At 35.2% G+C, this 72,089-nt stretch overlaps 3 protein-coding genes and 1 long non-coding RNA gene across 5 annotated transcripts in view; all 4 read left to right on the top strand.

Annotated features, from left to right (window-relative positions):
- The first annotated feature begins 18,060 nt into the window (after window positions 1-18,060).
- On the top strand, window positions 18,061-26,109 carry LOC110457380. Its single transcript, XM_021508667.1, has 13 exons — window positions 18,061-18,283; window positions 18,744-18,773; window positions 19,025-19,218; window positions 19,854-20,005; window positions 20,310-20,497; window positions 20,931-20,972; window positions 21,545-21,732; window positions 21,955-22,112; window positions 23,464-23,636; window positions 24,025-24,084; window positions 24,455-24,645; window positions 24,911-25,071; window positions 25,893-26,109. The coding sequence occupies exons 1-13, from the start codon at window positions 18,061-18,063 to the stop codon at window positions 26,107-26,109; spliced, it is 1,977 nt and encodes a 658-aa protein (XP_021364342.1).
- Window positions 26,110-51,797: 25,688 nt separating this feature from the next.
- On the top strand, window positions 51,798-52,465 carry LOC110457573. Its single transcript, XR_002463703.1, has 3 exons — window positions 51,798-51,883; window positions 52,163-52,207; window positions 52,391-52,465. It is a non-coding gene; the product is annotated as an uncharacterized LOC110457573 (long non-coding RNA).
- Window positions 52,466-52,789: 324 nt separating this feature from the next.
- On the top strand, window positions 52,790-67,703 carry LOC110457302. Its single transcript, XM_021508547.1, has 21 exons — window positions 52,790-52,801; window positions 53,007-53,164; window positions 53,469-53,653; window positions 53,875-53,934; window positions 54,214-54,398; window positions 54,768-54,928; window positions 55,726-55,892; window positions 56,410-56,445; window positions 57,189-57,305; window positions 57,832-58,011; window positions 58,383-58,658; window positions 59,409-59,579; window positions 59,775-59,843; window positions 60,413-60,580; window positions 61,390-61,471; window positions 61,936-62,114; window positions 62,399-62,575; window positions 63,301-63,428; window positions 64,622-64,796; window positions 65,404-65,565; window positions 66,346-67,703. Exons 1-21 carry the CDS (start codon window positions 52,790-52,792, stop codon window positions 66,465-66,467), a joined length of 2,970 nt encoding a protein of 989 aa, XP_021364222.1. The 3' UTR covers window positions 66,468-67,703.
- A 3,873-nt stretch (window positions 67,704-71,576) lies between these two features.
- Window positions 71,577-72,089, top strand: part of LOC110457460 — a 123,828-nt gene continuing 123,315 nt past the window's right edge. For both annotated transcript variants that reach the window (XR_002463694.1, XM_021508830.1), the window contains exon 1: window positions 71,577-71,747. Coding sequence is in view for 1 of the 2 variants with exons in the window: in XM_021508830.1 (XP_021364505.1) it covers window positions 71,681-71,747 (67 nt within the window). In the remaining variant the exon portion in view is untranslated. The remainder of the gene's footprint in view (window positions 71,748-72,089) is intronic.

The raw sequence follows: 72,089 nt of genomic DNA, 5'->3' as shown, positions 1-72,089 counted from the left end.
AGTGTCAGGAAGCATAGGTGTGATGTGAATAGTTGGATCTTTCTATTACATTCCTTCGAAGTATTGCCCCTTAGCAGAAATGCTCTTTCGAAATCGCGGCATCAATTACGTAAACGCTGCACAGTAGTCTCCACTTGGCACATGTGTTAGACACTAGAAGATTGCACTACCCGGAGCATTCATAGAGGCATACCGTCTCCTAGCGAGATTTAGTTTAGTAAAGGAAACAGGGAGAATTTACTGGTGAATAGGGTCGATTGCTAATCTGTTCTACTTCCTCTTGCTTCAAGAAACGACTGTACATTATGGCTTTTGTGGGATGAGACATGAATTAGAAGGATGACTTTCAATCCTTAACTTGAACGCTTTTTCATGTAGATTCCTTAGATATCGACTAGAATTGAAAAAATGGCATACAAAACGTTCCTGACACTTTCTATACGCCTTGCAATAACCAGATTTATTTTTTATTTCTCGACAACCATTGTTTGTTATTAATGCGCCTCTGGGTTCAAAGTAACAGATCCAGGTATCTTCCCCTGTAAGTATCTCCGATATCTTTCCTGAGCAGCAATAAACTTACTTTTATTCAATATATTTAAAGCACATTTTAAACGTTGGGCGATTTGTTCAGATGTCAACAAACGGAGGATCAATCGGGAATAACCTTTTTTTTTAAATTTCAAACACTTTGTCAGAAATTGATGCGTACTGCCTTCTGTAATAACAACCATATCAGTTATCTCAGAAACAGCATAACGACCACCATCCATAATGATTACTTTCACAACAGCAATATTCTTATTTGGCCTGCCTCACAGTGTTTCCGTTTTGATGTCAACTTACCCTTCTTGAATGTGTTACACGGCATGGAAACAGTTCTCAATATGACAGCAGATGTGGCTTTAATGCTGCAAAACTCTGCATGCGTCCATTTTGGCGGATTCTGTAAAGCACATTGTGCTTTGATATAGGAACGTATTTCAGATTTAGTCTAAATCTTCATTTTAGAATTGAAAAGTAGCCATTAGTCACAGGTGCATACTATTCAACAATGAATAACTTGTTAAATTCTTGTCGAATGTCGAAATTTTGCACGTGCATTGTTCTTTAAATGCTTTTGCAGTCTGTCTGGGCGCCAAATTATTGTATTACCCGTTCGTAAGGGAGCTGTGTAGTAACATAATTTATCTAATGGCCTTCGTATCACGGTGTTGGTTATTTTGCAGATATCCAACTGCAGTCTCAACGACATTTAAGCATAATTTCTACGTAAGTTCAACAAACGGTGGGTGTAGTGCCTCTATAGGATGGGTCTTCATCAAAGACTACGGATCGACTACAGGCTGCTCTGCCTGGGCACCGTACGATGGTTCAAGGACGGAGCCCTATGTTGTGTACTCAACGGCAAGCACGTTAACACAGTGGAGTTCAGGTTAAATATATACTTTATGTACTTGTTACTTCCTGGCAAAATTTAAGTGCTGCTTTAAGTGATCCAGGGCTCAGATGGTGTGACTAAGATTTTATCAGTTGAAGGACTGACCCCCGGGGGTTTGAGGGGTTTGGCCAAAATTGTTTTTTACGTGTATATTATTTAGGTCCCCACCCTATAACAGTAAACACAATTACTGAGTACAGTATCAAGAGAGAAATACAGATATTTTACCATAATGACCCCGGTGTCTTGCCCCATCAACGGATACTAAGTAGTTTGGTCGTACCCTTTGAAACGGTCGATATCTCCACCCCTTACCCATCTATACAATTGCTAGACACAAATTGACAGACACATTAGTGATATAAGAATGATGATTTGGATACACATGTTGCCAGATTGGCCCAGTGGAATGGTTCTATGCCGATGATTTTATTTCTAATACGGGATACTTCTTTCATTGAGAATCTTTTTACCATAATCGCTTAAATATCCAGCTGAGAAATACAGGCCTTCTTGGCTTCTTGGTTCATATTTCAAATATATATACCGCAATGTATTTGGTTATTACATTCTTCCGATACTACATATTCTACCTTTTACACCATCATATTTCTAAGCATTTGATGCAACGTGTGGATGCATAATTGACATGAACATTTGTTTTATATAAAGATTCCCGAAAACGGAAATGTACGCTTTATTGTATAGTGCAATACATGGCCGAATAAACATTAAAAATATTATCATTGTGGTTTATCTTTTCAGGAAATGTTGGTTATGCGGACGCAATTGGCATATTTGTCCAAGGTAATTTACGTTTCTATAATTACATGCTATTGTTCTTAGGCTCACATGACACGAAGTGTCAGCGTGCTTACTATATGGATAGCTGTTCATCGTCGGTCACCTGAAATACCCACTCTCGAGATATTTGGCAAGCAGCTATCGGGGATGGCTTGCTATGTTGAATGCCAATGCAATTTCCCAGTGTTCACATGGGTTGAGAAGTACCCGGGGAAACCCACGTGGTCGGTTAGATGACCCAATACCTTTTCACGACTGATCGGGTAATCGAACCCTGGTCACCTTTGTGAAAGGCGAGTGCGCCACCAAACCACCCAACTACCCTAACCTCATCGAAAACGTCCTAAGGTGTAGAGCAATGATACTACAGTACACCAGCAATGGTCCAGGTCAATATAGGGATACGATGGGCGATGCTGTGTTTTAGATATTTGACTTGCAGAAAGTGCCAATGTCATTTTTAGCTGGTTGCTCTAAATCATTATCTTGACCAACTTCAGAGTTCACAGGGATTAAATGTAACTTTGATAACTAAAACCAGCATTGAAGGGTGAAATTAACCGCTAAGAAGATCACAGATTTGATGTTTTCCCGCCTCAAATCAGTAATTTTTGAGCGATGCATGTCCAGCTGGCCTTTTGTTTTTATCAAGCTTGCAAGCTATTCACGTTTTATTCATCAATAGTCTCTAACATCAGGTCATGTTTCATTAAAATAACTTTACAGAAGCTTTAATCTTGTATTCGTAGTCCTGTTAATTATTCTAAAATTGATTTGAGAGTTAGTAAAAAAATATTTCTTACGATGTCATCGAATTTATTGTTTACATTACTTGTAGACTGGCATATGGTATTCAAGGGTGTTGATGGCGTCACTCCTTCGGCTGGTAACCTAGAAACCCTGTGGGAGGGAACTACCACAGAATACAATGGCGACGCGACGGTCAAGACAATTAATAACATCCCAGCCGTCTCGTACAAATCGGCCGTGGTGGAGGATTGGGCAAGCAACTGGACTATCATCGACCAGGTACACTACCCTATCATCTTATTTAGCATACTATGTAATCGTACCATGCTTCATTGCTGTCTGTTAACCTTTTTACTGTTTATTGCACCCATGTGTGCAAAGCATTTAAATATATATATATATTAGTAGACGCCTCATGGTCATTGATTCTACAAATAGGAACACTTGAACGGTAGTATATATAACAGAATGTGCTTGTGAATTCAAAGCAGGATCTAAATTTGTATGCCATTAAGACGTTTAATTAATATAGTTTGTGTTAAATAAAGTAATGGTTTATCTGAAGTAGTAATGCTGATAATAGCTCGTCTGTTTTTAATATGATGTAAAGCAGTTCAAAATATACTTTAGGGATATTCTAGTCATTTGGTTATGCCAAAGCGCTTCAACCATGTCGGCGGAAAACAATGCTGTGCTAACAAATTAAGATATTTATTTTGATACCCGCCAGGTGAAATACTCATTCTTCTCCTCTGGGACGGAAGTTGCGCACATTGTATTTGATGGCATTAACTCTGACAAGAATTCCTGGTTTGCCGCGTCAAATATTCTCTATTCGTCAAAATATGGAAGCGTGGCCTCAACTGCAACTGCTGCGAGTATATCGACGTATGTATCGATGTTTTTCACACGTTACTTGATTTGAAAATCAATTTTATGTTATAATTGTCTTTTTTCAATTTGAATCAGCAAAACCCTCCTCGCGTTTTTTCTGATGTGTCGAATTACTCCTTAATACCAAAGTTTTGTAATTTTATTATTATTTTTCCTGAGGTAGTTCTGATATCCGTATTTATATCTAATTGCAGAGATTCCTGATACACAGAGTACTGAATAACGTAAATGGTCGATGTGCCGTAAAATAATTTATAACAAATTGTGATACACACTATATTATAAAAGTACTTTAATTCAACACATGTAAGAAATATTATGATTATTTGTTTAATATTTAAGAGACGGAGCGAGGTCTTTTTCCGTTGTGAAGACCTCGTCGAGCTGCGCTGCTTTTGAGGCGTGGATGCTTGTTCTTGATGCCGTGGCCGGAAGTACTACGTGCTCATTTGACAACAACGTTAGGACACGCCCCTACTTTTTGTACAGCAGTGCTGACGCTGTTGGAATGCCTGAATCTAGTACGTCCTATTAGGTGTCTGGAGTGTAATCATTTTTGCGACATGGACTTTTTATAGGAACATTTCGTAACCAAGAATGTTTTATTTTTGTTGTAAAGTCATATACATAGTGTCAATAAAAAGATCTCGGGGTATAGTTAATAACTTATTCCGGTTTGTTCAATTTTGTGTTGTTTTAGGTTCAAGTTGGAATAGTGCAAGCTTTCCTTATGCTGATACATTAGGCATCTTTATCCAAGGTAGGTGATTTAAAAATAAAATGGCATGATTAAAAAATGATATCAATACACCTGATATGAAAAGTTCAAATATCATATAATTGATACTTTATGGACAAGTTCACACATATTTCTTATGTTAACCCTTGACATGGTAATCTGACAGTTGTCCTTGAATACCTAAACCGTCTACTTTATGATGTTATTAAACCAAACGAGGTAATTTGTGAAGATAAAAGCGGAATCGCAATGTCTCGTCGAAAGGCTGGTTTCCTGTAATGAAAGTAGCTAATGGAGAAAGTTTGGGATCTGCTTCTGGCATCTACAATCTGTGGAGCGGCACATACACGCTGAATGAGTATACAGAATCGGCATACTCCATGTCATCGGGCACTATCTCCTACAAATCCAGCATAGTCGACTTATGGACGTCATATTACTTTCAAGCTGTAAGTAAACACCCATTTTCTTATCATATAATAATTATTCGTTCTCCGCCTATTGTGTGAGGTAATGTTTTTTTCTACTTTTGACAAATCAGCTGCATTGTGCATTGTAATTCAATTTTGGAATACTGTATCTGTTCCAAAACTTTAAAGATGCAATTACATGTTTGTTTGTCTTACTTTCATCTTTTATGAAATAGAAATTGTACCTCCCTTCGATATAATTGCATAGCTCAAATAGAACGCTTTATTGTTCAATTTCATGCTGCATATATCTGTTAGCATATTGTGTTGTCACTATACGATATTATGAAATGTGTATTTTTCTTTTCAAAAGGTGCGTGTATCCTTTTACTCGTCTGGAGTGGAGCAAGCATTTGTGGTATTCGATGCGCATGCGTCTTCCAAGACATCCTGGTTCAATTGTGACAGGATCCTCTACACATCCTTTGTAGATTTAACACGGGACACAACTGTTAACTACTGCTCTGTTTCCGGGTGAGACCATACAGCAATGATAACATGTTCTGATTTTACCTCTAGTTATCCTACAACTTCTGGGATATTTTACCAGTATTTACCATTTACAAAATTCTGCAATAGATAAATATGTTATAGCCCGTTTGATATATTGTCAAGGTAACCATGATTGTGTTATCGAACCGCATGCATGTGGTAGTTATGTAATTAATGCAATGCATAAACGTTGATGCACTTATGGTTATTTTTCAGTATCTGTATTTTCCAGATTAGAAAAAACCCTTCAAAAGCCAGAAAAATGCAAATTGCTTGGCAAATCAAATTTATTAAAATTATTAAAAAACCTCAGTTGTCAGGCTATTTCTAGTATTTATTTGTATACCTAAGAAGTATCATTAATACACATTGAGGTAATATAAGGTTTGGTTCATCTCCTCAGATTTGTCCTGCATCAACGCTTACAAATGTGATACCTGATATATATATCAGTGTATTGAGATGGCGTATCGTATATAAAATTATTGCACTGCAAATATACCAAGACATATTTTTCACTTTCAACAAGATGGCTGCCATAGACTTATTTCTATTTAGTTGAAATTAAGATATTGTCCTTTTTGGTATGTAAGTGTAAGTGTCCGCGATTTTCCGAATAAATCATTGGTGATTATGGGAGGCGGTTTGGCGGACTCCTGCAATGACTCAATACACACATTTAGAACTTGATACTATGTGGTTGGACATTGTTGACATTTCTTTTACAGAAACAACAATCGTTACTTTTTCTTGGAGGAAACGTACGGCTCTAGTTGCTCAGATAATTTTGGTTGGTTTGCAATAGTAGAGGGATCGACATGCAGCTGGGAATCGAAAGGAACTGCGCCATTCGCCCTGTACAGTGATGCCGGCTATTCCGAGGCAAACGATGGTGTGTTATAGAGACAATTATGTGGATGTAGTTTCGGATTATATACTAGTGTGTCCGCAATATTCTAATCGATATTAAAAATGCTCATGGTACAAACGAATTTATCATTTATTGTTCAAGTCGTTGTTGGCATGGTACAGTAAACAAAGAAAACTTTCGTGTTTTGGATATTTTTGCAACTTTTACATTTACTCAAACAGCTTGAGATATTCATACGTGATATATACTATATATGACAGGATCTGTCAAAATATTAAAAGATCAATTCTAAAATTTCCAAAATATCTATTGTTCACAGTTTCTTTCTAGCGAACAATACATTATGCATGAAAAGTTATGTAATTTCAGTTAAATTGTAGTTGTGAACAACTTTGGCGATGCGGGTTGAAGAGCAATTTTATCGTACGACTATGCATCAGTCTTGTTTTTACTCAGCGATCTTTATGTATATCACCTAATAGCATTAATTATATTATACGTTTCACGGAGCGTAAATACTTAAAAGCAGATGAAGTTTTGAACGTTCAGTACCTAGTACTTACATCTCGTCTGATGATTCTTCGGATTAATAGTCAGTAGTTGTCTAAAGATTCTCCAAGACGAGATGAAAGAGCTGAAATGCAATTGTTCAGACTATATTCGTTTTTCTTATACACGTATTAATATAATATATATTGAATTTACTATATGTACTTTTTTTCTTTTTAAGACATGGTTGTTGCGGACACCTTTGCTATTTCAATCGGTAAGTTCATGTTTGTAAAGCACCCGTTTAACTCCATTGATTATATATGTTATATTTACCATCAAAATCATAATCTATTTACGTGGTCATGACTATATATGTAATATTACCATCAAAATCATAATGTAATCACGTGGTCATTTAAATATAACATGCAGCAAATCTAAAGAATATAGTGTACATGAATGGAATATTTATAAGCAAGAATGGTCACATAACGGCTACGTTTATTAACAATACCATATACCATACTTTTACATAAAGGTATCCTATAAATGTTATTTTCATCATTACAGCCCGTGATGAAATGTGCGATTTAGTATCCTGCCAGAATGGTGCCACGTGCTACGACTGGGGGGCCAGATGGAAATGTGTTTGTGCCGGGGACTACTATGGAGGCAGATGTCAAAACTGTAAGTTTCTCTTTTTCTTTCTCTATATATGTATATCTTCGAAAGAATGTGTGATACTGGCTAATTACTAAAAATCATTGTCCGAGTTTTCCTCCGTTTTACGATCGATAGTATGACCTAATTCCAGTTTGTTTTGGATTCCATCGCTTTTCATGATAATGGACTTGTTTACCATTATAAAGTTGAACAAAGTGCTAATCTGTCATGTTCACTTGTCTTTGCACCATTGTGTAGGACTCCTGTATTTTATCTTTTGATTAAATGTATTTTCATTTACGATCGTTATCGATATTAAGTTCCGCTTTCCTCTATTCTGGTAACGTATAGTAATACTGTATCGAGTTTCGCAATGCTTTTTGTTTTAAATGGTTTATTTATTTCCATGGCCAGGAGAATATTATATCATTTGATGACTACATGTACGTATACATTCGAAAGGTTACAGAAATATTGTAAAGTTTGTAAATAATGCAATATACAAAATAAGTTAATTGATAAGGATTGTTAAAATATATCGAATTCATGTCGACCTAGAATAAGTATGTTCGATGCTGAAATGGGTTTGACAGATACTATTTTGTTGTTGCAGTGGACGGAGGATGGACGGACTGGACATCCTGGACGGACTGTAGTACCACGTGTTACGCACAGGGGACACAGACACGTGACAGAACCTGTACAAATCCGACTACAGCAGTAGACGGAGTTTACTGTCCGGGCTACCACAACCAGACCGAGTTCTGTATCCCGTCTAATCTGGACATCTGCACATGTATGTTTGTTCGATGTTTATAATTTCGTTTTGTATGTAGCGGTAGCACGACTAAACCAGGTTATTACAGTTGTCCAGGTAGCTCTATTCATTAGAGCGACGGTGTAATGATAGGAGCACCAGTGTTCGAATACTAGTCTGGCCCCTTTGTATTTTTACACTCGTTACAATGTTGTCGGTTTGTTTTTATTTTTGGTTATTTCATTGATGTTTAGGCCCCGCAATAAAATGGGGGAGGGGGCATTTCCTAGTCTTTTCTTGTTCACCAAGGTATGGTTTTCTTTCAGACATGAATATCAGAGCTATAGTCCTGCAGGCCAAACGTTACAAATATATAGTTGTAGTTTGTGGTGGTACAGAGAATCTTAAGTCTTAAGATTCATCAATGTGTGTCAATATTCACGCAAAGGTCAATATTCACAGAAACATATTTTAATTAATCCCATTAGATATTTATATACAACAATAAACATACTATTTTTACAGCATATAACACAAGTGATATTGCTGAAGGGGAGAACTACACCATGGCGTGTCCGTCGCAGTTCTACTTCCATGTGTATGCTGCTTACTATGGAGCACCGTCCATACCTTGCGTGACCTCTGACCCACTCAGTATAATGCGCACGTTATGTCACGGAGGTACAGGGACATGTGCCATTGTATTTAATGACGCAAACTTTGGTGGAGATCCGTGTTCTTCATATCCTTCTGCATCAAAGATTGGCTATATTGAGTTCTTTTGTGCAAGTAAGTGGTTTACTAAAACTTTACATGTTTGGTGAAATATTGTTTTATTCTTTAATACATAAATGGTCTAGAGCATTTTACATATGCTGTTTAATATGATATTATAATAAAAAGTAGGACTCACGTTGAAGACTAACAATACTATTAGCTGATATGTTTTACTATCACTGAGTAAATGAAATGACGATCAAAATGGAAATATTATATTTATCCGATCCTTTATTTGTTCATTGAGATATCTTGACGAAGATTTTTCAATTAACAAGGTTTTCGGTAACTACGCGCATCTTGATATGAATCCGGGGACTTGACATTACAAATTATAAACACGTCTCTTTATATTTTGAAAATATAGTGAGGTCCGATAACGAATATAATGTTCCTCTACGGACATTTAAATCTGTCGGCAGAAAGAATGGATCTTGTCCTCATATGATTGAGGACGTAGCGGTAGTGCGTCGGTAACATCTTTTTATTGGTTTTGATTGTTTGTCCTTTACATCATATTAACAACTGTAATATTTTAAGACAAGCCGGGTCTTTGTCGCGAAGGAAAGCCGTAGTAACCGGAGCGAAACCAACGATCTGCGTCCAGTAGCTGGCAACTGACCCATGTATGTCTCGAACCCGCGATTCAGTTGTGGAGGGCTAGTGATCCTAGATGATAAGACGCCTTAACCACGCGGCCCATTACAATATTTAGAATTATCACTATTGTCCCATTATACATGAAGAAGAAGGAAAATGATAATCTGTTTCTTCTTTCCCCCCCAGAAAGCCTAACACTTGACGAGGCACATGGACGTAAGTATTGGTATACTGATAAAATATGGAAAAGAAAAAATAACTATCTGTTGTATTAAAGTAAAAAGTTCTTTCACATATAACAAGAAAGATTGTAACGACGTTTTGCTGTTTTATGCATTATATGAAAAATATAAAAAAAAAAGAATCCATGCGTTACGCAGGCAATATTTTATATTTGTATTCAGCACGTTCTCGTCGTCTGATGTTAAATATAGACGTTTGTTATCTGTTAATGGCGTTTTATACTTATCAAGCCTGGCGACTCGTTTTTAAATCTCCAAGAGGTACGTCTCCGCCGTCTGGTTATGCTGACATAATGTCCCTGTACAGCGCCAGTGACTCATATAACGAGGGAGTAACGGCAGCTATGACGGATTTCTCTGCATCCGGAAGTGTGTTCAAGTCAGCTGCACTGGACCAATGGGGATCAAATCTCACGGCAACGGCAGTGAGTATGCATAGACTCTAAGCATGATGTTTAAGCGTGCGGTCGACCTTACTGATTATATGAAACTCATTGAAATGTTTGTAAATGAAACTGTCGGTTATGTCACTTAGTTGATACGAAGTAAATGGATTTTCGTCATTGACTAAACATAAGCTGAAGCGTCGGAACATTGACTTTCGTTGATATTTTTTCTAAAAACAAATCAATCTAAAATGGCCTTATTGCAAATGTACTACACTGTATCGATGGTTACAATTAGTATAATATAGACTTATCATTAATTAACCTGCATTTAAATTCGCAGTATTACACATTCACATAATATCATATTGTTGGAAACCAGGTCCGTTTGTCTGTGTACACTAGTGGAGTGGAATCGGCTTATGTTGTGTTTGATGCAACTGGAAAGGGAAAGAATGACTGGTTCGACTGTACACGGATCATTGACTCGAGCTGGAATGACGTCGAGACAGGCAATACTACTTGTGTTTTAGAGTAAGTACGAGTTAATTGACTCCGACTCGAATGCCATAGAGCCATAGAGACGATTGTTTTTTTTATGTCCCCGCCATCCCGTTCAGCGTCCCGTCCCGATTCAATGTAAACTTAGAACATCAAACACTGAAACTAATTTCTTGCAGACATTTTCTAGTTTATTTATTAGAATGAACCTAATTTCAAAATTGGATAACTATATGCCATGCAATCCTCAAACAGACATGCATGCGAATTATATTGATTAACATTTCTATTTTCATCTTAGTTCTGGGGACACCTATAAAAGGTTATTCCACATCAAAAGCGACTCCACTGGTTGTGATTCGGAGACCGGATGGTTTATGTTCAAGGACTCTGGGGCATCTTCCGGTTGCTCTGCGTCAGACAGCACAGGGACCGCCATGCCATATATGTTATATTCAACACTCGGCCTTCGGACCGTGTGGTCCTCAGGTTTGTGTAACATACATGTGGTAGCTTGTAAGCAGAACAGGTGATATTTTTACGGTAGGTATCACGACCTCATTTCCCATGGAGGAGTTTCTTTTCCTATATACATGTTTCACGTATAAGGAATAGGTTAATTATTATACATATGGGAAACATCCTTCAAGTAATTTTTTAAGTCAATAAGCTCATTATATGTTTAACAGTTTGGAAATTTACTGATTCTCCGATGTTTGTCTCCGAAAGCAGGTTTGGCCGTGTATTGAATATTTAACGGTTTTTGTGCCATTACTTCTTATCCTTAATCAACCAATCAAATATTCAATTTCAGGAGACAAAGCAACTGGTGACTGCCTGGCAATTTTCCTAATGGGTAATGTTTTATTTTTCTCAAACATGGTAGAATTATTTTTACAACGTATTCACCAAACCTCAAAGATTGATTAGATCAAAGCTAGATCATGTTTATATTTTATGTGCATATATGTTTTATTTATATTCATTTAATGCAAAAATAAAAGTAGCTGTATTTTATCGTATTAGAAGAAGTGATTTGATAATTTTACATTGTTTTGAAGTTTATGGATATTATTGCAAGATGCATGAAGTAATGCACGACACTTCATTACATTTATTCCAACAGATTGGCATATGGCATTTAAAGGCGTAGCAGAGGTTCAGACTAACGGCAGTCTGGTTACAGTGTGGGAAGGATCGGACTCCATCAACAACGAGGAAGAGTCGGCACTGTCAGTTACCAACACGCCTGCCATCAACTACAAATCAAGTCTGGTTGAAGCCTGGTCAGATGCGTTCACATTTATTGACATGGTGCGTAAACCAGAACTGTCTATGTTAAAAGTGTGATTATGTCAATATCAAATCCTTAATTGGAATTCAACAACGTGTCTTAACCATTCATTTGACTTGCATGCATGGTAACTGAGCCAAATTATTAGACAGTATTCATCGATAACAGCAATTATGTATAATGTTTGTTATTAAATACACGTTTGTTGTAGGTCAAATATGCATACTTCACCAGTGGACTTGAAAAGGCTTGGGTTGTCTTCAACGGTGTGGGGACAACAAAATCTAATTGGTTCGCCGACAGTAAAATATTGTTTTCCAACTATGAGGATATTACGACGGCTGGAAAAACTACGGTCAGCATCACAGGGTAAGTGTGATATGAAGATCACAATCGTAATACTAACGATCACCAAATACCTTTAAGAATCACCAAACCCCTGTGAATAGTAAGAAATTATAAGAACATGTTTTGTTTCCGGCATTACTAAAGCTCTGATCAATCATTACTGAAAAGAAACATCATACCGTGCGGGACGTGTATATGAAAGAAACAAGATATAATCAACAACAGTGTTCGGAGTTGAAAAAATCCGCAACTTCAGAATATTATTTTATCGCCTTAACCGATTGAGCTTCGTGGTCTACGGAAGTGTATCCACGCGCAAGTTAAAGGGAGATAACCGTATAAACGAATCATCAAAAACATCGTAACATTTTTATTAAAAAAAGAGCTTTTTTGCTGTTTATGTTTGTTTAAAAACAATAAGCATTTATCGGTTATGGCTACCATGGTGTATACGCCGCATAATCGTATTTTTTTCTCTCAGAAATACATTGCAAATATTCTAATATCTACATTTAGTTTTAAATAGGACTGTTGGTGTTCACTCTAATGCATACTTTTCTCTCGTTTCCGTGTGTGTGAGATAGATCTGCTCAGTGTAAGAAAGGGGTGTACCAAATTTCTATCTTACAACCCGTTTCACGTAACATGACGTCCCATTTCCTTTTTGTTGGATTGTGAGAAAAATACTATTTCATGCCCGGGGGTGTAGAATAGGGAAATTCCACCCACGGGATTTTCCTATCCTACACCTGGGCATGCAAGTCTTGTAGTCTTTAATGACAAGTGACATGGTTGTTATCAGTAAGAGTAGTCATGTTATGTATCGTGTCTAAGTATGAAACTAATAAAAGAAAACATTGTAGAGAGTTACAACGATGTCGTACTCAATGTTATGTCTGTAGTATTACTAGATATCAGAGGCGACCACAATTTGTAACAGTATATTTTTGATGTATCAGGGACGGAACCAGGTCATTTGCTGTAATCTACTCGTATCCTAATTGTGTTGGAATGAACGCGTGGATGATGATGCTGGATTATGGCAGCAGCGCCACATGCAGTAGCTCCTTTGACAATGCCGGCACCAAACCTTACTTTCTGTACAGTAGTTCCGGATCATATGGGCCGCCCGAATCTGGTCAGTATTGACCATCGTTAAAACATTTTTGTTATTAATTAATAATGATTTAGGAACCTTGTTCTGTATATAAATGTAAAATGAAAGGGCGAAAAAAAGATAAAATAAAAATGTGTACCATATCATTAGCAGATATATAAAAGTGATACAAAATGTAGTAAAATTTATATATTTTTCAAATATAAATCTTCATGATTGACTATTGTTAACGTGTACTTGTAGAGAAAAGGACAAAATACAATCAGGTATAACAATCAAGTACAGAGCGTCACATAATGATTTTTTATGTGACAAGAAGTTTAATTAATAATTAATAATGTGCGTCACAATTTTGCAAATCAAGGATCATCTTGGGACAGCGCTGCATTCCCAAAGGCCGACGTGATGGGCATATTCATTCACGGTGAGTTTATCATATTTGCTATTACATCCAAATTATCCGAAATACGCATGATATCATTAATGATTCTTATATATTTTAAAACAATGAACCGATACGTTATTGCATATTATTTGTATATACTTTAACTAACATTAAGAGGTGATAATGAAACGTGCGCCGTCCGATTCGTTTCCGAACGGTAACTTCATATTCGTAACCTCATATTCGGTTGATATGTTTTGATAAAAATGTGACAGAACAACATGTTGTGATACGGATCAAACATAGTCTCGTTACCAGACATTGTGATGTGTTAAGGGGCATTTATCATCACCTGCCACTATGTTAAGTTTAGGACATACATGGTGTCACGATTGGACAATATGTTGTTTCAGGGACACGTGCTTTGTTTTACTAGACAGTTCCGTGTTGAGGAATTATATTGCTATACAGTACTACTTTTCTCGTTTATCTCACTTAATCTATATTTGTTTACAATATAAAGGTTGGTTCCCGGTTTTGAAAGTAGGAAAGGGCTCAACACTTTCACCTGCGTCAGGAATTTACGATCTTTGGAACAACACCTATACCATAAATGAATACAACGATAGTTACGCCTTTTCGTGGGCCTCTAACTCACTCACCTACAAGTCAAGTGTTGTGGACCAGTGGAGTTTGTTTTACATCAAAGCGGTAAGGTTTCGCTATTGTTTATTGACAAAGTTTTGAATTTGTTATGCTCTGTTATAGATCATATACTGAAAGCAAGCTTTTTCAGGAAAAATTGAAGAACATCTTTGACTATTAAATGTTTATAGAATTAGAAAATTTTCGAGGAGATAAGATGTAGACGTTGGACGATTGATTAATTTGAGGAAGTTTTTTTGGTTTATTTTTATAGGTGCGGCTATCATTCTTTGTGTCCGGTAATGAACTGGCCTACGTTGTTTTTGATGCGCATGGATCTACCAAAATGACTTGGTTTTCTTGTGATAGGATATTATACTCATCGTGGACCGATTTGAATCGCCATGGTACAAAGGACTACTGCAGTATAGAAGGGTATGCAATGTACATTATCAAAATAATAAATTAACATCAAATAATAAATATTTCTGTTTGCATATATAGGACTGAACGGTGTTATTATTATCATTTAACATATTCGCGAATATTTCCGCTACAGATACAGAAGAAAATAAAGCAACCATTACATTTAATGTATAGCGATTGTGTCAGATAATTTGAATATAACATTTTAAAATGTATTTACCACTTAAAATACGCTGAAGCGCTGTGGTCCCGCTAGTTATCAGAAAATACCACGTGATTGACAAAACGGGACCAAACATGTTCTGATAGGAGGAAGCAAATGAATTAATTATCATGGAGATACTATTCATAAATTTTGTTCATTTTTTCTCGATATTACAGAGAACCGTCATTTCAACGGTATTTCTTCATGGAATCAAGCTACGGCACAAGTTGTGCAACCAATAGTGGCTGGTTTAGTGTGGTCGAGCGTACTTCCGGCGGATGTAGCTGGGAACAAAAAGACGCGAACTTTCCACATGTTGTGTACAGTGATACGACTACAGCAGAACTAAATACGGGTAAATATACCCTCTTATTTGTTGGTCACTGTAGAACAGTATTTAAACTTCGTATTTTGTGTTTCTCACTATTATTTTGAAAATGTTTACATTGTAATTAATATCAAATTGAAATGTCGAAATATTTTATTGCAAGATAATCATATTTATTTAGGATGAACAGAGTAAAATAACTTGAGTCAATAATTTGTCATATAATACAACCGCACCAATATATCTTCCAAAATGAAATGTATTTGTATATGGTATATGTAATAAACCAAAAAAAAAAGTATAAAAGGATAAATTAAAATGTATTTATAGCTGGAAGCGGGTTTTTTCCGTAGAACCAAAGGAATTTTTTCCATGTTCTTATATTATTTTCATGCTTACTACAAACCACTATAAAACATTATCGAACACTCCATAACAAAATGTATTGACAAACGTGACGGTGTTCACGATAGTTCTCTTTTCTTTTTCAGTAAAGATAAAACCAGCCTCCTTTTTGTTATAAGTTTACATGTGACAGTTCACTCGCTACATCAGCCACAGGTCCCAAAACGGCATTTTTGGTTTGTTCTCAAATAAATTCATTTCAATCAACTAAGAGGTGTCGATATATGTCATGTGACGGAGTAATGTTCACGTTTAGTGCAAAATGTCCATATTATTTATTGTGTGAATTGATGGCTTTATACACGTCTATATATTCAGGTTGCGTTTTGTAACGTTTGTTTAATATTTAAATTACAGGCATGGCTGTCGCAGACACATTCGGAATATCAATATGTAAGTTGAACATACTTGTGTCTATTTCTTTGTGTTGTTTTGTATGTGGACTTCCATGTCAATATCAAATGAGATCCAAGATCATTTCATTATTTCTTTACATAACAGTTCTGTCCTGAGCAATGTGGAGCATGTTTTTGAAAACAAACAATCATTCATTGAGCTTAGAAAACCTTTAATATTTGTTAAAGAAGAAATGTTGTAATTTTAATAACATAATTTCACATTTTTAGCTATGGATAACATATGTGACATTGTGGAATGCCTCAATGGCGCCACCTGTTTGAACTGGGGCGGTCGGTACTTCTGCTCATGCGCAGGGAACTACTACGGTCATCTCTGTCAAAACTGTGAGTATTTTGTATGATACTTTGCGCTGAACACAAGGCTGAAGAAATTGTGTTCTTTCTTAATGGAAACCATTTTGTGTTAAAAACACGATTACCATTCAGTTAAACTAACAGACGAGATAACTATTAAATCAAGTGTTCTTGGGACGTGTGATGATCGCACAAAGTTTTTGTGTTAATGATGTTGCCGACAATATAGATATACAAGTGTAATCTTCAAACAGAAAAAAGAAGACATGTATCAAATTGTTACACTTTTCCAGTGGACGGTGGCTGGACGACATGGTCAGACTGGACAGACTGTAGTACCACGTGCTATTCTCAGGGAACTCAGACTCGTATCCGGTACTGCACCAATCCCTCGGTAGCGGAGGACGGAATCGACTGCATTGGCTTCCAGAACGAAACACTCTTCTGTACGCCAACACACCTGGACATCTGCCCCCGTGAGTACTACTATAAATTAGTTTATTTATACCTTATACATATCGAAACCTTACTATAACATGATTGATTTATTAAATGCTCTAGCTTGGTCATAGTAAAGAGCTTGATGTTCGGTAATAAGGGATTTTGTAATGATTGAATGCTGAAACCAAGACTGGTGTTAAGTGAATGAACGCAAACAGTTGCTGTGAAATTTCCCAATTGGCACTTTATTTCAATCCTGATATTTATGTCAATCGTCTACCACGCTTTGTTTTCATAATATACACCAATATCCAAAACTATTTTGTCAAAATTAAGTAATCGTCCTGGTAAATTTATGTTAATGCAGCATATATCATATTCTCCTTTCAAAATTTTGCTTGAATATTCAATTTCATGAATGAACAAGAGCAAAAGTTCAACATAGGAATACTATCACTCAAGTTATATGGATATGATTCTTGATAAAAAAAATATAACGACATTATAAAAAAACGTTTCATACTTGTTGTTTTTTTCAATATATTTTTTTACTGTATTCTGATCGATATTTTTTTGTTAAATATTTCAAACTGTCATCTGAATGAAATTCGGTTGATTCAGATGCAATTTACAAACGTTTACTTATATTATATCTATGTTTCTTTCAATGTCTCACTTGCTAACGTATCAAATTACACCAAAATAGATATGATGGCAAATAACGGTCATGTTAGACAATAATAACTTCACATGAAATATGTTTGCATGTGTTAAACGTAATTGCAGTTAAACTTTACAATGTTTACGTGGTATATTTTCTTTATATTTGGTAGAATACAACACAACGTTTATAACAGAGGGTGAAAACTACACGATGGTGTGCCCACCAGGGTTTTACATCCATATCTACGAGGCATATTACGGTTCCGAATCTGTTCCTTGTTCGATCTCTGACCCAGTCTCAACCTTGCGAACGGCATGTCATGGCGCTACAGAAACTTGCAATGTCATATTTAGTGACACTTTCTTCGGCGGTGACCCATGCTCGTCAGACCCATCAGCAGTGAAAAGTGGATATATCATATATAACTGTGCAAGTAAGACCAATTGTATGGCCCAGTTATCCAGCCAGTATAAGTCATCTCATTTACATGCTAATTGAATAATTTAAGGATCCCCCTACCACTGTAAAAATGGAGTATTTAACGGGTTGAAAATAGCGTTGATATATACTTTCTAAAAAGAAACATACTTCTTGAAAGAACTTCTATAATAAAAGAATGTATAAGCGGTATAAGAGATTTTGTCGATCTAACCCCCTGACCTACCTAATCAAGAAAAAAGCAAGTTACTTTATGATTGAAAAAAAAAAACCACCATTTAATTCTATATTAGTATGCATCTAGTGGATTTGGTTTTTTAATCACGATATGAAAACATCAGCTTGTGTTGTGGGAAAAACGTTTATCGCAAACGAAAACGGGTTCGAATTATTAATGGTAAATGTAGATATTTTGGAAGCCACATACTGTTTATGTTGCTATTGATATGTTTTAGGGAGCAAGACTTTGGATGAAGCACGAGGACGTACGTATTCTCTGAACCAAATTGAATATTAAGGGAAAAGTCTATATTTAAAATAAGACATGATACAATATCACCTGCATCCATTCAAATCGTATCTAAGCATGGCAAGTGGATGACTAGACAAGTACAGAATATATAAAAGTAGAAAAAAACAGAGTTACAAATTTATCCGTTATGATTGTTATACCAATATGGTGTTTGATTATGATGTTTTTTTATATTGTTGACAGTATTACCTTTGATCATTTCAGCGTGGCGACTGGTGTTTAAAGTGCCCAGCGGCACCAGTCCCCCAGCGGGGTACAATGACATAATGGCTTTGTATACATCTAGTGACGCGTACAATGAAGGAAACACGGCAGCAATGGTAGACTTCTCGGCTGGAGGAAGTATATACAAGTCGTCCATTCTGAACCAATGGGGATCGAATTTGACTGCAACTGCTGTAAGAAACAATTTTAACAAAACCCCTAAATGTACCACCCGTTACTTCGACACGTTTTGTTATAGCATAGCAACACAATTTAATATTGTTTTTAACAGGCTTTTCCATTTGTTTATGTTTACAATATATCAAGTGATAAACCGACAAAATATTTATGACGTCATAAACAAAGTTCTACTTGTTTTGCAAGTAAATAACTTCTCGTATTTTACAATGACAATTCGACCATTATATTTTATTTTAAAACATATAGCGTGGAAATGTAACCGACGATAAGTGAAGATCTTTTCATGACTACATTAGTGTCATTATTTGAGAGAGTAGTTATAAATGAGCCTGTTGAAAGATCTGGCTTAATTAGAAAAAATATTCTGGCTCACTTAATAAAAAAACATGATCTGTGTATAGGCTTTGACATCTTTGATTAATGACCTGAATATGAAATATCGATTGCATTAATCAAGAGGCATCTAAACACAATATTTGTCCTGAAAAAGTCATTAACAAGAAGCAGACAATATCACTTCATACATTTATCATAGTAGTTTGCTTGGAATCTGCGACTGGATTTTGGATCATACAATCCTTTAATATAATTGAATTTCATTATACATAATTATTTATCATATTCATAGGCGAAGGTGTCCTTTTTCAAAAGCGGACAGGAGCAGGCGTATGTGGTATTCGATGCATCGGGAAAAGGAAAAGATGACTGGTTTGATCAGACAAGGATAATTGACTCCAATTGGATTGACATCGAGACAGGAAACACGACATGTGAAATAAAGTACTCATATGTTTATTCCTTGTAATATATTTACAATTCATAATAATATATCATTTAATCACCATATTTAACAAATGTATCAATATTAACAGTCGCCTACCAGTATTCACCATTACAACAGTAATCGGTGTATTGAGCAAAATTATTGATCAATCCAAACTAATTTTCAGCAGATATTTAATACCCGATACATATAAAAAAAAATCATATAATTTAGCACACATTGTTATCTATTAATTTACACAATATGTTCAAATTACCATTGTATCATTTGAGACTAGTGCATGAATATTATTTCATTTAGTTCTGGGGACAACTATAAGCGGGTATTCCAGATTAAAAGTGACTACACCGGATGTAGTAACGAAACAGGCTGGTTCATGATGAAGGACTACGGGGCTACTGAAGGATGTTCCGGGTGGGACACAGTCGCAACCACCATGCCGTATATGTACTACTCAACGACTGGACTGCGTACACAGTGGTCTTCAGGTATATTGGTATTCAGTTTACGTGCTTTGTAAGTTGTATGTTTTATAACGACAGTGTGGAGAGGCGATACGATAGTTCGCACATTGTTTGCCTTATTGTAACCATACCAGACTAAGTCATTAAAGGACATGTGCTATATACTGATACATATTTGTAAACGTAGGTTTCGAAGAATGTGATATAGTTATTCTAATATATAGTCTTTTAACACAATAACACTTAACATCGATTTTAGGATTTTGGGGTATATGAGTTTTTACTATCAGCTTGCGACAAAACAATTTAATATAATATGTATATATATTTATAACTAAGCTTACCAGCGTTATACAAATGATAACGTTACAAAACTACCACTATATGTGTATAACATACATTTTAAATTGTGACCAATCTTTCTCATTTCTGCTTCTTTTTTTTTTTAAATTTTCAGCGGACAAAGAATTGGCGGATAGTTTTGCTATTTTCTTAATGGGTGAGTGGTTTATTTAAGGTTTAACGTTATTATGATGTATTTGCATGTCGATAGCTAATGTTGCATTCAAGGAATATGTAATTAAATCATGTTTTAAGGCAGTAAATGTAAAAGAAACCTTTTAATTATTATAGTATATAATATGTAAGTACAAAATCCAGAGAACTTGTTAAGTAGGGGCTGTCCCAATGACCTGCTCTCTGGTTTGGAACATGTTATAGTTTGTTTTAATTGATTGATATATTACGTATTATAGCTTTTCTTAACAAAATTATGATATGGTCTATACATTTTTACATTAAAATGATTGATCCCTGTTATGTAACTATATGTTTTTATACTGTGTAACTATATACTTGTACGATGTAATTGTGAAAAATGACACTAGAACAAACAAAATTGACTTGACTTGACTATTAAATAATCAGATAACAATCGGAACAATCTAAATTGATTTGAAAATCGTGACGTTAGAATAAATGTTTCCTTCAGCTCGCGAACAATGAGCTGATAACTTAGCACATAATATAAAGTTAGTACCATTGTTATCATCTTCAATGTTCTTTTGTCAGATTGGCACATGGTATTCAAAGTAGTGGCGGAAGTACAGACAGATGGGAGTTTAGAGACAATATGGACTGGGTCCTCTTCAATAAATGACGGTCTGGATTCCGCCATATCGGTCACCAACTCTCCAAACAGTAACTATAAGTCCAGTGTAGTTGAAACCTGGTCTGAAGACTTCACATTTATGGATATGGTATGTTTGATGTTAAGATGCAATGGCTGTTTTGCTAGATCATAGTAAACGATGACATATTCGGCTGTATGATTCCTGCTAATAAAGAATAAAGAAGTCATATTTTGGTCCTTTGGTGAAAGTTAGGTACGGTGAAGTCACTTGAATTAGCCACAAACGTGTCTTGCTAAACGTTTATTCAAGTTACTGGCGCATTCTTAACCTTTATAATTTTCATTGAAGGTCAAGTATGCATATTTTACTGGCGGCGTGGAAAAAGCCTGGATTGTATTCGACGGAAGAGGTACATCCAAAACTTCATGGTTTGCAGACAGTAAAATCCTCTTCTCGAGCTACAGTGATATACAAACAGCCGGTAAAGGAACAGTTAGTATTACAGGGTAAGTCACCAATGAGTTGTTTTATATTTTTCATTGTATTGGTTGTTCCAAAATATGCTTTGATGATATAATACAAAAAATTGTACCTCGTATAACCTTAGCTTAGGAAGAAAGTCTGTTAACAGTAAAAGGAAGTCCGATATATCGTACTTTGATGAGCCAGGATGGTGTATTAACCAACAGCTTAGTCTGCTTTGACTAGAACTCATCGACTTTTATCCATTGATTATGGCGACGAATTGAAACAGAAATTGATTGCAAACAAATATCTCTATTTCATTATGTGATAACGTGACGTCGTGATTTGTTTTGTCCGCTTTTGTATATTTTGTTTATTGTGGAATGTCATTCTCAGGCACGATCAGATTGAGTAATATAATCTTCTCCTACCTTGAAAATGTGACAGAGAAATCTCAAACCCGATGGATGGTATTCTTGAATTTCCCCCCCGAATCTTTAGGGAAAGACAATCAAGAATATCATCCCTCGTGTTTGATATTTATGATATTTATCTGTCACATCTGCAAGGTAGGGAATTATTGTATTTTTCCCATCCTGTTTCACCCACAAATCCCCCAACAAGCACGCGGTGATTGCATGAAATATAAGCGTTGATGGCAGGTTTTCCAGCAAATCAAGAGCTGTCTTCCATGGTCAGCTACTGTTGACGTGACGTCCGTTCATTAATGACGTAACCTCATACTGTTATAATGACTAAGATCGCGCCGTTCTGTACCAGGCTCTCTCCCCCAGGGATAGACAAGCAAATCTTGTCCGGCTTAAAAGGGAGACACACATGTGAAGTATGGGAGAAAATATAATGACATATCCATTGATTATGGCGACGAATTGAAACAGAAATTGATTGCAAACAAATATCTCTATTTCATTATGTGATAACGTGACGTCGTGATTTGTTTTGTCCGCTTTTGTTCAAATTAATTGTTTCAAGAACGAAAATTGAACACTTTTTGGAGAAAACATAAAAACGCATTGAACAAATCTAGCATATGCCAGCAAGTTAGTCAGAGTGAACTGTTTAAGTACTATGCAAAAACACCAATTGGTATAGATTTAAATCTGTAGGGGATAGTGCTTGGAGTATAATCATAATACTTGCAAATACCAAAAAAATAAATGAAGCACTTGTTTCCAAAACAAGAACATCATTGATTGTGATAAATACTATTTAAACTGTTCAAAAATAGACTCATAATAGTTGAATTGTGCTGATGCTACATGATGTTCAATATGAGCCTAATGTTCATTTATTGAGTTTTATAATTGGAATTATACACCGTGAAAGTAAAGTAAATGCTGATGCTTAGAGATATATATTGTGTCATTTCAGAGATGGGATTAGGTCGTTTGCCACGATCCTTTCCTATAGCGACTGTGCGTCACTGACTGGTTGGATGATGATGTCCGACTACAGTAGTAGTACAACATGCACGTTTGATAATGCTGGAACTAAACCATACTTCATATACAGTAGCACTGAAACATATGGTCTACCACAGTCAGGTATTTGTCTTTACGCTTGTTTTTTATCGTTAGCCCCGTATCGGGCAAATAAAATAATATACTGGTAACTTCCATGATTAAAACATTTATCAAAATAATAATATTTATGTTGTGCTTTTAATGAATATGAATTATCAACAATTATGTGTAACAACTGCTTTGAAATATCCATATTTTACATGTGTAAAGTATGTCTAACCTGTCTTTTTTGTGTTTGATATATCTTGTGTAAAATGCCATCAGTTAGTTTTACTGTGTTCCATGTCGCCCTACTTACATTGAATTATCAATGGAAAAATGCAACATTATCTTAACCTGTTACACAAATGAAAACCTACCTTGCATTTCCATTGTGAGAAAAGTGTATTAATGGTGTGTCATGTTGTAGCTTCATCCTGGGACAGTACCAATTTCCCAAAAGCTGATGTTTTGGGCATTTTCATTAATGGTAAGTCTTGAAATACAAAATAATAGAATAAGATATTCATCATTGTTTTAAAGGTAAAGAGTATCACTGCACAAGTTCAAATTATGTAGAAGGGTTATCTCGAAGCTGTTTGTTATAGTGTAGCTGATTTATATGAAGTAAAAACAAGTTAAATGATAATTCTGTTTTACAGTTACCTCCATTGGTGACATATCAATGTTTCCTTTTGATAATGTATGTTGGAACTTTATTGAAGTCATTATTGCTTAAACTTATCAACANTAATTTTTTTTTTCCTTTTTTTTTTTTTTTTTTTTTTTTTTTCAACACTAAATTAATAGAAAGAGATATTATACAAAATGCCCTTTAAATTATTTTCCGTTGCTTTTAGGATGGTTCCCGGTTTTAAAAGTGAGTAAAGAATTCGGAGTGTCACCTGCATCTGGTATTTATGACCTTTGGAATAATACGTACACCGTGAACGAATACAACGACAGCCTTAACGCCTTCTCCTTCGCCGCCAATACAATGCCCTATAAGTCCAGCATCGTAGATTTTTGGACAAACTACTACATCAAAGCTGTAAGCTATAGCTCTTTCTTATCCAAATACGCTGTATTTTAGAAACACACCCATGTGCTTGTTCCATTAAACTTTGTAATATATACAGCATGCCAGAATTACCTATATATACCTTATATAGATATAAGGAACCCATACAATAATCGACAGTTCTGCTAGGATGTGTTTTATCGACTAACATGAAGAGTGGTATTTAGCGCAAACGTTCCATGCTCCGGTTAACAAATGTTTGATATTGTTTTTTCTCATTTCGTTGACGCCGTAGGCTCGAGTATCCTTCATTGTGTCCGGAACTGAGCAAGCGTATGTTGTGTTCGATGCCCATGGCACCACGAAGATGTCATGGTTTTCATGTGATAGGATCTTATATTCTTCTTGGACCGATTTAAACAATGAAGGGACCCAGGATTACTGTAGCATTCAGGGGTAAGTTTGGATTAGAATAACACAAATCTCTAGAGTATATTTTGTTTATTGTGGAATGTCATTCTCAGGCACGATCAGATTGAGTAATATAATCTTTTCCTACCTTGAAAATGTGACAGAGAAATCTCAAACCCGATGGATGGTATTCTTGAATTTCCCCCCCGAATCTTTAGGGAAAGACAATCAAGAATATCATCCCTCGTGTTTGATATTTATGATATTTATCTGTCACACCCGCAAGGTAGGGAATTATTGTATTTTTCCCATCCTGTTTCACCCACAAATCCCCCAACAAGCACGCGGTGATTGCATGAAATATAAGCGTTGATGGCAGGTTTTCCAGCAAATCAAGAGCTGTCTTCCATGGTCAGCTACTGTTGACGTGACGTCCGTTCATTAATGACGTAACCTCATACTGTTATAATGACTAAGATCGCGCCGTTCTGTACCAGGCTCTCTCCCCCAGGGATAGACAAGCAAATCTTGTCCGGCTTAAAAGTGAGACACACATGTGAAGGATGGGAGAAAATATAATGACATAGCATTCAGGAGAGCAGATTGATTATTTTGACATGCCATACATGAAAACGACTGAATTATAATGACATATCACGCAAAGATACGCCTGAGAATAACTATGAAACCGTTTACATTTTGTTCTTGCATGTGCCAAACTTGCGCTAACGGCATAATCGGGTAAACTAATGCTAGTCATCAGTGCTAAAATGTATTCTCTTGCAACACAATATGTTACAAGCAATAGAGTATTAAGTCATTTCTTAGAGCAAATGCTAGATGTAGTTTTTACTTTTATATTTCAGTAACGAGCCATACAAACAGCATTTTCTCATGGAATCAAGCTACGGCACAAGTTGTGCGACCAATAGTGGCTGGTTCAGTGTGGTCGAGCGTACGTCCGGTGGATGTAGCTGGGAACAGAAGGACTCTACCTTTCCCCATGTTGTGTATAGTGATACAACGACGGCGGAATTAAACACAGGTAGCATTTATATTTTGATGAATGGTGAATACTACTAACAAGTAAACTTTCGATTTATCCATATTTGTTGAGATCTAGGATTGCATGTCACAACATGAATGTTGTGCTTTGTTAGCTGTTTATTTCTATTTGCCACGATAATGATTTTCGCCGTTAAGGCAATTATTTTTCGGTATAGAACACTCATAAGAGCGATCTATACGGTGTGTTATAAATGATAAAGCAGTATGTGGATAGACGATACTGATTATAGTTCAATTATGTATTTGATTTTAATCAATAAATGGAGTGAATCTGGATTTGTTTTCAACGTTCATGTAAATATAAACGGGGAGAACTTAACTTATACACCATATGATTGGCCAACCGTAGCGAAGTGAAGCGAATGCCGTCCATGTGAAAAGTGGATGTTATTTTCCCCCATTCATGCTGGCATGAACATTGGAAAAACCAAGAAACAGTCATTATAATTTCTAAATCACTATCAAAAGGGAAGGGAGGCGAACAATCATTTACAGTACGAAATGTATTCTTTCATTCACAAAGTTCGTATAGACAAATTATGTAACATTGCAACGTCATTTATGGGATCTTGAAACTATTTCACGTGATTTGGTGTTTTGTCGCGGCGGCTTCATTCGGCAATTTTGAAAGAGCCTAAACTTTGGAGATTCTACATAGAAAAAGTGTTCAACAGTGTAACCTGGTGTACATGTAAACTCGAGGGGTGATGAATCGGGAGCATAAATAAGCCGGTGTAACGTTGACAACCGGTTTGACAAAGCGTTGTATATTATTTCTGAAATGGATCATCATGGATTTAGAATATGAAAGACATTTATGTGTATGCCATGGGAGGAACATTATGTGTTAGTTGGTAGTCTCGGCTTCGCTATGTGCAAGGCATTCCTAGTATTTACAAGCCGTGTGCGCCATGTTAATTGAAATTCATTAATATGTGTGTAAATAAAGTCACCTCTATTCATACTTCCTAATGTTGGAAACATCCAGATTAATTTTCTTTACCGCTTCTGTTTCGATCGCATTGTGTACTCATATCAGAAATCGGGATACCTTGTTCAGTTTAGGCTTTGTCACATTGCAATCGTCGATACGACGGACGATACAACGTGTCACTGTTGTAAAAATGGTTTAATCCATCGTAGTTTAGACTTATTTGTTTAAAAACATGCTAATACTTCTAATAATAACCAATAAAGCACGAATAATAACATTTAAAGACTCCTTAATAGTTGATTTTGCATTTTCGCTATCGCGTTGAGTTTGGTTTATTTATGCAATGGGAGATAACTCGAACAACTGTTTTATTGATTCACCTGTGCTACTATTAACCAATAACGGAACTTGTAACAAAACAAAATCAGATGTGGAATTATATATATATATATATATATATTTGCACTACGCCCTGTTTCGTTTCTGTATGTATTGGTTTTCAGGATATTTAGCTGACCTTGACAGTCACGTGGATCTCTTCTGAGTAGTAGCATGGTTTATAAATATACACTTAACTCATTATTAATTGAAAAACATTCATCTTTTAAACTGAATATATATCTTCTCTGCAGGCATGGTTGTGGCAGACACGTTTGCGATATCTATTTGTAAGTACAAAGTTGATTTAACACGAACAATATCGAATACACATGTGTTTTAAGTTTCTTAATGTATATCATCTTTCCATCACGATAATAGTGGTGTAAATGTCATTAACTTACCACTTGATCTATGTTAGACCATTTTGACTGGTTTGATGTCCTGTGGGTATAGGATGTATTTCATATTATAACATAAGGTATATGTGTATTTATCATAACTATAAGTACAAACGAGGTCGAAGTTGCTCCGAAACAAATTATGATTTCGTTTCATACATATATCCAAATGTATAAATATATTTTTATGGCAAATTGTTTTTCAGCCATGGATGATATATGTGACATAGTGGAGTGTTTAAATGGTGCTACCTGCCTTGATTGGGGCGGACGGTACAAGTGTTCATGTGTGGGCCTGTTTTATGGACATTTGTGTCAAAATGGTAAGCTTACTTTTTGAATCTCTGCATAGATTGATTGATTGGTTTAACGTCCGCTTCACTACCGAGTAATTCGGTTTTCCAGCAGACAGGTGTACTGCTTAGTTCATCCTTGGGTATTTATCCTGATTCATTTTATTTTTAAAATATATTAGAAATCAATGCAATCAGCATTGTAAGAACCGCCTTATTTCAGTCCGGATATTATTCTTACATGGGTCCTGTCGACAAAATTGCTAAAAAATATATATTTAGTATCCCTATATCCAAATTGCCGTTTATGTCTGACTGTTGAAAAACTTCTCTCATCTGGCATCAGTTATTAAACTGACATCATATCTTATTTTATTAAATAATATGACCTGCTTTCAGTTGATGGAATTTATACGACGTGGACAGACTGGGCCGATTGTAGCACGTCCTGCTATGCTACTGGGACGCAGTCCCGTAATCGTACATGTACTAACCCTGCACCTCAAGGTATTGGATTGGACTGCACGCGTTATGGTGTCGATTACGAGGTTCAGTTTTGCGTACCTACCCACCTGGATATATGCGATGGTATGTTTACGCCATTGTCAGAGAACATAAATGCGTTTGATTTATTTTCATCAATAAAGCAAGTTAAACATAGTTTTTAGAAATGTTTTACGTTTCAACTTTCATCAAATATAAAATGTTGTACATGTTTAATGTAAATGTGCTTCAAATTCAAAATTATTCTTTCTCAAACACATAAATTATGTTGATCCTACTTTTTTTTAAATACAGCACTTGGGATATTTTATGTAACCATGAATCGTGGAATTGCTGTATGCGTCTCTTACTTTGGGTTTTAGAATATAACACTGGCGATATTCCCGAGAACGGTAATTATACAATGGTATGTCCAAGTGCGTTCTACATTCACGTTTACGATGCTTTTTATGGAAACGGAACAACATGTTCGGACGCCAATGCTCTTTCTGACGTACGGGCAGTTTGCCACGGACAAACGGATAGCTGTACATTAATATTCAACAATGCAAATTTTGCTGGGGATCCTTGCTCGAGCTACGCATATCTCACTAACTACGGATATGCAACATTCTATTGTGCAAGTAAGAGTTTTGGAATATCTTTTTAAACTCAAATGTTTCATTTCATAATAACAATATGATAATATGTTAATTGCATTGTTGATTATACATTTAGCTTTATCGACAATGTACACGTCAACATCTTAAGTTAATAACACGACGGAAACATAAATACGCAAATTATGTGGTCATAATGGAGAAAAACGTTCATTTTCTATTTGTTGCTGTAGAAAGGAACAAAGGAAAAAGGAAATTACCCTTTCAAAATATTTTTCTTTGATTTTATCTTTTCCAGAACGTACAGAACTGGATGACTGGAAGGGCCGTACGTATTGTTCTACAATGATCTGTTTGTGAATGTCTTAGTTGTAGTTTTGCTCTTACCAAATAAGCTGCTTATATATATTTATGATTATATGATACGTATGGTTATGCCTTTGATGATATATGCTATATAATGACGAAGTTGTGCCCAAGTCGTGATGAACGTGCGGGAAAGTGTATCGAATAACAATGTATAAAGTAAGTTCTTAAATGATCTCGTGCAGCGATTCGGTTTTCATAGTCCATTGCTACAAATATAAATTATGTTTTATATCGTTTTAATAGGTGATCATGCTGGTGTTTATGTCGATCGCTATGCATTTTTATTTCAGCCTGGCGACTGGTGTTCAAGGTCCCCCGGAACACTTCTCCACCTGTAGGGTATTCCGACATTATGAGTTTGTACACAGCCAGTGGGGCCTATAACGAAGGCGATGCAGCAGTCATGACCGACTTCAGTACCTCCGGAAGTATATATAAATCTGCACTGCTGGACCAGTGGGGCGACAACGTTACTGTCAACGCTGTACGTTTATCAAAATGTTGTTCAGTTTCAGTTTCGTACATAATCAGTTAACCACTTGTTAAAGATCATTTACAACATATAAAGTTTTTGATGACAACAAATCATATGCTTCTTTTTTCGCATGTTTTCTAATATATGACATCTTTAATCATTTATATATAAAAAATACCTGTATTCAGAAGCAGATGAAGTACATAAAGTGTCCAATCCATCATTTTATTTTGTTACAAACAGGTGAAGCTGTCGGTGTACACAAATGGGACAGAGGCTGCATATATAGTATTTGACGCATCATCAGCGACAAAATCGACATGGTTTGATCATAACAACATTATAGCATCGAGCTGGCATGATATTGTTGATGGAAACACGACTTCAACATTAAAGTATGCATTCGTTTTTGAAAAATATATATATTATGAAATTCATGTACCTCGGACGCAAAGAGCCACGATTATAAATGTCCTATATCCAAACTTATTACACGTTTTTGGTTAATATCGTTTTTTTAGAAAAACAATCTTTATTTTCAACATGACTGCAATAATATTTCATATTTATTTTAATTATCACAATAGTAATACACTAAGGAAGGTTAGGAACGAAATTCTCAATACACATATTTAAAAATAGTAACTAGAATGCAACACACTACAATATCTTTACGCAACCGTTCTTACGTTTTCTTTGATGATTCAAGTGTTAACATGGCTAAAGTAAAACCATTAAGTTTATCAAATGTCACTGACATATGATAAACTCTATCTGTATTTCAACTACAAGCTTTACATGTATTCACCGCCAGTGGTTTGGTTATGTAAAATCTTCAAAAGACCCTTTAACTAACTAACATTTATTTTTACAGTTCTGGTGGTACGGAGAAGAGAACGTTTTACATTGGTAGTGACTACTCAGGTTGCTCAAATGAGACAGGGTGGATCATGATGAAAGATTATGGAGCTTCCTCCGGATGTGCGGAGTGGGACGTAACCAGTATGACGATGCCTTATATCTACTACTCGGGACTTGGCACACGGGTCCAATGGTCAACAGGTAAAAAATGTTAAATACTTCATAGAACTTACGAGAAATGTAAACAGGCATTACGTACCCGTTGTAGTGTATCTTATTTCAAATTGAAAAATCTAAAATGTTTTCTACTTTAGTGTGTTGTTTGTACGGCGATTCATCAATGCACTAATCTGTTAAATTGTGATATCGCACAAAGATTTTGGTGCGCTGAATTATAAATTTAAACATTGTCTGTATGTAACTGCTGTTTATGTTGATACCTAAATATAATACAATTCAAGATTTATCATTTATGTTGTACGATAATAGTTTCATTTCTATTTCAGGAGACAGAATGGAAGGTGACGCATTAGCGATATCAATCATCGGTGAGTGAATAACATCTAACAATCGAAAAGAAAGCACCTATCCCTCTGTTTCAACAGTAGCTTAGAACACGGATGAGTCATAAAAGGACGAAACAACTGTATGATGCAATTTCATTCATTTTTGTCATACTGTTTATGTTGATGTGGAAATGTAACTGTGCAGTCTCCTGTATGTTGTGAATATTTGCTACGTTCATCTCTGTCAATAGTCTCTATAACTCGACATAAAATATGGCTTATCAATAAAATAAGATAATATATACCGACATGCAACTTGTCAACAGATGTATGTCGATTTTCACTTTTATGAAACCAATAAATCGAAAATCAAACTCTAATCACACGAAGCATGTAATGTTATATTTTTTTATCAGACTGGCACATGGTGTTCAAAGCGGTGGAAAGCACAGCTCCGACCGGAGGGATAAGCTTAGAATCTCTTTGGACTGGAAGTGACACCGAAAATGACTTGGTCGAATCGGCAAGATCAGTCACCAACTCACCTGCGAACGTATACAAGTCAAGCGTTGTTGAGAACTGGTCTAATGACTTCACATTCATCGATATGGTTTGTGAATATGCATTATATATAATAAATCCATTGATAACCTTTATGTGGGAATACATGCAAAACAAAATGTATACAAAACTTGGAATTGTAAGCACATATTTATTTTAGTATTGTTCGAACATGCATATTCATTGTTTCTCGAAAATATATATCTGATGGTTGTTTTGATTTAACAGAGTATGATATTTCAATAGGATATACAATGGAAAGATTTAATCGTTTCATTTTTTACCCCCAAAATTTGATTTTAAACTGTATGACTAGTATCGTACCTGTTATTATATTGTCCTTGCAGGTTAAATATTCCTACTTCACCGGTGGTGTCGAAAAAGCTTGGATTGTATTTGACGGAGTTGGTACAACAAAATCAACATGGTTTGCAGATTCAAAAATCCTGTTCTCCCGGTATACTGATATTCAGATCACGAGTAAAACTACTGTTAGTATAGCTGGGTATGTATGCTTTAGAACTGAATGGAAAGTATCGTCGTTATTATGTACTATTGTAATCAAATTGTGTGTTTATATATTACTGGAACTACATCCTTCATTTAATCATTTACTGTTTTGTTTCACCCCTTCTGTTGCTAAATTGTCCAGAAAATGTATAAAACAATGCCATTCATGAAGAGGCGTCAGTAAGACTATACTTAAGTACAGAGCAAAATGATTGATTCTCTGTGCAAATTAAAGAGTGAATACAGAAAAAAATTGTGATTGAAAATAACATGGATAACTAACTTTTTCTAACGACTTTATCATTATTGCTATAGTTAATATTTTGGATCTTTTTAATCAAGGGACTCGACCAGATCGTTTGGTGTCATTTATCAAAGCAGCAGTTGTGCCACAACTACGGGCTGGATGATGGTGTTTGACTATGGAAGTTCTCAGAGCTGTAATGCGTTTGAGCGGGAATCCAGTGTAGCCACCAAACCTTACTTCCTGTACAGCAATACAGACGTGTACGGTTACCCTCAACAGTGTACGTAATGGACATAGAATGTACACGTATCGAACATACTGGCACACTAATACCTTCTAAACAAAATCAATATTTTTTTCCCAAAAAGTGATTTTTTTTGTTTATCATTTGTTATTGTGCTATAAATCGAAAAATTCCTAGGAATCTAACGGATTTTTTTTTTATTTTATTTTTATTTTCACAAACTCTATCGTGCAGTGTAAAACAATGAATGTGAATCAAACATAGATGACAAGGCAATTCACATTATAAACATGAAAAGGTTACATATTCCGGTAATAGTAGAAAATAATGTTTATGCAACGACAGTGCTGTACAATGACTTTGTTGATACATTTTCTGCTGTTAACCATTTTTCGCCAACACTTGTAACTATATTACATTTGTCCTTTTCTTGCAGCATCATCTTGGGATAGTACCAACTTCCCAAAGGCTGATGTTATGGGAATATTCATAAAAGGTTTGTATCCTATGTAATGAAATACAAAAATGTACGTTTAAAATGTAACTAAACTGATATATTCATTGACATAAATCCTTAGTCATCAATTACAAATGAAAAAAATACAGTTATATCTCTATGAAATTGAGTTTGATTAAACCTGACTATAGAGTTAATGTATGTACATGTAAATATATATTTATATATATGAATAAGGTAGAACACGAAGACTAGTATAATCGTCTAGCGCTTTCGCCAACCTTGAGACTCCTCAGATGGGCGAAAGCGCTAGCCGATTATATAAATTATATTCGATTTATCACGAAAACATAAATTATTTGTTTCTGCTTTTGTGTATTACTTTATGTAGGTGTGTGTTGAGATATTTGTTTTTATGTATTTTTATATGTAAGTAACACGCGGTTTATTTCGTATTATATCTGTTAGATCATTAAATAGGCCTGGTTTTAGAAGCTTCTGTACACATGTAAATATTGTCGATGTCAGGCATATGCAGATAGGTTTGGAAATCATTCATTTAGATAAGTTTATATATAGTGCGCATATGCGATAACGTTAGTGTAACTTTTGATTAGTCACAATCAAGTCCCGATAAAACACTTCGAAGTTAAATAACATCAATGCCAACATCATAATTGTGTTTTACTTTAAGACAAATGTAATCAATTGAAGCTGAACCATATATCTATGTATTTTAGGCTGGTTTCCTGTACTGAAGGTTGCTCGAGGTATGGATGTTTCCCCAGCTACTGGCATATATGACCTATGGAGTGGCACGTATACATTGAACGAATACAATGATTCAAGCCAAGCATTCTCCTTCGCAAGCAACACTATGACTTTGAAATCAAGTCTGGTGGACACCTGGTCAAATTACTACATAAAAGCGGTAAGCTTGATTAAAATCTTTCCACTACGAGATGTGTACGAATAGACATTTAAAGCATATCTATCTGAATTCGACGTATGTGTTACTTGTAAAACATACTAAAATGTTAACACACATGTAGAAAAAGACATACTGACCTAGGAATCACATTTCTTAATCTTAAAGTGTACTGTAATCACACAATCAGATTAATGTAAGGGCTATATTTCCTCAGAAGTTACTTTAAATTGTAAAATAATAATATATTAAGGTTCGAAAGTACTTCTAGACTTCTTGACCGAAAATGAGTGAATGAATAGCAAGAAATTGTCAACAAGAACAAACGAAAGGAGTTGTCGAATTTAAGAATATGTGTGTTAAGAATTTCATTAAAGATGGCAAATATTGTGGTTTAGCGTTATAATTCTCAGATTTTATTTCATGGTAAAGTGATAATCTACTAGTTTCAGATGCAATCAGTGGTTTTACATATTCAAATGCAATGTTTCCATTTGTAATGAGATTTTCTTCTTCTAAAGGTGATATCCAGTGTCAATTCTTATGGCTTACAAATGCAAATCTGTATATATGCTTGTTAGTAACAGCAATACATATGCTTTGTTATATTTGTGCATATGCTGTACTGTATATGCAACTGTTTCATCCATGCTGTACAATTGAAATGATGTTTAATTTATTTCCGTTTCATATATAACCGTATCTTACATCAAAGACAAATATAAACACTTCGACATTGTATAACAAATGCTGTATAATTGTGCACTGATAGGTCAGGGTGTCCTTCTTTGTCAGCGGAACAGAGAGAGCATACGTTGTATTCGACGCTCATGGCTCAAACAAAACATCATGGTTTTCCTGTGACAGAATTCTGTATACATCATGGACAGATTTGGGTACATACGGGAGGAAAGACTACTGTAGTATTGCCGGGTATGTGGAAGTGATATTAACGGTTAAGTTAAGTTTATACTTAAATTTGTATTTTTATTATATTGCAAGGATCCAAAATCAAGTTGAGAGTACTTATGTGAATTTGTCTCCGTTAAGTGTTTCCCTTTTTAATGTTGATATACTATCGCTGATTGAGTAAAACTTATTAGTTCGACCTTTGGCATTTTGTTTTTAAGTGCATGTATTATTTTGTGTGTATCCAAATCATGAATACAGGTGATCAGCGAAAAGGTATTTGATGTATTTCATCATAATAATAAGGGCAGACTATATCGACAACATCATTGAAGTTTTCAAACGTTAACAAATCTGCAGTCATAAAATAGATTTAAAAACACAGGGTTCACATGAAACTATCTTAAAAACGTTATTTCCATAAATACTACTTAAATATATGTATAAAGATTGTTTCAATTTACAAATATGGGTGATTTGAGTTGCAGTGGATAGTGCAAATGCATTTTACCAACGCGGCCTTGGTTCGACTTCCTGATTGAAAGAGAAAAGGTATTGGGATGATGTTGATATTGTTTAATGTTACAGCGATTCTGCGAACAGTAGATTCTTTTTCATGCAGTCTTCCTACGGTAGTGACTGTGCAACACATAATGGCTGGTTTGCCGTATCCGAAGCTGGTTCCGGATGTTCATGGGAAACACAAACGTCGGCCCCATTTGCTATTTACAGTGACACAACAACACTTGAACTAAACAGCGGTATATATATTTGTTACTCTTTACTCTTTTTGTCTATGTAAATATTTGTATTATGAATTACTTATAATTGAGATAAACTACTTGATAATGATATATCTCTGATAGAATCTAATTAAACGATGTTGTTAGCAATCACTGCAAGCTTATGAGCAAGGATTTACATGACTCACATAAGGTAATGTATCGCTCACCAGTAATTATACACAATACAATGATTGAAAATACAAATTACTATAAGAACTATGTTTATACAGTAAAATAAATGTCACTAAATCACATTTACCTTGAAATATCAATAGGCCTGTATGCAACTATTTTTAATATATATGGATTTGTTTTTATTTTGTCACATTTTAGGAATGGCTTTAGCTGACGTTTTTGCAGTATCTGTCTGTGAGTAAAGCTGTTGTTATTAACATGTGGTGTCAAATATGTATAGTACCTTACACAAGATTCCATATCATATGAAATCATTAAGTTATTTATCGAAGATTGAAAAGAAAGTCTGATAGCTTCATTTTTCAAGAGATATTTTCCAAGACCTTATTGCAATATAAGATTTCGTTATCATGATCTTTTTTCTATTATCTCATTGATTTCATTATATAAATTTCTTATCATATACTATGATTCTATTAACAAAACATATGACACTTGTATAATCACTTTGTAACATGGCAATAGTATAAAAGAAAATAACATACCATTTCACTCGGGATATTGATCCATTTATTAGATGTTCAAATGAGAATTGTCTTGGCCTTTTATACTGAAGAAAAATACACACAAGCAATTACTTAAAGCCTGATTGTTCTAGCTATGGACAATATATGCGACATTGTCACCTGTGAAAATGGCGCCACCTGTCGTGACTGGGGAGTAACGTACAGCTGTCTCTGTGAGGGCGATCACTATGGCTGGCTGTGTCAAAACAGTGAGTTTGTTTAAAATAATCACCAGATTCAAAGTAAAAAGCACCTACTGAAATTATTTATAAACATATCGCTAAACATCACAAAGATGAAACGAAATAATGGTAATCTAATATATTAGCCATGTAGTTTGATTGCAAACCCTAATTATATAGTGAAATACGTAAATTAATACGTTATATGGTGTTTAGGGGGAGTAGGGGGACACACGTCAGCATATTTCAACGCTTTCAAATAAACCAGCCACAATTGATAAATACTAAGGGGAATACGTCTAAGTATCATTACTTATTCTGATTGTAAGACATTAACTAATTTGGTCTTTGGTGGAGATAAAACCTTTTTTTCCCCTTGTATTGCTATGGAAATTGATATTTTATGCATTACATCATTACGGAACACAATTTAAGTATCGTTTCACTGTATCCAATAATAAAGGCATGGTTGTATTAACAGTTTACAGAAATTTAATTTATGTTGTGTACAGTTGACGGTAATTACACATCATGGACAGATTGGAGTGACTGTACTACATCTTGCTACGCCGAGGGTACTCATTATAGAACGCGCACGTGCACCAACCCAACCCCGTTAGGAATAGGACAAGACTGCGTCAGATACGGGGAACCATTGGAGATCCTAAGGTGTATTCCAACACATCTAGATATCTGTTCAGGTGAAGTTTGTTTAATTATATACATATCATTTAAAAAAAAGACTTTTCTAAACATTTATAACCGTTAAATGCTCAATGTACAGTTTTTATGGTAACGATATCTTCATTATCTTTGTAATTAATTTCATTATGTTATGCTGTACTGTGACTGCATAATATTAGTACGGAAAAAATAGGGCGGTCCGGTGGTGCAGTTGATAAAGCGCTTGCCTTTCATTAAGACGGCCAGGGTTCAATTCATCGATCAGATGTTAAAAGAAATGGGTATACCTTTCCACCTCGTGGGTTTTCCCCGGGAATTCAGGTTTACTTCATTCAACACTGAGATCACCTGTACAATTAAACATTGACCAGCAAGTGTAAATAGTATAAGCTGGTAAAAAGTCCTCCATAATGGTGGTAACAAGTTAAAACTTTTGTGAAAGATATTATAAACGAAGTATCACAATACATTGTTTTGTCATCAGAATACAACACCGGTGAGTTAGCAGCTGACACTTCCTACTACATGGTATGTCCCACTGGCTTCTACATACACGTATATGCGGCGAGCTATGGCAACGGAAGCACGTGTTATGATGCAAATGCTCTTGAAGATATTAGAACTGCTTGTCACATGCAGACAGACACTTGCAATGTGACATTCTCCGACACATACTTCTCTGGGAATCCATGCACGGCATATCCAGGCGCTATTGTGACCGGAAGTGCAAAATTCTTCTGTGCAAGTAGGTATTGAAAATCCGGCTGATGGATCATCACTTGATATCTGTTTGATTCTTTTTATTTAATAAAAACCCTTATAGTTTCTTGAAAAAATGACTATGATCTATCAACAATTACTGTTCTAATCTTTACTAAAGCAGTATCTAAATTTATCTTGAATATTGAAAAATAGAATATTCATGTTTGGAAGCAGAAGGTTACAAATATGTAAAAACTTAGTTTGAATAAACATTATTTTACTGCAACAAGTAGTATGAAATTGTATTATACATATGTTTGACCGATCGTTATTAAATATATTTTTCCAACATTGAACCAAACGAAACATTTATCTTTTATTTTCAGAACGACGTGAATTGGATAGTTTTCGAGGACGTAAGTTTTTTGAACAACTTATTTGAAAATGGATAATATCTTAAAGAACAACAATTCAAATACTGACATGATTAATTATAATTGTCTTAGGGGATACTTAGTATTTATAATACCGTTTAAGAGTGTGAAATCTGCAATGCAATATACATGTATATATGTATATATACTGCTTTGTAAGCTCACTACAGAGGCTTCCTATCATACAGGTGTTGGTGTTTTCATGATGAATTATTTAAGTTCGTTTGAGAAGGTCGAATTAGAACATGTTTTTAGTTACATACTTTCCGTATTGACAGCCTGGCGACTGGTGTTTAAGGCACCCAGCGGTACAGCCCCACCCGCTGGTTATGCTGATATCATGTCATTGTATGACGCTTCCGGGCCGTACAATGAGTTTGACACTACCGCCATGACGGATTTTAGTGCGGGAGGAAACATCTACAAGTCGACAAAACTCGACAACTGGGGTGTAAACACATCTGTTAGCGCTGTAAGAATATTACTTTTATATTTTTGAAAATTTAAACAAATCCTTTGCTTCAGCAAAACCCCGACATAATGCACTAGTTTCTTTCGCCACCTCGCTTACTGCTAAGGTATGTCAGAGTTCTTTTTGTCACCCTTTTCTTAGGTATTACTTTAGTACGTTTCCTATAATCTATCAACCAACCCCTTTATAAATATCATTTAACCAATGGCGGCAGCATAACAAAGTTTGCTGTATTAGCATATTTCCTTTCAAACAATAGTTTTAAATATTCGATCGTAGAAATGTAAAAACATGTTTTTAGCATCATTTCTAGAGGAAACGCATGTATTAAAATTACTAATCTCCTTTGGTAGACGTTTTAGACCCGTGCAGTAATAATATGCAACTATTTTAAATAACGTCATATGCATTTCCGTGTTAATAATCTATGATTTGTATCTATTTTTTTACACTTACAGGTTAAATTAGCAGTGTTTAAAGATGGTCAAGAGATGCACTATGTTATATTTGATGCGGTTGGGAAGGGAAAGACAGATTGGTTTGATTGTGATAATATTTTAGAGTCAAGTTGGCACGATCTTCAGGATGGTAACTACACCTGCGTTAAAAGGTAAATAAGACTCAATAGATGTATACGCCCTTCTATCACGGTACGCCGTAGGCTACATTGGCCTCGTGGCCTGTTCATCGGCTATTTAGAGTTTAAATGGATATGGCATAGGATGGGATGGGCGTATTCTGCCGCCCACCTACGGTGATCCTGTTAAGTAATAGAACGATTGAATCGCTTTTTCATTGCCCGTGTCTTCGTTATTGCTTTCAATACACGTTTTATAATGAGTGTAAAGTTAGTAGCAATTGACAAAAAATACCTATATCAAAGAATTAGAACCTATTTGTATATTATATCTTCAATGCTCTAATCAAGAAAGCAATGGTTCATTTCCCCGATCGGACATACAAAGATAAAAATACTGAAGGTGAACAGCGTGTTTATCTGAAATAATGTTAATATGTGTACGTCTTATGTTTTTACTAGTGCGGGCGACACGTGGAAGAGAAACTTCTTCATGAAAAGTGATTATACATCCTGCACTAATGAAACGGGATGGTTTGTACTTAAGGACTACGGGGCGACTGACGGCTGCTCCGAGTGGGACAGTACGACTTCACTGCCACAGATATGGTACTCGCAGACAGGTGTTCGTGTTCAGTGGGCTTATGGTAAGTAAGGCGTATTTATAAAAGTTTTGTAACTAAACGACAGTGTCAAAAACAGCCCAACATATCTAATAGTTCATTATGTTGCCTTCGACTTTTTACATTTATTGAAGGTATGAGGACACAAAAATTATTGTAAGGTGTCAAATAATGAAGGTACATTACATTTGAAACACGTATCGAAAACACCAGCGTTAACATTGTGTTTTCCAAGCTATCTTATAGTTATTTCATAATAGTTGTTATGGCTACTCATTTACATTTCCTCTGTTCATTAGGAAATAAGACTACCGCTGACGCTTTGGCTATCTTCGTAATGGGTACGTTTGTTTTATTTAAACGAAATGAAATTTATTGGTAAATCAGTTTTCTCTTTTAAATTTCAACACCATGAATGTGTGCCAGTTGCTGTCACGTAAGAGGCCTCCTTACTTATATGTCTACATTTTATAATTGCCGTTTTTTTACATTTTGCGTTTCAACCACCAAGAACGTATTTCAATTTCTTTACTTAACTAAATGAAGTTTGGATATAAATTGACCTACAATAATATTTTTTCAAACTAAACGTAAAAAAAACAATTCGGTATCTTCTTTGATTTCAGCTCACAATCAAGTAAAGTTTTTCATCTGTAGTCGTTGATGACTTTCATGCAAATACCATAAACACAACCGGAATTATCAACAACAAAATGGTACTTTATATCACCATTTTGCAGAACTTTCAGACATAGAGCAGACATATATCCGATTGTGTTGATTTTTTCAGATTGGCATATGGTATTTAAGGGTGTAGAAGAGGTCACACCAGCTGCTGGAAACCTGGCCGATCTCTGGACGCTAGAGGACACGGAGAATGACAACGATATAACGGCCACTACGATTACTAAATCCCCCAACTTGGCTTACAAATCCAGTCTACTGGAAAACTGGGCGGACCCATTTACATTCATTGACATGGTAAATAATAGCTATAGCTATTTAATAATGAAAGAAATGTTTAAATAATATGATACGATATGATAGGGTGGACCTCGGGAAATCTACCAGTTCAGATTATGATCATAATATTGATGACATAATTTGACGTTTATAGTAAATTGACAGTTGATAAGTGATAGGCAAGTGCTTTACATTGATGATGGTTCTTGATATCATTGATTCTTTGCATGACAATACGATTGACAATGGTTACTGCTTTGCATTTAAGGTAAACTAATGACAGCTTTTGGTCCACATGTAAGCAATTCCTTTGTTCATATTTTGCCCTGGTTTGATCGATTTTCAAACAGAATTATGGTTTTATTGACACATCGATACTGTCCTGCTTGTTTGCTTTTTATTTTCATACATTTCAAACTATTACAGGTGAAGTATGCTTTCTTTACCGGGGGCATCGAGAAGGCTTATACAATATTCGATGGCAGAGGCACTACTAAAACCTCTTGGTTTGCTTCAAACAAAATACTGATATCAAAGTATACAGACATTTTATCGGAATCAATCGGTCATTGCAGCATTGCCAGGTAACATATTTGTTCAGTTTCAATTCTAAAGTAAAAAACTGTTGCTGTGTAACAATTAATAAAAAGCGAAATGTTGTAGCATAAAAGAATGAACGGAGTACAATTTTCATTTCGAGATCGTTTTTGCTTATTTTTTCTTTTATCATATCTTAAGTATTATAACAAAGAAAACTTATTTATGAAAATATATTACTGCCAACGTGAATACCATAAATGCATGACTTTTCCGTCTACCTGGAACCAGATGTGTCGGACAATAACTGAGCCTATAAACAGGTAAAATGCCATTTGAATGCCAAATTTCTGTATCTATACTAATGTCATACACATGAAAGTATTGTTGTATTCTAATTTGCCATTACGTTCGGTTTTTGTAATCTAGTTTGTTTATTTTTTTCTATTTTCATGGCTCGCTTAGACCCGTTCAGATGAGGTTTTTTTATGAATGTAGTCTCTATATATCCAAAAGGGTCATACATGTCTTAGCGAACGCCTGTCTATAGCGGCTATATCATACATGTAAAATGTTTAGACAATCGACTTTGATAATATTCTCGCAATATCATAACACCTTAAATTTCATATCTTTGATTTGTATAATTATGTCCGCCGTGAACTTGTCCGACCATTTTCTCAAAACCGCAAGTCATATCTTGATGACACTTCACATGATTAATAATGGGTATAGGTAGTTGTGCGTTCAAGTCTTTATTTTCAGATCGTTGCCAAAGCAACCACAAGGAACAGAGGCTTCTGATTGGTCGAAATTTAGATATTTCGATCTTTATGAAATTTGGTAAATGGGGTTATTAGGGGACTTCGAATTTAACCGCATATGTTTCGTTGATATAGTAACCACACAGAGGATTCTGATTGGTCACAATTTAGATTTTTTTCATGCCCAAATTTAATATGTACATTGTTGTTAGGGGAGTTAGAATTTAACAGCACAGGTTTCGTTGCTATAGCAACCACACAGAGCATTCTGATTGGTCAAAATTTAGAATGTTTGTTATGCTCAGAATTTATATGTACATTGTTGGTCCTTTACTGATGCATCTTTGCGAGTATGGGTGCAGTTTAGGGGACTTATGTAATGGTCCCCGTTACAATTACTTCTTTTTAAGTGTATCTTTGGTCTACTTGGATTCTAAATACGCATGCATCTTGTTATTGCAATTGGTATTGATTACATTTATCAGCCATTGACTTACATATCTATGAGTTTTATTATTTGTGTAATATGTTACTGAATTCAGTGATGCGAGACGACGGTTCCTGATTGCCCAAGACATATCGACAACGTGCACCAGCTATAAAGCTTGGATGCTTACGCAAGATGTGAGTGGATCTGTATACTGCGCCTTCGACAACAGCGTGTATCTTGGGAAAAACCGTCCAAACTTTTTGTATAGTGACAGCACATCGTATGGCCTCCCACAGCCGTGTAAGTGATTTTACCGTGAGATGCACGTGCACCACATAACGATATGTTACGATTACTTCTAAATTTGTGTGGATTTTAAGTCTGTATATCATTCTTGTTTATAAATAATGTTTTTCAAAGTTCGGCACAGGAATGCATGCAACATAACAAAAAGACATCTCTATTCAAATTTTTGTTAATGAAATTTTTAATTTATTGTGCGCAAACTAACATGTATAGTCTAATTATTAACTAAAGAATTTGTCCTTTTTTTCTCAGAGGAAAATTTAATCGGATATATCAACAAGTGCATATCGTGATGATAAATGAATAAAATAAAAGCCCTGAACATGGCCCCTTTATGCCCGATTCTTGCATTGGGTTAGTTTGTTTGTTAGCTAGTTAATATGATATACAGACATCCCTTATCCTTCGTTTTATGAATAATTGCAGCCTGGAACTGGGACAGTACGAACTTTCCCTCAGCCGAAGTCATGGGTGTGTTTATTATTGGTAAGTCATAAGGTAGTGTTATTCTCTCTGGTTAATTAGTACATATGTTTCATCATTCATAACACAACAATAGTTCCTATTTTGTATTTTTTCAGGAAATATATTTTTTGCGTTTGTTTGTTTTGAAACTATTTCAAATCGTTCTCTTCCTATTTTTTCTACACTTTTATTTCTGTTTTCAAATATTTTTTCATCATTTATCTTATCCTGTATGACACACAGCTAGAAAAGTATTTGTTTGCATCGTCATCTCGAACATCATTACCATGCTAATAACGTTTCGACTAAAATCACAATTGTTTAGGTTAAATAAAGCGACAACGTGTATTGTAATGAACTATGTTACCGCTACTGTCTTTTAGGATGGTATCCTCTAATGAAGGTGGCTAAAGGTGTAGATTTGTCACCAGCTCTGGGTATATACGATCTGTGGACGGGGAACTACACTTTGAACGAATACAATGATACCGATACGGCGTTTTCCTTTGCCGCTGATACCATGCCCTTCAAATCCCACGTCGTGGACAATTGGTTTGACTATTACATCAAAGCGGTAAATGTTCAAAAATTTAATTTCCTAAATTAGTAACATTATTAATAACAATTAATTTGTCAAATGATTTTAAATCCATTTTCGGTAATATGTTTTTATGTTTTAAACATTTTCCCTTATATATCAATTATAATTCTTCTTTTGAATTTTGCCGTTTCCTTAAGATAATAAAAATATACAAATACATTATTTCACTTAAACATGTATGAATATAGAAAAACCGAGATTGGTCCTTGTGACATTCTTTGAGCAATTTGGGAAGATAGTATATACAATATCTGTATTTTTTCTATAGATACGAGTGTCATTCTTTGTGGGCGGAGTCGAGCAAGCATATGTGGTATTTGATGCCCACGGGACAGACAAGACAAGTTGGTTCAACTGTGAGAAGGTCTTGTATACCTCTTGGATAGACGTGAATCGATATGCCTTAAGGGATTTCTGCAGCGTAATGGGGTATGTTCTATATGTTGATCGCATATTTATACCCCACCAAGTGAATGCGGTATATATTAAGTCACTTTTTCAGTGATTTCGCCCATGTGTGTGTCCTTACGAAATGAAACGCTTGTGTTCAAGGTATAAATTGAACCCCTGATTACATTCAGATTATATTGACATCATAGTATGGTAATATCAAGTTCTATACTTCGTTCTATTTCGGTGGTCATTGGTCAAGCATACAGAGCAAAGGTTCACGAGCACAGCAGACATCAATGTTGAAGTAGTGTTTAAGTCATACACGGAAGCATTTATAATCCCACAGCGGCGAAGTAAATCAATTGTTAGACTTAAATTGAAAATACAAAATAAATCTTTGTCTTTCATGTTCATAGGTTTAAATGATCAATCCTTGGTGTCAATAATTAAACTGTTTGAAAAAAGTCAGTTATCATAAGTTATTCAAATACTCTCGTATGCATGATGCTATAACACACATAAACTAAGTACTGCTAGCAGGGGTTTCATTATGTAGTCATTTTATTGCACCTATTTTGCAGGGACTATGGTTTAAACAGGACTTTTTTGATGTCCTCTTCATACGGAGATTCCTGCTCAGTCAACAGTGGCTGGTTTGGAATTATCGAACACGAGACTACGTCATGTACATGGGAACAGAAGCACGCCAGACCTTTTGCGATATTTAGTGACTTTACAACAGTAGAAAACTTTGATGGTAATAAAATCCATTTGTAACATAAGATAATATATATATAAGAACACTTCCTAAAGCTTCACAGAATTAGAAACGTTTTATCTGCCTAAAAACAGCTAAGTAAACCATTTCTGGAATGAAAAGAAGCTCATACCCAGCAGTAAAAAATAATAAATATAAAAGACAATAAACAATCATAATAGTGTTAGGCTAACGAGAAACTTCAACGGTGCCATACGAAGATTTGAAACCTGGACATCCGATCGCAATGCAGTTCCTATCACTCTAGCGATTTCATTTCTTAACAGAGTTTCATGAAACTTGATAAATGTGCTTGACATGGCAACACCTTGAACAAAAACGTCGAGTTTCGTGTCCTAAAATAAAGTTCAAGGTTACAATTAGGAATAAAAAAAAATGAATTGCAGTTCATTGTAAACACTATTTAGTGAACAAATTAATAAATGCATTAAACTACTCTAGTCGAATATAGTCAGGAATGCTCATTTAGTGAGTAAATGTAATGTTCTGCTTTGCAATATTCTTACAAATTAAATTACCATTTCAGATATGGCTGTTGCGGATGTGTTTGCGATATCTATGTGTAAGTATTATGGTATTGATGAAGTCGATCAATGTGAACGTTCCTCATACGTTTGGTAGTACGGCGATCGATGTGTACGTTCCTAATACGCACGGCAGTACGGCGATCGATGTGTACGTTCCTTATACGTACAGCAATCGATGTGTACGTTCCTAATACGCACGGCAGAACGGCGATCGATGTGAACGTTCTCTATACGCACGGCAGTACGGCGATCAATGTGTACGTTCCTAATACGTACGGCAGTACGGCGATCGATGTGAACGTTCCTTATACGTACGGCAGAACGGCGATCGATGTGTACGTTCCTAATACGTCACAGATACGGCAGTACGGCGATCGATGTGTACGTTCCTAATGCGCACGGCAGTACGGCGATCGATGTTTACGTTTCTAATACGTACGGCAGTACGGCGATATCGTTGTGAACGTTGGTTATACGTACGGCAGAACGGCGATCGATGTGTACGTGTCTAATACGTCACAGGTACGGAAGAACGACAATCGAAGTGTACGTTTCTGATACGTCAAAGGTACGGCAGAACGGCGATCGATGCAAACGTTCCTGATACGTCCCCAGTACGGCAGAACGGCGATCGATGTGAACGTTCCTAATACGTCACCGGTACGGAAGAACGGCGATCGATGTAAACGTTCCTAATACGTCACCGGTGAGGCTCGGCGATCGAAGTGTACGTTTCAGATACGTCACCGGTACGGAAGAACGGCGATCGATGTAAACGTTCCTAATACGTCACTGGTGAGGCTCGACGATCGAGTTGTACGTTTCTGATACGTCAAAGGTACGGCAGAGCAACGATCGACGTAAACGTTCCTAATACGTCACCGGTACGGCAGAACGGCGATTGATGTAAACGTACCTAATACGTCACCGGTACGGCTCAACGATCGAGGTGTTCGTTTCTGATACGTCAAAGGTACGGCAGAACAGCGATCGATGTGTACATTCCTAATTGTCACCGGTACGGCAGAACGGCGATCGATGTGAACGTGCCTAATACGTTACCAGTACGGCAGAACGGCGATCGATGTGAACGTTCCTAATACGTCACCAGTACGGCAGAACGGCGATCGATGTGAACGTTCCTTAAACGTCGCCGGTACGCCAGAACAGCGATCGATGTGAACGTTTCCAATACGTCACAGGTACGGCAGAACAGCGATCGATGTGTACGTTCCTAATACGTCACCGGAACGGCAAAACAGCGATCGATGTGAACGTTCCTAATACGTCACAGGTACGACAGAACAGCGATCGATATGTACGTTCCTAAAACGTCACCGGTACGGTAGAACAGCGATCGATGTGAACGTTCCTAATACGTCACCAGTACGTCAGAACAGCGATCGATGTGTACGTTCCTAATACGTCACCGGTACGGCAAAACAGCGATCGATGTGAACGTTCCTAATACGTCACAGGTACGGCAGAACAGCGATCGATGTGTACGTTCATAAAACGTCTGCGGTACGGTAGAACAGCGATCGATGTGAACGTTCCTAATACGTCACCAGTACGTCAGAACAGCGATCGATGTGTACGTTCCTAATACGTCACGGGTACGGCAGAACGGCGATTGATATAAACATTCCAAATACGTCACGGGTACGGCAGAACGGCGCTTCATACCAGAAACTTTGTTATTATAACAGATCATATTTCTGTATTTATATGTTTCATATACTTAATATCAATGTTTTGTTTTATCTAAAGCTAAGGACTCTATTTGTGACATCGTGAATTGTGAGAATGGAGGCTCTTGTTACGATTGGGGATCTCGATACCGCTGTTTTTGTGATGGATATTTTTACGGCTGGCTATGTCAGAATTGTGAGTATAGATATGATATTGAAACATTTTGTACTTTTATTGACTTGTTGATATTTGATTCCACTGCTTTTCAGCATTTTATTGTATTATCATCATGCTTAAAAACGATTAGGTGAAATAGACGATTATCTGATGCAATCATATAACGTTTGAATCATACTCGAATTGATTATACAATGTGCCAGGGCATATCTATGTCTTTGCGTAGATAACGTATTCTCGTATTTTCAAAAGAAAAGTGTTCTAGTGTTTAAGTCTCAACGTTAAAGTCAATAACAATTGAACGTGTTATGTTACCCCGAATTGCACATATAGAGGAATATGTTATTGCTTCTCAGATGAATATTAATTTCCCGACAGGTTTTGGAAGTTACTCATGATGGGTTAATACTGTGTGCATTTTTTGTATTTACGTTATGTGTACATCTTCAAATAGTAAAATGTTGCTGAAAACCAACGTACTTCTCAGTCGTTCAAACTACAGTATTTTTATTTAAGTTTTATTGTATTTAATTTCACATGCATAACAAGTACTATATTTACAGTGAACGGAAATTGGACAACCTGGGCCGACTGGAGTGCTTGTAGCACGTCATGTTACGCAATAGGGACCCAGTACAGATACCGTAACTGTACTGAACCAGCACCAGTTGGACACGGTCTGGACTGCGGTTATCCTGACCTCGAGGTTCAGACATGTGTACCAGATCACGACGTCTGTCCCGGTAGGTGTAATTTGGCCGACTTGGCCTATCATTTTTGCAGAACATGTAAAACTAATTTCTCTTTTTTGTGACTAAATTGATTGAAATCCCGGTATATTCTTCATTATGTTTCGTTCTATTGGTTTATTTTGTTTATCTTTACTTTAAATACTTAATATTGTTAAAGTAATCTTTTTTCGTTTAATAGCAGTTATCTTTGTTTTTCTTCTTGTGTCTATATTTATATTTCTCGTGTTCCTACAGATTATTGAATGATATATTAAAATGTAATGTCTCTTTCTTGAGTGTACGTTTAAACTATTCCAAGTAATGTTAAGTGAGAATTGTATCAAGAAAGAATAAAAAAAATGAGATAGAGCAATGGTCTTTACGGCTAATCAATTACATATTTCAGAATACAACACAGGAGACCTTGTGGAGAGCAAGAATTACACCATGATTTGTCCTGTTGGGTATTACATATATGTCGATGACGCATTTTACGGCAACGGTTCTATATGTTACACTGCCGATGCTATAAACAGACTTAGAGGATATTGTCATGGACAAACGGACAGTTGCCAGTTCTTCTTCACCGACTCTTACTTTGGTGGTGATCCCTGCTCAGCGAATCCGGGCGTCACTAAATACGGGAATGCCAAACTGAACTGTATCAGTGAGTACACATAATGTACATTTCTTAAAACACTATACCATTGTCATAAGGTAAAGAAATTATCGTAACTTGTCGTGCGACTATCTCGAAATTTTAAATGTCATTTTTGAGGGGTAAACACTCACTTTGTTAATATATTCATATTTGTTGTTGAAGTGTTGCAATTTTTCATACACTAACATAAAACAGACACAAATGTTCCCCAATAAACATTTTAGGTTTAAATGGAGGTTATATCCTGATGATTAAAGACAAATACGCAATATACTGTTTAAAGGTTATATTTCGCAGGGAATTTAATTTCGCTATATTCGCCCTTTCATTAATATCCGTGAATTCTAAACACCAGCGAAATTATCGAAAATGTTAACCACTTTTACGGACCTTATCACAACGTATTGAAAATAGTTATAACCCAACGCTGTTATGGACGCTTAAATGAACTCAAATTAGATTATCATCGGACAACTCGGTAGTGCATGTAAAAACAACACTTACATATAAGTGGCCACAACATATGTATGTGTACACAGTAGGTGATTAATTGATTACAGTTTACTCCTGCAATGGTACATACACATTTGATTTTCTTTCGAGAGAAGTCACTTAAATGATGACAGTAAAACCTACTTTGCATGACACATGGCATTCGGGTGTACAGCGAAATTTGACCCCCGCGTATGTACACTGAAAATAAAACCGCGAAATATTGATCCCGCGAATTTAAAGCGCTAAACAGTACGATTTTTATTCACATAAACACCATTATGTATTCCTGATGTCACCAAAAAAGTGTAACAAGACATCTGTCGTTTGTAACGTTTCGTCCTGTTTTTTTTATATTTTATTTTTTTGTTTTCGACACGATTTTGTCCCAGGGTTCCAAAGACAAACCTGCAAACAATATTACAAAGTTGAAAATAATAATGAATTTCATTTATGCATTTCAGAACGGCAGATACTGGATACTTATCAGGGAGGTAAATATGCTGTTTACGTCAAGTTATTTGCAACTTGCTCTAATTTATTCGAAATGAATTCACTCAAGTTTATAACCATATATTTATTGTTTTATGCATATCAATTTAGATATATATTCATAATTAATATCCTAAATCCCAAATCAACGTCCGATTGATTTACTGATTCTTTAATCTGTCCTCATGCGTGACCCTTAACTTTATTTATACACCTCTGAACGCCTGTATACGTGCAGTGTTGCCTTAATATTTAAAGTGAACTTCACATGGAAATGAACTTTTGAAATTATATTTAAATGCATGTTTTGTTCTACATTTTTGTAAAATAATAAAAAAAATGGTACTTAGCTATATAAATTGACCAGCTATTGAAATCTTTTTTTTTTATAACTAGTATACTTATCTGTATACAAACACTTTGATACCTGTGATGTCGCCAGTGTATTATGATAAAGCTGTCATAATCTGATATGTTGCAGCCTGGAGACTTGTGTTTAAAGCGGCTCACAACCAAGTCAAGTCCGGGTATTCTGATATGAAAGCCTACTATGACGCTACAGCGAGTGATACAGAATCAGACGCTGTTGTTACAGATAAAACGGACTTCAGTAAGACTTCTGCCGTTTTTAAGTCAAACTTACTGGACAACTGGGGCAGTAGCGCTACTGTCCAAGCGGTACGTACATCATGTGTTGTCTGTACATTGATTCAAATATAAATGCTTAACAATGTGGTCATTCCATTCATTCTTGATTCATCAGTATTGTATTGTTTTTGAATATCCTGATACGAGTGGTCCTGTTCATTGAGTTATTTCTCTGCTGTTTATCAAAAATGTAAATAAATGTTAAATATAAAGAATTAATATAAAATACATCCCTATATACATCTGATATTTAAACATTGATATATTGTTTTAGTCATGTAGGTAAGGCACGCTATATCTTGCAAATAAATCCAAGCGATACTGAGTATACATTGTTGTATGATGTAGGTACGTTTGTCAGTTTGGAAGGATGGTAAAGAAGTACACTATGTGGTATTTGATGCCTTTGGGAAGACAAAATCAAACTGGATGGAATGTGATAAGATCCTGTATTCCAGCTGGCATGATCTCACCACCCAGAATATATCATGTCAAATTAGGTAAGTACATTAACACGCATATGTATGGTAACATAATTTAACCATGGATTACTAGATATTTTAATTTGTCGCGGATTTAACTCTATCTTGCCTAATAACATTTAGGGAAGACAACACAAAGAAGAGGACGTTCTACATAAGCCGCCAAGGATTCGACAGTTGTACAACTGAGAGCGGATGGTTGATGTACAAAGACGTCGGAGCTTCTGATGGTTGTTCCGAGTGGGATACTACCTCAGGCACAATGCCGTACATCAAATACGCTACAGGCACGGAGTATGTCACATGGGCATCAGGTAACTTGTGTAATCAAGGATGATCATTTGTTTTTTGTTTGTTTCATATTTTGGTAAGCCAGTAACGGCATGCAGGGCCAACACATGAACAAATTTGAACCATAAATTCACCTCCCTTGTTTAATCATGTTTTAAGATTTTTTAACTATTAAGCAGAACCTATTTTTTTTACATTAATTGCAAATGAAACAGATTTATGCAGATTTTTTATGAGTTTAGTTTATCAAATATTAACTTATATTTAAACAAAATAAATACAAATGTTATATATTGGAATAGATTCTCTGGTTGGAGATGCAGACGTCTTGGCGATATTTGTAATGGGTAAGTCTTTTCATTACTAAAATCAGTTATATTAACATAGCTGTACATAATATTGATCAGTCACTATATTTAAGCAACTTTTATATTAAAAAAAAAAATCGTTATTTATGCTATATTATTGTATTTTTCATCGTTATTTATGCTATATGATTATATTTAGGTGTGTTTTGTTTCGTCCAATAGACTGGTTCATGGCATTTAAAGGGGTCCAGGGCGTGACAGCCTCTACTGAAAGTCTCGAGTCGCTCTGGCTCTCAGAAGAAACCGAAAACTATCTTGACACATCAACACAAACAACTTCAACAGCTCCTGGTCTCACATTCAAATCTTCGTTAATTGGAATATGGTCAGAATCGTTCACATTTATCGAAATGGTATGTGCTATTATCTCATTTATTATGTAGTTTTCTTCATGTGTGGCTTATATAGTAGACTTTGAATTAATTACTGTAAATACGATTTTGTTTTGCTGAAACATACTACTTCGCAATCGCTAGATTGTTAAATGCAATTTGATAATTACAATATTGCTAAACATTTGATATAAACTTACAGCGATCTTTGCAAACCAACTAAACTATAATGTCCAATATTGTAAGAGTAATGTGGTTCGTCAACCAATTTTTGTAGTTATGGGTTCTTTGAAAATGCGTAAAAGTGCACGATTGTTTTTGTCACGGAATTTCGCCTCCACAAAAATGTAGAGATGATTTTGGGAAAAATGAAAGCAATACCTTTAGAGTAACCTGCTTAAACAATTATCTATTTTTTGAGAGAATTTAAATACTTTGTATTCTAGGTGAAGTACGCGTTTTTCTCAAGTGGGGCAGAAGTAGCGTTTGTTATGTTTGACGGCCGAAATTCGACTAGCACTGACTGGTTTTCTAATGGAAGAATCATCCTTTCTAGCTATGACGATATGGTCAGTCAGGCCAAGACTGATTGTAGCATAGCAGGGTACGTAACTGATGATGAAAATAAGTAATGACATAGTGATTATATTAGGTGTTGTAAACAACAAGCTCTACTGTAAGATATACAAGAACTTGATTTAGATGCATGGTCAAAAATATGTTTTTATTTGTTTTAAATTAAAGCAGCAATGCATTTTCTCTTTGCTCCGTCAATGTTTCACCCATCCATGACTTGATTATTGTAAAGATCGTCCTGCAGTCCAGCATTTGACACGATAACAAATGTATTTTGTCATCTAAGTGAAAAAAATAATAACAGAAACAAATCATGAATATTGTTTTTTAAGGGATGGATTCCAACGTAATTTTGCGATCCTGAAACAGGGCGGAGCCAGCTGTACCAGTGTACAAGGGTGGATGCTGGTGTCCGAAAATTCGTCCGAAACTTGTGTATTTGACCGAGCTTCTGCTGTGGAAACAGCTCCGTTCTTCCTCTACAGTAGCAGTAGCACTTATGGATACCCACAAAGTGGTAATTTAATTACATTCAGACGTCCTTAACCGGAAGCTTTTGTATTGCCTTCTACGAGTCATTTTGAATTGTGTTATTTTATGATATCTCAAGTATGTCCTTAAAGTATTACACGTATTGCCCCACCTACCTAAAGGACGATTAATGTCCTTATCAAATGCAAATGATCTTGAATTGTGAAATCGTATTTTGCTTTAAATATTTGTATACAATTATTCCAGTTAGTTCCTGGGATTCGGCAGCAATGCCAGCAGCTGACGTTATGGGTGTTTTTGTGAAAGGTAAGATCGGTTACGTTGTTCGGACATGTTTAACATATAAACAAGAAAAAATATGATGATAATTTAGCATTGAATAGTTTATATGTCCGCACCAAATGTATTGTTTACCTTCGTACGATCGTCCACCTGAATGTACGTGCTGTTATTCGTGCTAATTATTACTTTCAAAAGTAGCCTTATTCCGAGCTTGCATTAAGCAAATGATATCATCCTCAATCAAACAGTTGTAATACGAGGTTTGTTCGATTTAAAGGTTATACTATAATGTTGGTGTTACAGGATGGTTCCCGGCCTTTCATGTAGCTCTCGGTGGTTCCATATACTCCGCTAGTAGTATCTACGACTTATTTACTGGGACATATATAGTCAACGAGTACAACGACACGGCTTTTTCATTGGATAACAATGCAATGACTTTTAAGTCAAATATCATTGACAGCTGGGCATCTTACTATATACAAGCTGTAAGTCAAATGAAAATGTATTTCCGGGCAATTTGATTAATCAGATAAATTAATAAAGCTTTTATTTATGTAAGAATGTTTTATGCTAATGAGAAATACGAAAACATAACAATTGTCAGTTAAACATTATTGATGGTGGGTTTTTTTTACAGTTTAGAATAAAAAAAACAGTAAATGCATAAAGATTAATTGCATCAGTCTTTATTCAAAGAAAAATTAGTTAAGGATCGTAAACTTGAATGGCTGAATAGATAAGTTGCTCTAACTCATGCAATAGTACCTGTGATTGGAAATGAAAATCAAAAAGAGATAGTTCTGACTTCAATAACTTAATACTGACTGCTTTGCCATATTTGTATATGTTTACAGGTACGTGTATCATTTTTCAAAGATGGCGCTGAGGCAGCTTATATCGTATTTGATGCCCACGGAACCAACAAAACTAGTTGGTTTGATTGTGACCGGATACTCTACTCCTCGTACGACGATTTGACACGCGAAACACCCGTAGATTACTGTAGTATTATTGGGTAAGCGATGATAGGAAACGCCCACTTACTGGTGCATTGTAATCAAGAAAGTGTTTGTTGGAACCACCCACTGAATAAAGTATTGTGCTAGAGTAGTTGAAACACCGTGACTACTGTATTGTGATAAAGTAATTAGTGGTGTGGAAATCACCAAACAAATAAATATTGTAGTTAACTCTATACACTTCTTAAGTGCGACTGAATAAGAAAAGCTTTATATGCACTATATAGTTCGAGTAACATTTTCTACTGTATTCCATTGCTGACGAATAATGGATATTGACACTGAGATAAGATTTGCAAGGTGATGACAAGTGGTTTCAGATAAGGTGATTGAGATTGCATGCTCGTCACATTTCACTTCTCGACTAAAAATACAGTGAATATGTATGTTATAGAATAACAGAAACCATTGTTTAAATTATTTAAGTTAAGTTTAAGTCTGAAAATAGTTAATATGTTTTTATTCTAAGGATTTTTGTCTCTCTCGATCCATGTCATGAAGTTGTCCTAAAAAAGACAACTTCGATAAACATCATATATTTGATAGTTCTAGGATTGAGAAAGAGTATAGTTTTGCGTGGTGGTAGTTGTTTAACCGAAGAGTTAACGTTAAAAATCGACCGCAATTCAATTTATTACAATTTATTACAGGAACAATAATTATTACATAACAAAGCAAACACGTTGAATGAAACAATAATTTGAATTGTTGGATTATGTACAAAAATGTAAAGCTGCACAAAAATGTTCTAACGAAAAAAACGTAATATACAGTATTGATTCTCGTGTTTTAGGACCACGAACAGGAGATTTTTTCTGGAGGCGTCGTATGGACTCGACTGTGGTGCTGATAGCGGTTGGTTCGGATTAGTGGAAGGAGCAGGGTCCTGTGGGTGGGAATCATTGGCCACACCTCCCTTTGTCATGTACAGTGACGCAGGAAGTGTTGAGGAAAACACAGGTATATGTTTCTGCCAATTTTTCATTTACATATTTTGACACCTTTAAAAAGTCCATTTCGATGGGTTTGGTCTTGATAAGCTACTAAACTTGATCAAGCAAAGACAATGCCTGCAAATTATTCGTTTCCTATCCATATGTTTTACAATGTTGTATTGTTTATAGAAGATGTTTTTTTGATTTTTGTAGCATATTGACCCTTGAGTGTAGAAGTATTATCTTTTGTAAAATTGCAATAGTTTTGTAGCATGAAGGACTGAACATCTCATGTAAGAATAACTCTTTGTGTTTAGCTAAGGATAACATTCCCGATCCTAATTGCAAGAATGGTCACATTAGGGTTTTTACTTAAAATGAACTTGTCACAAAGTACATACCCATTATTAAATGGAAGTATAATCTTTTTTTAAAACTGATATATTTAATAGAAGTATTTTGTTTTTTTAAACCGAGCTATTGTTGATCGTGACCAAATTGTTGCCCATTGAATGACAATTTGACATTATTTTATTTTACAGCAATGGCCATTGCAGACAATTTTGTTATTTCCGTTGGTAAGTACAAACGACCAACCGTTAGCCATGATATATTGCCCGCCACGATCTCAAACAGTATGGCATTTGCCCATATACACCCAACAGTTGTGCTTACTACGTATCATTGAACTCTTCTGTTTAAGTTTACCTATCATTCAAGGGAAAATTGGGCGTATTTTGTTTGAGGTAGGGGTTTGTCTCTTTTCAATTTATTAACCAATCTTTGCACACCACAACTCTTCCCGGAGTTTAAATCCAACGTTTTGGTTAACTTTGCATATCATATCACTTTATTCGAAAACATGCATTCATGCTTATTTTTAATTTAGGTTGTATTATAGGGGTTCTGTTCCATTTCTGATTTCTGCTTATTTATCATATATATGAAAATCAGTACACATGATTTACACATGTTCCATTTTATCTAAAAGTTTTAAATTCATCTTTGATTTTTATCTTTTAAATATTTTATGCTCCATCAAGCAATTGGAATCGTAAGGATGATTGGACTATAATGCCATTTAGTAACATACTTAATAGTTCAAACAAATTTATTATAATTAGATAATATAATTATTTTTAACAAAAAGATAAGATGTATTGGTCTGATATTGATATACTTATTGCGGGGATAGGTTTACCAGTTTAATTTTCATTTACGTTTGGAAGAAATCCCAACATATTTAAGTGATTTTCTTAACACATTTTTATAATTTTTCAATTTTGCTTCCTCCTGATTAATTTCCGTTACTGTGTTGCAGCTATGGATAACATATGTAGTACTGTCAACTGTCTGTACGGCGCCACCTGTGATGACCAGGGAGGGAGGTACGACTGTATCTGTGATGGCTACTACTATGGCTGGCTCTGTCAACACTGTAAGTGGTTTAATTAAACAACTATTGAAATATTTTGGATATATTATGATGCTCCGTTTTATCACACCGAAGGTCACATATCATATCTTCAAGTAAAAACAAATTACGATGGTATTAAAAACAAAACATTTGAACATTTACAGTGCCTTTCAATATAGTTCTAACATGTCTAAAATAGATTTGTAATTACCAATGCATCACATGTCCTTTCTCAACATTAATCATGCACTTAAAACGTCTAACGCTTTTCCAAAAGTCTCGATCGTATTGTTTAGATAAATGCGAGTGAACCGCAAAATAACAGCATAAATACGTTTACTAATGAGCAACGTAGACTGAAAGATTATTCAAATGCATTTGCTTGCGGTAAATTATATAAAATCACTTGTGTGTATAATATGGTACAAGATATTAAATCAGAATTCAAATTGCTGTTAAATGAACTAAGGACGTCGCTGTCTTCGTTATTTGTTTCCAAAATCGTTATATATTCTAAAACAGTACACAACGGTAATCTTACTTTCAGTGGATGGTAACTGGACAGCCTGGTCAGACTGGGACACGTGCAGTACCACGTGCTATGCAGAAGGAGGTCAGAACCGTTACCGGAACTGTACCAACCCATCACCTGTTGGGGATGGTCTGTACTGTCCCGGTGTCGATATAGAGTTTCAGTACTGCATACCTGATTTTTCCATTTGTTCAGGTAATTTATATACGGGCTTTAGTACGTATCAGCATAGATACATGTGGGTTTTTCTGTTGGCTGAGAATGATAATACCGTACACACTCATATCACTGTTTTCTAGTGATGCCTCAACTAATGCTGGAGATAAGATAAAATTGATATGTTCACTAAATTAAGACGTGAAGCTCGACCATTGCTATTTCCCTTTAAAATTCGGATACGTTTTTATAACTTTATGAATGCAACTGTTTTCTTAAATTTTCAGTTGTTTCAACTTGTATTCCTCAAGTACACACGTTTATGCATATAAGAAGAAGATAAATATGACTCGGTTACATTCGCCTTGTGAATAAAAATGTTAGAAATAATAGGCCACTTTCAATTCCAGAATACAACACGGGTAACATACAGGAGAATGGCTGGTACCACATGGTTTGCCCATCCAGCTATTACATGTACATATGGTCGAACTTTTACGGTTTTGATAGCGGTGGGCCAAATGAGTGTAGCGATCCTAATGCGTTAGACATTCTGTTTGATCAATGCCACAATGTTACTAACGGAAGCTGTAGGTTCTATTATGACGAGGTGAACTATGACGACCCCTGCAACAAGACCTATAGCCAGATAACCAATTACGGATTCTCCAAATTATACTGTGCAAGTAAGTAAATATGATTATATATTACATATTTCGTTCTAAATACATGCCACATTTTATATCAATTGATGCTCCAAATACCATTTATTTCAACCTTTTTATCTTATATGTAGACCTTTTAACAAACCTCCTTCATCACATCGCTCGGAATACATTTATACTTTACATATAAACATACATAATACGATATGCTCACCGGTAGTATGCAACGTATCGAAAATGGATGTGTATCAGCTCCCGGGATGATACTGGGGTCTTAGGCTGATACGGTATTTACAGCAAAATATATATGTTATATTCGCTGATTCAACGTATTAGTTTAGAAGCATGTTTTTGACCATATAGTATCACTATTATTTCCGGTAAATTTGGCAAAAATGCTATATTCACAAAGCAAACATTAACATATATAGTGTTTAAACCACTCCTTTGCGAACATATAACTGTCCAGTTCATGGAAGCAGGAAAATCGATTTGGTAATGTAAGCATTTCATGTTTGCAACTGCGCTCACAGTGTATTGTGCTACTACTAAAGATTAAAGATTTCAGATTTCACGTCAACTATTGACATGTGATTTAAGGATGTAATAGATAGTGTCATGCTAAAATCCTTTGTATAAAAAAGGGAAAAAATAGAACACGTTTAAATTGAGCAGTTTGCTAATAAAATCATTTTACTACCATGTGCCCGTTTAAGTGTCAATGTAAAATATAATTAGAATTATATGTGCAATTCATTATCTATTGTGCAGGAGATGGGGTCTGGAACGCCTGGCAACCGTGGTCGTTCTGTTCCGTAACCTGTGGTGGTGGAACCCGGTACAGGGAACGTGTTTGCGACAATCCAACACAAGTCTGGCCTGGGAATTACTGTCCAGATGTCTATAACGACAGTAAATCCTGCAAACCGCAAGCTTGTCCGGGTAAATATGACGCACTGATATCAAATCAAAAGCTGGATCTTATTGTTATATACCACCAGTATATCACACTGCCTCATACAGTGAGATATATTTCTTTGATCAATATTTATTGGAAATCAAGACGTTTCGTATAATACAATTGGAATACGATAAAATGTAAAAAAAAAATGTAATATGTGTTCTCACATTTTTCAGTCTGTGGTGATCACTACGCCGGCTACGACGAGCCTACAAATATTACAGTATTCAACGACACTCGATCTGGTGAGTTTAAGCTGCAAAATACCAAGAAGGTTTCAACATATTTATATAAAAGTAAAGAATCCATGAAATAAAAGATATTTTTTGGTCGTAAGTATACATAAAACTTTTCACGGATTATACGGTGACTCAGCAGAACATGGTAGAGTATTCCCCAGACAGACAGAAAACCAAAACAGACAAGGGCTTGGTGTATTTGACGTGTCGTCTGTAAAATGTAATTATACAATCACGAAAAAAAGAAAAATAAGCACAAAACAAAAGAATGTAATCTTTTCTTAAATTTCATGTTTTCTTGAATCATATTTTTAATCGGACTAACTATCAAAAGTCAAAAAGCAAAAAAGATTATTGTTTTTCCATTGTGCAAAGTCGCTTTTGGCCAATTTTATTGAGCATTATGGACATTTAGGAAGATTTATCAACTGTAGCTTTTGAAACCGCCCTTTAAATCGGGATCAAGTCCACGTCTATATTGCACTTCAGTCTGTGCCTCTGGTGATGTAGAAATAGTTTTTTGATCAAACAAAGGATGATAAATATGTGACATTGAAAGCAATTTACATTTACAGGGTATGGATATTTATTACTAGACGTTAATTGGGATTTTCCTTGCTGCGAAGTCATCCAAGCATTTGAGTTCGTTCCCAGAGTAGCAGGAGAGATATATTTCCATGTTTGGCGAAAATTCAATAGCTTAAAATACGAACTTCTCCATACAACCAACTACACTGTAAACGGTAAGAAATCCTGGCATTGAGATATGTTTGTGATAAATGACACCTTAGGCATTGCGTGTTATAAAGATTACGATGTATTTTCTTCGAATTTAAAGTCACGATATCTTCGCAAGCTTGCCAACATGTTTTACGTTTCGAACTCGTGGATTGAATGGGAAATTGCGCAATCAATTTAAATGGCATTATGGAAATTTAAGTTAAGAATAGCATGCGTGTTATCACATATATGAGTTGTACTACACGGTGACACTAACATGTAACAATGACATATCAGAATATATGCATTGTTTTGGTGCATCTGATTTAATGTTTAAAAGCACTAAAATGATACTGTGTTGATTTATTCAAATACTGCAATGCTTAGGGTTTGAACCATACTGAATATGAAGGCCAGCTAAAATAAATGTTATGGATATTTTTTACCATTTCAAAAATACTTTAATCTCATTAAATGTTTTTTGTTAATTTAGTATTAAGTTCAAATAAGTGTTTATATCGTGTATGCTTGATTAATGAATGAAACAGCCACTATCAGAAAGGAAGTGATATCCAACATCACAATTTAGACGTCATTATAATGATGAGGTCAACACGTGAACCATGGCATTCCTAACTGGTCATCTTAACTTGGTAACGTTATAGAGTGGCATTGCCATAGAGTATCAATATATTAATTTGTAATTAATTACACTGTCATTATTGTACTTTAATTCTAGTCTAGTAAACTATTTAGTTGTAATGAAAAGCAATGCTATTTAAACAATCAATCGAATTGTAGTTTCGATAAAAAAAAACACCAATATTTTCAGAAACGGAAATTGGCACTGCAATTAACCATTCCTTGATTCTCAAGAAACGTCTGTCTGTAAGATTGGGAGATTTCTTTGGCTGGTGAGTTGAACGTCATTTTATCGATATTGTTTAGACCATGATAAAATCCCGAAAAATTGATATATTATGTTAGAAATCATTTTATTAGACTTCTTATGGAACAAAAAAAGACTTTACAATTATTTGTTTATTTTGTAAGAAACTGTTCAGTCGAGCAAAATGTGGGTGATATAGCAAGGGAAATATTAGAAAAAAAATTATGAGAAGTAGAAAAGATGATATTGTAAACTGTATATGGATGTATAAGGATTACACGTTATTTACATTTTAGGCTACAGGAACAAAATCCATGAACATAACTTGTCATTATTTTTTGGAAACCTTTGTCAATAATTTGTATTGAAAAGAAAAATAAACATTAATTACGATTAACTTTCTAAAAAAAGCTTTAAGAAAGTAAATTTTACATTGGGCATTATCAGGTACTTTGAGGAATTTTATACCAGGTTATTAATTCACTTCAGGTATACTCCAGAAGAAAACATGATCAAATACGCTGAGTGTTGCTGTGAGGGCTGCCCAAACCAGACATGGGTGGCGCCTCTGCCTGCAAGTATTGAAGTCGGGGATAAGTACAAATGGACTACGTTAGGATCCAAGCTATCGGATGTTGCTTATGCAATACGTTTCTTTACTGCTCCCAGTGAGTGAAAGTGTATTTTAATAATGATGTAATGCATTAACTCTTTTGACCCAATTAATTCAATTCAATTGCTTGTTATTTTTATTATGATTAATGTTCCAATTCCAACTTGTATATTTGTATCAGCACTTTATACGAGAAAGGAAAACTTCGAAATCCTTTTAAATTTTGTAAAGACATGTTTTTCTGTTATTAACTAGATCGTCATTCTATAGGCTGATATTGTTTACGTACTATGTAATATCATCAAGATGACTTAATTTTAAACCATGCTTTCTTTTCAGACACCGTGCCGTACGTGAACCAGACTGAATACGACGCCCTGGTACCAGACAATACACCTATAGGAGGGAGCTGCATTAACTATCACATCACAGATGACGACATAGGGGACTTCGACCTCCTCCAGCACGAGTTTATAGATGACACCGGATTATTCGAATTGAACACTACATTTCCCGGTACGTTTTTGTTTTTGCTTTAGTTCATGTCATCGAAGAAATACAATACTTTTGAAGCAGAAGTTGCTCATTTGTAACATTATAAAGAGTGTTTATATATTTACCTTTTCTCGTTTCCTTTATTTCAACATCGTTTTCGAAAATTTAAGGCAGGAAATCTCGATCCTTTGACATTCAATTATATTAATAAGTCAGTCATAAATTGACGAAATGTCCGTATGATTTATTAAAATGTTAAATTTGTTTGGCTTTTTGCAAAAACAAACTAAATTATATACCTCTAGTGAAAATCCTGCTATCTGATTGGTTGAGACAAATTATTCAATTCACACAGTCACATTCGCTTTAACATTTAGTCAGTGGAAGGGTGCTTCCCAATGTGTATGTGTGTGTGTTTGTGACAGTGCAAAAAGTGAATGCGCAAAGAAGATTCGCGCACGGTTCGTTTCAGCCGCCATGTTTCAGCGCGCATTAGGTCCATGTAAGTACAGGTAATGTTCATTGTGCATCATTATATGACTTGCAGCTCTTCGTTATTAAGCATATATTTATATTAATTGATATCTAAGCGTAAGTATCTCTTTTGTATTTGTGGTTGCAAGAGTTCTTGATGTTTTTATGCTTCAAGTTCTGCACAGTTCATTGCCAGGGTTGGCCTATGTAGAAATACCATTGATATATTTACGATATCTCCAGCCGTATAAATCAGGGTGCTTTTGTTATAGGTAACATACATGTAATGACTAGAGGCATCCTACCTAGTACCTACTCTGTATTTGAACTTGTTCTAAAAAGCTGGGACGATTGCATTAATACTGCTACCACTACGCTCACCATCATGACATACAATGCGGTTTGTATACATTATCTATCCAGTTCACACTATAATTAGATAATAGCTACTGTAATCCTGACTTGATTGCCCGAATAAAGCGATACTATAAAGCTTTATGTCGCAACAACTTTCCGGGAGTAGGCATTGTAATTGTAATAAGATAATGTCATTTTTAAATGTTATATTGCACAAAATCGACGAGTAACATCTTTATGCTTATACATAAGTTTTAAAGATAATAAGCATAGAATTTCAAAACACTTCTCCTTTCAGAATACTTTTAATTAACCACTATGTAATTATCGTTAGGCGTCGTATTAATCATGTTTGTGCACTGTATGTGCATTATATTTCCGTGTAGGGAAAAACTGCTAAAATGTGAGAGTTAAACAGTATTGTTGTTGTAAGAAGCAGGTTGTGAATATGTCTCGATGCCTTGTAATACTTGTTTCCTTGTGGTTTTTTTTAGTTTTTTTTTGTAATCAGTGTCTCCATTTTGCATATGATATTATTAAACACAAGAAACGTTGAAAATATGCGCAATAATGCACATGTCGTATTTGTGTCAATTAGATGAGGCCATACATCGCTAGTTCGATCCTGGCCAGAGGATAAGGCTTAATCGTGTTTATAATAAGTAGGTATTTTGGATACTGATATTCTACACGGAAGTGCAGAATTTGGATGGGAACCGAGACTTGTTCTACCTACTCTTAACCAATTGTTTTGTAAAACAGGACATACACAATCAAAATGCAATACTTAATATAGCATAATTTCTAGATAACGGACGCAAAAAATAAGGCCATATTTTGAAAGGGTAGAACAATTACAATATATCTAAAGTTTCAAGATTTGTGCGAGACTTTCAGGGCAACCTTGTTCAACTGTTCTAATCTTCTTGTGGTTGTGATTGTGTCACCTACAGACATCATGATTGCCAGTCAGCCGAACGATGTTTGACGCGTTTCAGTTTTGACCTCTTAGTAAAAACGCCGCCGTTAGACTGTGACGTCGTAATAGCATAGGTAATGAGTGCATCATGTGGGATACAAGTATCACACTTGGGTGGTCCACATGCGATTCGTGTATCGGTCAAACGCAAAAGTGGGAGAATAAAAATTGTCTTCGTCGTTACATATACAAACTCCGCTACAGAGTATATGGGTTAATTCATGTAGATTTAATGGTATGCTTACATTTCCTTACAGCCGCCAGTGTTTATCAACCTACCTGATAGTGTTGAGGTTAGCGAATCAGTAACAAATGAGATGATGGTCTTCGAAATAGACGTGGTGGACCAATCAGAAAACGATTCTGTGTGCTGCACGCTGACAGAAGTTATTCCCGGCAGTCTAAATTTTCAGCTGAAATTTGAAGATCAAGGTATACTTCCTCAACTTTGTAAATCCATAAAGATTAGGACGTTGATTCAGTTAAGATTTTATAGTCATAATTGATAAGTAAATTCTTAATTAGTTACTGGCTTAAATAGCATCAGAATTATGCGAACATTTCGCGAGTTTTGTGCCTTGTCCTCCGTTAGACGTGTATTAAAGCGAAATGGAGTTTAGTTGTGTAAATATAACAAAACAAAGGCTCTGTTTGATGCTTTCGATCTAAATAATATGTTAAACCAAAAACGGATGCCAATATAAATTTAATGCAGGGAACGATACTATGTCGATGACGAGAGACGGTGTTAACCTAACGTTAATTGCACAAAGGTCGTCGAAATTTCAAATTGTAAATTACACAGTAATGATAATATAGGACTATATGTATTTTCGCGGTAAATGTATCCATACTTGACTCATAAAATATTTTGTAATAATTATATCATGGCATCAGCTTACCTATAATATAATGAAAAAATATATTAATGTTATTAAATGCCTAATATTTTAATTATGTCGCATGCTATTTATCAATAAAATGTTACTTATATATATAAAACTATTTTCTAGTAACAAATGTATATATGTTTCAACAGTTTACAAACTGTACACGACCACCAATCCAGTATTCAATTACAAGGATATAACTGATTACTACAAGGTCCTTTTTTGCTGTTCTGACGACCACGGTCTCTCAACTCAATTTTTGGAGATATTTATCTTAGATGTGACGACAACAGAAAGCTATGTTCCGCCAAGTAAGTCATCTTTAGCAAGATTTGTTAAGTTATATTTAACGGATTTCATGTAATGTTATAATAAAAATATGTTGTTCTCTCTCCTGAAACGTCTTCTATGTAATATAGGAAGACATGACAAATGCCAGTTGTACGCGTTGTGTCACGTGAAAGTAATGGATAACATACCTAGTGAATCCTGCTATTATGATAAGTGTAATCATACCATGCAGTACAAGGTCGTGTATTTCACGCTTTGATAATACAAGATGTTGTATTTCCCTTGTAGCCAGATTTGCTTTGCTGGATCACATCAGCTGTTCTCGAATTATCAAATCGACGAATTACAACAATAAAGAGATACGCACATATTAATGCCAATGACGCGTTGGTGTTGTGACGTCGTTATTTCGACCTAAACGTTTTTCTCGGCCATTAGTTCATTTTGAGTTTTAATTGAACAACAACATGGGATAATGATGAGTAATGCTTTGCAGAAAAAAAACAATATATATAAAACAAAACAGTATGCTATAGAAGCAATTCCACGCTAAAGCCCTGGTGACATGTATCCTCTAGACAGTGCAGTAAGATTTGCCAGATGTACCACAAAATGAAAGACTACGCTGCGTTATGAATAATTGTTGTTTCATAGTTCCATAAATTAATAGTATCTGTGAAATAAAAGAGTGCGAAATATATTTCTAAGAAACGACTAAAACAATGACTGCTTTTACTTATTAAAATTAATCAATTTAATTGTATCTTAAGTTTACTAAATAAAACACATTTGTATTTCAGCGTGGTTTCTGACAGCTATTGCCTGTAGTATGGTTCCAGTGTCTGTGACATTCATATTTGCATGTATGGTGCTGTGCAACACTTTATTCTGTGATACGGAGATTGACTACTATTATGAATGATGCCAACAACGCTACACCGAAAACACTAATTCTGTGATACGGAGATTGAGTACTTGTATACGTGATATCAACACCGCTACAACGATAACACTAATTATGTGATACGGAGATTGAGTTCTTGTATATATGATATCAACACCGCTACAACGATAACACTAATTCTGTGATACGGAAATTGAGTACTTGTATATATGATATCAACAACGCTACAACGATAACACTAATTCTGTGATACGGAGATTGAGTACTTGCATTCATGATATCAATACCGCTACAACGATAACACTAATTCTGTGATACGGAGATTGAGTACTTATATACATGACATCAACACCGCTACAACGATAACACTAATCATGTGATACGGAGATTGAGTACTTGTATACATGATATCAACACCGCTACAACGATAACACTAATTATGTGATACGGAGATTAATTACTGTTAGGAATTATGTGTCGGCATCGCTACAGTGATACACTAATTCTGTGATACGGATATTAAGTACTTTATGTATGACGTGTCAGCAACGCTACACCGATACACCAATTATGTGATACGGAGATTCAATACTTTAGTGAATGGTGCACCATCAACAGCTAAAACAACCATACTAGGCAATCATGGAAGATGACAGAAGATGTGTCACATGAGTGAGTTTATTTATGGATGACGCATGAACAACACTACACCGGTGGCACTAATTATGTGATACGTAAATTGAATAATATTGTGAACGATGTGTCAACAACGCCACACTGATAACACTAATCCTGTGATACGGATATTAAGTACTTTATGTATGACGTGTCAGCAACGCTACACTGATAACACCGATTTTGTGATACGGAGATACAATACTATAATGAAAGATGCGCCATCAACGACTAAAACAATCATACTAGGCAACCATGGAAGATGACAGAAGTTGTTTCACATGAGTGATGATGTGATAAAAAGGGGGGAAAACCCGTGTTACTTAGAATTTATTCACTTTCCGGAATTTACAGTGATTTTCAATATTTTATCGATGCGTCTGAAATATCTATATCAGTGCAGTTATATATTAAAGTGATTAAGAATTGGAAAGTGTTACAAATGTGAAAGACGCGTATCTTATCTATAGAATCTAGTGTGATTGAGACCTGTGCATGTGTAAACGAATGCTGGATTCAAAGAAATACATGGATATGAATAACTGGAATTTAATCTTTTGATGATTTGTGAAAAATATTCACGAGGAAACAGTATTTAACTATATCATGTTTGTGAAATTGATTTTAACTCCTTTAGGTATATTGGAAAACTGTTTCAACGGTGTTCATTTGTCTTCAGGTTTATTTTATTATATATATTTTGTTACTGATCATGTCCTTGTTATGATAATACTTTTCTGCAAAAGTGCTAAGGATAATTTCACAAAACAATCTTCCTAAAAGGGAAAACACAGATATACATATTTGATCCTTGTCTGAGTATCCACATGGTGTCCACGTATCACAGAAACTACAGAGACTTTAGAGGGCCTGAACAGTAAAATAGTAATTGGACATTCTCTTTTCTATAAATCTCTTTATGTCACCGAACATAAATCAATCAATATAATTAATTTAACAGATACTAACTTTAATTCAAATTTAATCATATGAGAACAAAAATGAAAAAGAAAGTAATTTGGATCAAATATGTATATTCAAGTTAATATATTAGTAATGTGATGTATTTATTTTGTCAATATTGAAATTAGTTCAATAGCAAGGAGTGTGCTCTTGTTAAATGTAGCATTTAATACTGTAGTCTGAGCTTTTTATGATACGAAACTATGCTAGGTATAATAATTAGATACTCAGATGACTGATATCCTTGTTGGGTATGATACTCAGATGACTTATATCCTTGCTGGGTATGATACTGAGATGACTGATATCTGGACTGTGTATGATACTGAGATGATTGGTATCTGGACTGTGAATGATACTGAGATGACTGATATCTGGGCTGTGTATGATACTAAGATGTCTGGTATCCTTGCTGGGTATGATACTGAGATGACTGGTATCTGGACTGTGTATGATACTGAGATGTCTGGTATCCTTACTTGGTATGATACTGAGATGACTGGTATCTGGACTGTGTATGATACTCAGATGACTGATATCCTTGCTGTGTATGATACTGAGATGACTGGTATCTGGACTGTGTATGATACTAAGATGTCTGGTATCCTTACTGGGTATGATACTTAGATGACTGATATCCTTGCTGGGTATGATACTGAGATGACTGATATCCTTGCTGGGTATGATACTTAGATGACTGATATCCTTGCTGGGTATGATACTTAGATGACTGATATCTGGACTGTGTATGATACTCAGATACCGGATATTTGTGCTGGGTATGATACTCAGATGACTTATATCGGGCTGTGTATGCTACTGAGATGACTGATATCCTTCCCGGGTATGATACTCATATGACTTATATCTGGGCTGGTATGATACTCAGATAAATGATACTTGTGCTTGGTATGATACTCAGATAACTGATATTTGTGCTGGGTATGATACTCTGATAACAGATATTTGTGCTGGGTATGATACTCAGATGACTGATATCCATGCTGGGTGTAATACTTAGATAACTGATATCCTTGCTTGGTATGATACTCAGATAACTGATATCTGTGCTGGATATGATACCCAAATGACTGATATACTTGCTGGGTATGATACTCTGATAGCTGATATCCTGGCTGGGTATGATTCTCTGATGATACTGCATATTAACTGGTATATGTGACATCGAAACATTTAACGATACTATATTATTTGTTTAAAATTAATTATAACATTTTGTTTTAAACCTTGGTTCGAGATACTGATTTTTTTAGCGATTATGTGATTCAGAGCAAGAGTGGTTATTGTCATCGTTTTATATGTCAAGTTTGGCAAAGAAGTCATGATATCTCTTATCGTAAATATTATATTTTTACTCCTTTGTAAAATCCTAGTTTTACAAGCTCACCCGGTTCGAAGGACAGATGAGCTTATGCCGTTGTGTGTCGTCCGTCATCCATCCGTCTGTATATCTTAAGCTCATCAACCCTTCGTTTAAAACGGTATTATTCCAGAACACTTTAATGGTTTTGACCACATTTAGTCTAAAGGATTATCGGCATAGTAGTAATGTGGAAACGGAAGATGTCAATCCCCTACCCCTACAGACATTCAGTAGGGCCAAAGGTTGGAAATATGGCGCAGATCATCCCTGACAAAGTGAATTCGAATGTTGTAAATAAACAAAGGATGTGCAAGACCCAACGGATATACCCCTTGTTTCAGCTTATATCTCTCGTGTTTGATAAACATGCAAGGACATCAACATGCTTTATATTGCATCAATATCAAATTCCGGATGAGCTATTAAGGTACATGATACTCTAGTTATTTTATTGTTTTTGTTATAAATATTACTATTTTCACATTTGAATGTTAGCAAATATTTCACTTTACGACACTTAGTATGTTTTGTTCTATTTATGTACTACTTCATATAAAACAGTTATTGAAAACAATGTTAGTTTTGTCATTGATCAATAAAAGGTGACAGTAAATTGACAGGGGAAAAGATAACCGGAATATCAGAGCAGACTACTTTAATTGCAAATTTAAATCAATGTTCAAATTACAGCTATATTTAGCAACATGAATGCTGTATTAAACCGCTTGCTCCTGGTGTAATCAACCGTGTCCTATATAGATATTATACATTAATGTAGTGGTATAAATGTTGGTGGTGTTCACGCTACTGGCTGACGTAGTCAACCATTGTTATACTATAACAATGTATGCAATAAGAAACGCAGGAGATAACTATATAAAACAATCTCTTTTTTTCCAACAATTATAATCGTAATGTCTATCCCCAACAGTAAAAAGAATAACAATAATAACTATTTTGTTATGATCGTAATGTCTACGCCAAACAGTAAAAAGAATAACGATAATAACTATTTTGTTATGATCGTAATGTCTACCCCCAACAGTAAAAAGAATAACAATAATAACTATTTTGTTATGATCGTAATGGGTACCCCCAACAGTAAAAAGAATAACAATAACTATTTTGTTATGATCGTAATGTCTACCCTCAACAGTAAAAGAGTAACAATAACAACTATTTTGAAGATAATTTTAATATCATTTTGATATCAAATTTTACCACAAATTTGCATATCTGTATGAAATAGTTTGTTCACATATGTCAGACATCCATCAGTGCCTTATGGTATAACTCATGAAATTTTATCAATATTTCCAATATTTTGTGAATTCGTGTACTTTGTTTATATAACTTGCTATCAGATAACTACACCGAATGGTCACCGATACTCCTTAATAAAACAGGTAGCAAACTACTGTTATGTTATTTTAATCCAATTGTCGGACAACGGTTTACAATAGGAGTTCTACCTTATGCGTATGTGTGTCTATCCAAGATTGGGATCACATTTCTTTGAGCTTTGTAAGCTTTATTTATGAACACACATTGGTACAAGTATACTAGTATATACAACCAGCTGTTTTAATATATATACTGGAAAATTTATTCCAAACAAGTAAATTCAAACAAACATATATATAAAATATAATTAAGAGTACATGTGCTGTATCCTTATAAACGGTAATATTTATAAGCGATAGATACATGATAACACGTTTATTTTTTATCGATATACATTGTTTGATAGTACTTAAAGTATCGAATATCTAGTTCTACGGTCATGTTTGTTAATTAATATAATATCATCATTTAACATTATACATAAATTCATATAAGATATGGCACTAGCAAGAGTATTTGTATACGCATAATAACTATACTAACTGGATCACTACATTAAGTCGACAAGTCTTTTAAAGGTATCAGTAACACTCGTCGCGGTGTCATGCTATATAACTATCTAGACTATCCCAAATACTGAACCAGTCATTGTACGAAATCACCGAATGGTCATTTAAACAATGTGACTCCCAATGATTGAATAAGCTGATCAGGTGATATACATTTCATGCCAGCTAATACGTGTTAATGTGTCTCTTGGCTTGCCTGTCCTGGTGCAAGGGGGTGATTCATATGAAAGATACACAAACTATTTATTCTGCTGCAAAATGAAGAAAATGTAGTGTTTTCATCTCAAGATACCAGGATGACCATCAGAGATACCGCAGCGTTGCTCTGTGTCTGGCTGATATTCATTCCGAGCAATGTTTACGGTAAGAAGATATTATAATATATATTCTATGTCGGCATAAAATTTCGCCGACTGGGGATCGGCCATATTGAATTATTACATTAAATGTTATTGTGTTGTAAAATTATGAGAAACTTTTGTTCGAGGTATTGATCTAAGTATTAGAAGGTAACCTCTAATCACATGTTTTAATGATAAAATCGAAACAGTTTACTCTGTGCAATCGATATATGTCCATGTGAAATATTTAAAGCACCTGACTTTAAGCTTTAAGATAAGTTCATAACAGTGGTCACGATATTTAAAAACGTGTCTCCTAGCGTATGTTTAAATTCATTCGTACGCATGATTTATGAACACATTA

This window comes from Mizuhopecten yessoensis, unplaced genomic scaffold (genome assembly GCF_002113885.1).
Source record: "Mizuhopecten yessoensis strain PY_sf001 unplaced genomic scaffold, ASM211388v2 scaffold179, whole genome shotgun sequence".
Classification (NCBI taxonomy): Eukaryota; Metazoa; Mollusca; class Bivalvia; order Pectinida; family Pectinidae; genus Mizuhopecten; species Mizuhopecten yessoensis.
Note: the sequence above shows the minus strand (reverse complement) of the source record. Positions and strands in the feature narration are given on the sequence as shown.

Coding starts and splice junctions, on each gene's coding strand:
- LOC110457380 (XM_021508667.1), top strand. CDS start 18,061: ATGGTGTGCCCACCAGGGTTTTACATCCATATCTACGAGGCATATTAC. Junction 20,498..20,930: donor GCGTACACAGTGGTCTTCAG/GTATATTGGTAT, acceptor TTAAATTTTCAG/CGGACAAAGAATTGGCGGAT. Junction 21,733..21,954: donor ACTTCACATTTATGGATATG/GTATGTTTGATG, acceptor TTTTCATTGAAG/GTCAAGTATGCATATTTTAC.
- LOC110457302 (XM_021508547.1), top strand. Junction 53,654..53,874: donor TTATGGATACCCACAAAGTG/GTAATTTAATTA, acceptor CAATTATTCCAG/TTAGTTCCTGGGATTCGGCA. Junction 65,566..66,345: donor AGAAAGCTATGTTCCGCCAA/GTAAGTCATCTT, acceptor TTTGTATTTCAG/CGTGGTTTCTGACAGCTATT.